Source organism: Phalacrocorax aristotelis, chromosome 4 (assembly GCF_949628215.1).
Source record: "Phalacrocorax aristotelis chromosome 4, bGulAri2.1, whole genome shotgun sequence".
NCBI classification, from domain to species: Eukaryota; Metazoa; Chordata; class Aves; order Suliformes; family Phalacrocoracidae; genus Phalacrocorax; species Phalacrocorax aristotelis.
This window is the reverse complement of record NC_134279.1, coordinates 51,932-109,612: the sequence shown is the minus strand read 5'-3', so window position 1 is coordinate 109,612 and position 57,681 is coordinate 51,932. Positions and strand designations below refer to the sequence as shown.

Here is a 57,681-nt window from a genome sequence, read left to right as displayed (position 1 = left end):
ACTTTTGAAAGGGCTTGCTGGAGGGTGGTGAGGCTGGCCCTGACAATGGCACAGGAGTTGCTCATCATTTAAATAAACTTAATTAAGATTGCACGCCCAGGGCAAAGGAATAAAAAGTCTAGGTTGCGTCACAAACCGGAGACTCTGTGGTGGATTGGGATGGAGCTGCACTAGCAAGGAGCTGCTGGAGCCCAGCAGGGAGGGGGCAGGATCTGCAGACCCGCCTGGCGCTGCACTGGCTGTAGCTCGGAAGGTTGATGCTTGCGGGTAACCTATGCTCCCTGACGCAGACAAGAACAAATGAGAAGCACCGTCTGACCCTCTCTTTCTTATAGTACCATCGTAGAATAAGTATAGGTGGGTGATCAGCTTGGAAAGTCCAGTCCTGCCCAGCTGTAAGGCAAGGAACCTTTGCATTACTACAGGGGAGAAAGGCAGTCAGGCTGTCTTATGCGTAGCCGGATTTTTAGATAGTTTCAGTTTGATTTTGCCCTAAATATCTGCCTCCAAGTGCATCCGTAGACTCACACGCGTGCACGTGTACGCACCAGTTGGACTTTGCTGCCTACTTCTAGAGCAATGTTTTTTGACCTCTTTGCATTTTCCCTGTTTCTTAATAGAAGGGGGGAGCCAAGAAGGAAAAAAAAAATTACAGATTTTCTATAGCAGTCCAAATTCTTATCACAGCTCCGCAGATGGAAATCTAGAGTGACTGGACTGGGTAAGGATGGAGTCACTCCATAATCATACCGGTGTGTATGCAGAATTTGTCCCATGTGGATGGTTATTCTTTTTGTCTGTCTGCATGTTTTGTAGCTGTTCATGCCCCTGCAGCTGTTTTGTGTAGAGACCTGCCCTCCAGACTGACTAAGACCTGATTTGTACATATATACCAAAATGATTTGTATGCTGTGCAGAAAGGCAGATGAGTTTATATGGATATTCCAAAGAAGTGATTTAGGAAGTTGGACAGTGTTTTGAGATGTGGAGCCTGTCAGTATATCATACTGAAATGTTTGCCTTGTTTTTATAAACACAGGAAAGGTAGGTGAGCTTTTGTTTCACGCTTGCTTTGATGATTATGGCATTGAGCTGCTACGTTTGGCACACCAAGACAGAAAAAAGTAGGAGGGGAAATAAGAAATTAACACCGCATTTCACAGAATCACAGAATGGTAGGGGTTGGAAGGGACGTCTGGAGATAATCTTGTCCAACCTCCCTGCTTGAGCAGGTACGCCTAGAGCAGTCATCTCCATTAAAAATGCAAAATCTGTAGAGTGTTTCTGCACCAAGTTCAGACTAGATCTCATTCTCCTCAAATCATTTTTACTGCTGTTGCATCGATGTTAGGGCTAAGTGGATTCTTTAACCCTTCTTAGCATTCTAAATGACTTGGTTTGCCTTTACCAGTAGAAGACTCAAAACGTCGATCAGCGTGCACGTCAGCTGTCACCAGATGGACCCATGTTCAGGGACAAGTTCAGGTGTTTCATTCCCCTGAGTTTCTCTTCAGGCGTAATTGGGATCAGTTCTGCTGACAGCTGAAAAGCTGAGACATTAAATTTAGGAACTGTTATTAACAATTTTTGCACTTGCTAAGTCAAAAGTGTACAGAAGGAAAATCATTACAGCTTAAATCACTGAAGTCATACTAGTTTACTTAGCGAGTAAGCATCTTCTTAAGAGTCGTGGAAAAAAAAACACCGTCAATCTTTTAAGCACGGCTACTATAAGAGGGTGAATCTTGGCTGTGCATGTAACACTGAAATCAATAAAGCCCTGTAGTTTGTGTCTGCCGAGGGTCTGGCCCAAAGAAAAGACCTCAGTATGCAGATTTCACTGCGTATTGAGACAAAGCAAACACAAGCTTTAGCCTCAGTCAGTCACCGAGAGGTGCGGTAGTCTCCTGCAGCTGTCCACTTATTACTGGCCTCCAAGTGGAGTCTGTCCTGTTAACGTCACCTCTCTGAGCCTGATCATTTTAGTAGTTTTTCAGCCATCCAGACGGTAGTGTCCTCACTCGGATATGGTGATTTTGTCAGAGGTGGTGGTAAAACCCTGGCTAAAGGCGAGGTAAATGTCATCCACTGGTCTCCCTGATCTGCAAGTCCAGTCAGTTTATCACAAAAAGCAGTCAGGTCGGCCGGGCGTGATTTGCCTGTGGCAAATCCGGGCTGACTGTTCCCAGTCACTTTCTTCTGCCTTGCATGCCCCAAAATGTGTCCCGAGAGGACGCGCTCCATGATTTTCCCAGAGACTGAAGTGAGACTCTCTGGTCCTCGACTGTTGGTACACCTCCTCTTGACTGTGTAGCTGTGAAGGATCCGGCGGAGGAGCCTTTTTTCCCCCTGCACCCCTGCAGCCCCTGGTCTTTCCTGTACCAGGGCATGGTTGAGCTGTTCAGGAGCTGCTTTACACCAACAGGCGACAGTGATTAGGTTCTGATACTCGGTGATCCGTTGCATAGCCTGAGGTCATACTGGGTGAAACGGAGTCTGGACCTCCTGTTATTGTGGGAGGAGATTCAGATCTGACCTTTTCATTTGGCCATTTTGGTAGAAAAGATTAAAATGTCAGAGCAGCACCACGGCCATCCTATTTCTTCCTTCTTTCCAAAACAGAGCTAGTGGAGTCTCTTTCAAGGAGCTCGCCATTTACTTTTTGAAAGAGCGCTACACTGGAAGCACATGAAATTGCTGCCGCGATTAAAATGCATATTAATTTTGTCAGAGAATGAAGCGCAGTAGTAAAATGTATCAGTAAATGCTGACTTTGCTGTGTTATTAAGTATATTGGCCCTATGAAACTTGGCCAATCAGTGCAACCAGGCTAGAGCACCCATCTGCTGCACTTGGAGCAGGACTCAGGCCGCAGAGTATATTAAGAAAAACTGCAGCACTACATTTCCATTCTGGAAGCAGCGCCAGTGTCAAAATATCTACTGAAAACCAAACCACAGGTTCTTTCCGTAGCCCTTGTTGCTGTTTGTAAAATGTTAAAGAAACTTGAGCTGAGAAGATGCCCGTGGAGAATTTCAGATGGGGACATAATCAGATTCCAAACTAACCAACTGTGGTTTATTTCAACCAAAATATTGCATTTGAAATGAAACCATTTTCTCACTTTTCCAAATCCCTTTGCCTACCTCTCGGTGTTTTAATACATCCATGTCTTAGCAGTAAACATTGATAGATAGAAAGAAGACAAACCATAGCTGAGAGGGTAGCAGAGTTGCTTCTGCCAACTCATCAAAGGCCATTAAGTGTGCGAACCAGTAGCGATGAATATTCATCAGTTGATGAAAGATTTTCTCCCCACAATCATCAAGTTCAGATACTGTTTTCAGAGGCAGGGACTGCTGTTTGTGTGCCAAGATGTGTATTTTCAAAAGTGGGCACTAATCTGGAGAGCCTCTTTGCCACGTATTCACCTGGATGCCCCTGAAGAGGAAGGCTACAGAATCATCTGGGGGGGCTCACGATCTAACTCAGGACCATTGTTCCATCCTCTGAAGTTGAAAGTCCCAGCGGTACAGCTCCAAGAGGGTCTTTGCAGTTGCACAGACAGCAAACTGGCTGACTAAAAGCCTACTGTTGAGTGAGGTGAAGAGCTCTTCAGATCCATCTCCTCGCATTAATGAGAAGGGCGTCGTGGACACCCGGCTAGAAAAGACACCTAAAGCTAGGTGTCTTAATCTCCACAAATATGCAGCATTCATAATAGTGAGTGCTTGTGGTGGTCCCCTGTTAAAATTCCAGAAGTACCTGAAGTGGTTGAGAATAGCAGGTCCGCTCACTCCCAATTTGGCACATCGCCCTGCACTTATGCTGTAGTAGTTCAGAGAAGCTTGAGGGGGGAATCAATCTTACTCCACTTGAATAATAACTTGACTTGTCGCTGAAACCTGGTACTTCCTTGCATATTTGCTGAGTGCTGGCTGTGTGAACTAAGAGTCACAACGCAAGCTCGTAGCCAGGAGTATTTTCTGCGTGGTGCTGAGTGCACATTTAATATGTGCTTCAAAACCTGCAATAAGAAGATGGATTAAAAAAATCACCCTCGTGGATTATCAGCTGCTTAGTTTCAATTAAGCACAGCTTCTTCCTGCCAAAACATGGTTTGCTTGCTAGATCAGAACCAGCAGACTGCATGTTTCAGTCTCTTTCTTACACAGAACGGTGAGACCTGAGGGTGTTGAAATGGACTGGGAGCTTTCAGTGCAGCATCACTGGCCACGCTTACATCTGTAGCACACTTACTGGGCGTGCATTGTCCTGACAGAAACAGTAATGCTGTCTCAGTCAGTAATACTGGGACAGTTCCCGGTTCCGAGGCAGTCATGCCACCAAAATGACCATGGCAGCTGGGATTAGCTGGTTTCTTGTTGGTCAACCACAGCAGAAAGCGTACAGAAAAGAGGGGTCATGAAGATTAAACCACCCCAAAAAGAGAGATACTCCTTTCAGTTCAGGGTAAGCTCTGGTTTTGCATAGTACATTGCTGAAGTGCTGTGTGGTTAGCCTGATATTTATTATTAGTCGAATTATGGAGCAATTTTAGCATGCACGAGGGAGCAGGTGGAATGACAAGCCTGGACTCTGCTTATACTGATATGAGTGTTAAACCGTCCTGCTGGGTTTCATGGGGACAGGAATATTGCATAAGGGAATAATTTATCCGCTGTGAAAACGGTCACTAAAGACCAGAACAAGGGCAGATTCTTCAATGTCATCTGCCCCTCAGTGCCTCATGAGAGCAATGTAAAGAGGGGGAGGATTACCTGCAGGGAGGGGAGCTCTCTGCTGCAAAGCTGGGGGGAGCAGCTACTCCCCTGTTTGGCAGGGTACCTGAAGGAACTTCCCCGCTTGTCTGTATTGTGCTCTGGCATGGCTGTGGGAGGCGGTAAAGCTTAGAGTCCCCTCCCCTCCTACCACAGCCCCAGCAAGCTAACGCTGATTCAGGGCTTGCTTGCTGCAAGTTAGAAACGGTACAACACTGAAAGATGCAAAGCAAGCTCACACGTATTAATATCTCCACCCAAAAAAAGCGCAGAGATAACAAGTCATTGAGCTATCACTCATTAATGGAGAATTTAGAGAAAAATTAAATGGAAGTCAGTGTCCCATTCTGAATGTTCTTGATCTGTTTAACTGGTCTGGATCCTTTTCCCTCCGTTTCCTATTGAGATTGGGTAGGGCAGCAGTGTAACGCAGCCATGTTTGGCAATGCTGGTTGCACAGTCCTTTCACCAGGCGTTCAGTCTAACAGTGCTGGGTGACCTAGGCAGCCTGGACATTATCACAGCATGTCCTTTCCCTGTTACAGCGATGCCCAGTCCATTTGTGAATTACTTCTTTCCCCTTCCTGCCCTGTGCCGTAAAGGCTATATGCAAACACATTATTATAGGGTTGTAGAAGCAGCTGGAATCTGACCATGATCTAAATAACCTATTGAATTTGATCTTTCAGATTCTTTTACCAAAGCCAAAAAGCAGAGTGTGCCTCCCAGTTAGAAATACTGCATCTGCAAGAGGAAGGGGTGGTTTCAGTGGCATTCACTGATGCTTGCAGTTAAAAAGGTTTACGGTCCGAACGGTTGTTTTGAGGGCGAGTCTGTGGGCGCCTCTGCCTCTCTGATATTAGTAATGGAAGCATCCTGCCCCTCTGTCAAGGCTGGGAACACAGCTTTGACATTGTACGTGGCACCAGTACAGTTATATATAGGGCTTCAGGGGCCTCTTCTTTCTCGTGGAAATCCACACAACCTTCTGAAACCTGCAGGGTTAAACCGTAAGGTCTCCAGGACACGGTCAATATTCTGTTCTCCAAACAATGATACGCTCGCTAGTGATTTGCGGCGCTTCTGTGGAGAAAATGGAAAAGAAATAGTAGGGAAGTGCAAAAGCACCATTATCTCAGAAGTCAGGTCTGAGAGTTTGCCAGTTTTTATTTACTAATGAGGAGTAACTCCTTACGTGTACTCGTTTCGTTCAGTCACAGTGCTCTGTTGTTCAGAAATCTCATGGCCAGTTGGAGCTAAGGATATCGTTTTAACCTTGGGAGCCACAGAACTGAGTGCAGTGAGCGTCCCGCTGTGTCACACGGACAATCCCTAAGGCAAGGGGTATTTTAAACCCCATGGTTCTTCTGCAGCGCACTCAAAAAACTGCAACGGCCTTCTAAGAAGGGGGATTCAGAGAAGGCACCTAGTGACCCAAGAAGTCACTTCTCTCTGCCTCACACCAAGTGTCCTCTTCGTCTCTCCTCACTGGCTGTAATAGGATTGTATAGGGCTAACTTTCTGTTTTAGACACTTAACTTAAATAACTGCAGTCAAGTGGCAGGGCAAGGCTCTGGGAGACAAATTCTAAATTAACTTTGCATAAAGAAGGGCTTTTTGCTAACACTTAAAAGGTTTTAAATAAAAGCTCAGCAATAGGGTGCTTGAGCTTCCATGTTGAACTTAAGTGAGTTCTTGTCTGATCCTCCTTTGCTTGAGTATGGTGTTAGATCCGTGCTGTCTCTTGAGTATTTATCTTTTTTTTTTTTTTTTTTTTTTTAACCAAAGTCGTTCTTCATTTACAGTGGCCCGATCTCAAGAGTCAGCTGCAGTCTGGGAGGTGTGTTGGATATGCAAAACATCACATTCTTATGGCCAATTGCTTGGTGCTGTAGGTTTAAAAAGAGGATTCAGTTATCCTTGTTTTATTTAAAGAGTTGTCGTGTGTCGTTGTGTTTTTTTAAGTCGCATCTCTCACCAGTAGAGAAGACAACGACTGAAGTTGAAATAGCAATTCCAGTATTTCAGTTGCCTAAAGATTCTCCTTTGGGAGTGTCAGTTCTGCCACGGATATAAGCCAGAGATTGCTGCTTGCACTGAATTTTTTAGCTGTCCATTCAAATAATTTTGTTTTCTTCCAGCAGAGATCTGCATAGGCTTTATTATTTGTGTCCAAAACATCGATCACGCTTTAATGTTGTAATTATGAACGTTCACTTGTGCAGGTTGTATATTGATTGCACTAATATAAGGTTCTTACGCAGAGAAGTGAAAAGTGTAATTAACCTTACTGTTAGCATTAATATTGAAATTGTGTGTGTTTGTACATATACGGTTAATATTTTTAGGTGCATAGTGCAAATTTCGTACCTCAAAACCGCTTGAAAATAGGACACTGTCATGAGTTGTATTTGAGCTCTCAAGTGTAGAAGCACATAAAAATCATTACTCTGCTATTGCAAATCTTCTCTTTCCTTCCTACCTGCCAGTAGGCACTTGCGTCTTGTAGTTACGGATGGACTTGTTAAAACTGCATAACCATATTTGTTACTGATCCCAAATTCAGTGGAATTTGAAAGGCAAGTTCATCCTCCGATACATGATGTATTTTACTGTTATACTTAGCGCTTGATAATGATACGCTTTCTGTAGCCCATAGAAAATGAGAATGCCCCATGCTGGAAATAATGTGTGCTAAGCTCTATGTGCTAATCTGCAAGCCAGTTTTCTTATTTCCTTTCTTCAGGTTAGAAACAAAGACATTCTTGTGAACCAACGTATTTATAAACTGTGAAAATGCAAGGAGGCTTCTCTTCCACCCCCCAGTGTTTCCCGCCACCATTTGAGCGAGGTAAGGCACCCTTTGTGTTGCAAAGCGTATTTTGGAAGGGACAACGTTACCTATCCCGTGGGGTGTTGTCTGATGCTGTGGCGCTGGCAAGGAGGGTGAGACATTTCTAAGTCTCTTGGTGGTGAAAAGCAGCAAAGGCAGGAGGCATGTGAAATCCTCTCAGCCGAGCAAGGAACACCTTGCTGTGCCTTTCTGTAGTGGAGGAGTCTGGATGTGCAGGATTTCCCTGCCCGATCCCCTGCAGCTCACAGAAGGGTTATGTCCTTGAAAGGGCTTGCCTTCCTCTCACCTGGGCGTGGTGCGTGTCCCTTCCCATGGGCTCGGGGCTGCTGGGGACGCCTCTGCCAGCCCTGGGCGGCTTGGAGGGTGACAGAGGAGGAAGCAGTGTGCCACTGAGTGTGGCTGGCCCTCGGGAGAGGTGGGCTGAACCCCAACACAGCCCGGTTAGCATCCCTCCCACCTGCCTGCCACAGACTGTGCTCCGAGTCCAGCCAAGCCTTGAGATTTTCAAGGGGAGAAGGCTGAGTGCGTTTTGACTCGTGATGTTTGTTTTATTGCGATCATGTTATTTTACTGCCTTTGGAAGAGACAGGGAAGGGGACCATCCCACCACCCTGTTCCCCAGCTGACCTCAGGGACGCGGGCAGTGCCAGGGATCGAATTCCCAGAGTCGAGTCTCCCTCTGTCTCTGCGTGCGTGTGCGCGCTTTCCCTTGGGTGCTGGTTTCCCCCTCGCGCTGCCTCTTGCAGCGGGAGCCGCCCGAGAAGGCGGTGCGATTGGCTGCTGATGACACAGACCGGCACCGGGGCTCCCACTCGCACACGCACACAGGCGCGCACCGCACCGAAACTCACCCGGGCTGCGCCGGCACCCGCCGCCGCAGGGAGCGAGCAACACCTCCGGCTCTCGCCAAAAACAACCTGCACAGCAAGGGGGGATAACCGCCTTCGCTGCCAGCGCCGGGACGCACGGGCGGTTTATACCGTGGCGCTTTCCTTCAGCCCGCTTTTCTTCCTTTTTGCCTTTTTTTTTTTTTTTTTTTTCTTTTTTATTTCCTCCCCGCTAAAGACGAGGAAACCCTGTCTGCGATTTTACGCGCATCCCCCTCCGCTCCCGTCGCCGCCGGGGGTTACATCTGGCCGGAGCAAACTTCGTTGGGGGCCTCGGTCTCGCCCGCCCGCTGGACGGGGCCGCCGGGACGAAGGGGACCCCGGAGCCCGCCCAGCCGGGTCGGAGGGGCAGGATGGCGGCGCCGGCCCGCTGGGTGCTGTGCCTGTGCCTGGGCTGGGGCTGCCTGTGCCTGGCGCCGGGGGACGCGCCGAAGGCTCGCTGGGCCGGGCTGCGGCGGCGAGCGGCGCCGGGAGGAGTGCGGGGCGGCCGGGCCGGGGCCGCGGCAGGTGACTATGGCGTGGGGCAGCGGCGGGAGCCGGACGAGCGGCGGCGGCCGGAGCGGCTGCAGCCGGCGGACGGGGTCTCGGAGCACATGCTGCGGCTCTACGACCACTACAACGGCGGTCGCGGGGGGCGGGCGGCGGCGCGGCCCCGGGACCCGCCGGCGCTGCCCGGGCTGCGTCTCCGCCAGGGCAACACGGTGCGCGGCTTCCGGCCGCTGGCAGCAGGTGAGTGCGGGGGGTGCGCTGCGCTGCGGGGACCCGCACCCCGGCCCCGCACACACCCCGCGAGCCGCCCGCGGCCCCTCGGCCGTGCGAGCCCCTAGCGAGGGCGGCGCCGGCAGCCGCCCCCGCCCGCAGAGCCCGGCGGGGCGGGGGGGATCGGCGCGGTGCGGGGCTGGGCGGGGCGCGGCGGTGCGGGGCTAGGGGGGGCGCGGCGCGGCAGGGCTCCTCTCCCGGGCTGCAGCCCCGGCTGCGGGCGCGGCCCCGCCGCGGGCAGCGCAGCGCAGGGGTCTGGGCCGGGGGGCCGTGGCCGCTGGGCAGGCTCACCCAGGCGAATAGGCTGCAGTTGGGTAACGGCCCGTTCGTACCCCTGCAAACAGGGGAACAGGGCCAGCCCTGCGCGGCAGCAGTCCCCTAGAGCAGCGCGTCTTTTTCAGTGCCTGGGGAGCCTGATGTGGGGAGAAGTTGACAAAAAGATCAGAAAAGTAATGCTTCCTGCAGCGATAGTCATGTGTTTTAGGATATAATGTTTACGGTGTCTCCTATATTTTAATTACTGGTTTATCCCTTTAACTCTGTATAGCAGCGTCTCTGCCGTATGATATCTGAGTACCATATGAGGGAAGTAGAGTAATTAACATATCCTCTCTGGAGTCTCCTTTTATCGGCGTTTTGCACGTGTAGCTTCTGTTAAAACCAAGTGCTGATTTGCATGTGATACAGCAATAGTGTGGTTTGGCAACCCTTCAGACTGTCTACAGAGTACCGGTTTTGAGACGTTGGTGACAGTACAGGCAATTAGGGGCAGTGGCAGGCGAGTTCAGATGAAGCATAATTTGTGCGTGGTAAATACGGCCTCTTTGGCAGTGGCGCGTAGATCTCTCTGTCTTCACAGAAGAGCATGCACAGGTAGATATATGAAAATGTAAAGTCATTTTTCAAAAAGAGGGGTGTGTATTTAACATGGCAGAGTCCCAAAAGGACTGGGTCCTAGCAGAAAGGGAAGATGGCGAGCTCTTGGCGACTCCGCTGTTCTGCTTTTTGTGCATCTGACCTCTGCAAGGGCTAAACAGAAATGCCAGGACCCAAATGTGACCCTCAGTCCACTGCGTCCCAAAAACTTGCTGATGTATGACAACTGTCATGCCATACATAGCAGCCCGATTTGCCAGGCTCATTTTTCATTGCACTAGTGGATTGACCCAGCAGCTTTTCAATGGACAAGCATCTACCAGTAAAACTGAGCATTGCCTGGGAGTTTTAGTGACCTGCATTGATTCCTTCCTCGCCCGGAAAACTGAGAGCTGGGTGCCAGACTTCCCTGACGTTTCTTTGCGAGTCATTACTACTTCTTCAAAGGCAGCAATGTCTATTATAGGATAGCTCTGCACAGAGATCAAATACCATGAATGATTGAATGGTTTTGGCGTCTTTGGACTCAGCCCTACAAATGCTCTCCATCATATGTTGCTGCAAGTATTTCTGTCCACAAGAGAGGCTTTAGGGGCTAGAGGCATAAATACCCTGGGTTTGGAGGATGAAAAGCTGGCACTCCCCGGTTGCTGCTCCTACAGAAGAGCTCGCTTGTCTTTCTAACGTGACCATTTTTTGTAATATAAAATCTAACACATGTCACTTTGTTCTGAAATAAGCAGTTTCTTCGCTGAAAGGGGGGAAGGTATAACAAAACAAACAAACAAAGGTGAGTAGGCATAATCCCAACAGTGTGATATTTGCTCTTTTAAGCATATCTGATTAAAGATATTTATTGTTCTAAACCCAGAAGGCCTTTGGTTGAAATCCCATCTCTGTGGTCTTTCTGACTGTATTTGTACACTCATTTGACATTGGGTGGCAGCAGTCCCATAAACACACTGTTTGGTAATCCCTTTCCTCCTCCTCCAATACTTTCACAGCTCAAGTGCCGAAGTGGATTATAAGTTCTATGACACTTTTATAAGTAATTATGCAAAATATTTAACCAGGTACCTGTTGCCTTTCACTTGCCATAGGAAAAAGCAGCTTGTTTTGTGTGGTCATTGATGGCAGAGAAGTGCCTTACCCCTTAGATCAAATGTTCCTTGGGGCGATGAGGGGAGTGAAAAGGCATTTTCTGGTTTCTGACTTCTTCCTTGCGCCCGCCTGCCTGGCCAACCCTGCAATGGAAATGGCACATCAACAGTATTTCCCTTTTGAGGTAGTTTGTTTCCAGACCCTCTGCTCTGACTGTTGCACCCCTAGGCTGCAAATTTCAGTCTCCCACAGGCTTCCCCTTGTCCTTAATGTGGCTGCATCAGTTAAATCAATAAACTATGCTGCCATTACTCCTTCAGCACGTTTTACCGTCCCTGTTGCCAGCCGCTTCAGGAGACAGCTTTTTGTCTGTGGTGATGTGGTGGGGTTGACCCTGGCTGGACGGCAGGTGCCTCCAAGCCGCTCTATCGCTCCCCTCCTCAGCAGGACAGGAGGGGGAGAACGATGAGATGGAAGAAAAGAAGTCGTGTGTCAAAGCTAAAAGCAGTTTACTAAAAGGAAAAGCAAAGGCCATGCGTGGAAGCAAAAGGAAGACAAAAGATCTATTCTTTACTTCCCATCAGCAGGAGCTGTCCAGCCACTTCCTGGGAAGCAGGGCTTCAGTACGCGTAGGGCTTCCTCCAGAAGGCAAACGTCATAAATAACGAATGCCCCCACTTCCTTCTCCTTTCTCGAAGCTTTTATTGCTGAGCATGATGTCATATGGTATGGAATATACCTTTGGTCGGTTTGGGTCAGCTCTCCCAGCTGTGCCGCCTCCCAGGATCTTGCCCACCCCCAGCTTACTGACGAGGTGGGAAATGCTGGAGAGACAGCCTTGATGCTGTGCCGGCGCTGCTCAGCGGTAGCCAAAACACTGGTGTGTTACCAATGCCTTCCTAGCTACCGATACAAAGCACAGCACTGTGAGGGCTGCTGTGGGGGAAATAAACTCCATCTCGGCCTGACCCGGTACAGATGAGCAGGACTTCCCTAAGAATCTGCCCATTTCTCCTGCATCTACAGCAAGAGGCCTTGAAGGAAGTCTTTAGTGATTTCATTTGCAGTTAAAACATACAATTTGCAATTTAATCGTGTATTTTCAGGAGCGAAACTTTCTTTTCTGAAATGCAGCTCGCAAATGCAGCTGTGAAATCTCGCTGTCCTCGCTTTTCCCTTGGTGGTCTTCTGGATCTTGTGCAGCACACAGGAAGGGCCTTTCCCGGATCTCCCAGCTAACTGGCCAGACAAATTTTTGAGACCCTGTAAGGTAGCGTGTTGTGTGATGAGACCAAGAACTGGTAGTATTTGTTGAAAGTCATCTCTGTTTCTCGTCCCAAGACAAGTGGTGTTGTATATGGTAGATAGAGTCTTGCAATGCGCAGCCAGCAAGAAAGAACAAAGCAAAAGAAGCATCTTAACAACTGTTAAATGCAAGATTCTCTTTCCGTGGCTCAGTCCTCTGAGGGGATAGGACGAGAGCTTCAGCCCTGCATGGGCACCTCTGAAGTTTCCGTGCAATGGAGCCCTGAAATCTCTTGCGCACCAGATTTCGTGACTAGGCTGGATTTTTAGTGGTTTGTTGTTTGGGCTGGGGGGTTTTGGCCTTCGATTTTGATGAATGTTCATGTGATCTCCTAATCAGGCAAACTTGTTTTTCATTAAGCTTGCTAAATTATCTCAAAATGTAATTGTTCAGTTTGAGTCACTCGAAAAAGGCACCTCCGATGCCTGTGACAAAGCTGAAAATCCATTATGAGTGAAGTCAGGATGTACATCATTCATGGTAATATCTAGTTACATTCCAGCACTGCTCTCTGTCATTGACTTAACTGCTCTAATTAATTTCTATGTATTTGAGTCAAAGGATGTTCAGCCCGTGATTTCTGTGGCAGCTGTGTCATCGTTGTGGGATGTTTCTGGGGTGACACTGGCAGGCCATTGTCTTGCTTGGGCCAAGCCTCACAGAGAGGTCTGCTTCAGCAAAAGTCCTAAGACAGAGCCCTTTGCGGTTCTTCACCTGCGGGTACCACAACAGTGAGTGGTTTTCCGTCCCTTGTGACTCTCGAAGGAGAGCTAGGAACAAGGTCAGCTGATAGGTGAGTTACAGCCAAAGACTCTGACAATTCTGGCAAGCGTGCTCGTAACCTACAGTGGAGTGCGTGCATCAGTTTCTGCACTCGTTGACCATTCTTTTCTCTTGCCAATTAGAGAAACGGCTGAATGACCAGACCTCCAGCTGATATACATCTGCTTCCTTTCAGTGCTTCCCGTAGAGGTGCGCTGATCTGCAACTTCTGAGGCACGGGATCTGGAGGAAAGATCCAGCACAGAATAAATAAAAGGGAACGGAAAGATAAAAGCCTCAAGCGCAAGGCTTTCAGTTTGCTTTTGAAAGCACTTTTAATAATAGCATCGCTAAAGGAACATGTCTTGCAAATGAGTCATTTAAAAAACTTGACTTTAGTTGGAGGGTCCCTCTAATGATGTTATAGTAAAGCTATACAGTCAGAAATTACTTTAAACTATTTTTTATTGACTGAATTTCAAGTAATTTTAGGTATTACACCTGCCCCTAGGCTAATTCCTGTGGTTTAAGAACTATGTTCCCCTCCTTTTCAAAACGCCTTTCTTTCCTTTGTTGTGGTATGAAATGCCCACGCAAACAGGAGAGGCCAGGTGCTGCACAGGGAAGCCAGCTAGTCACTAGCTGACATCGGCCTGCAGAAAACAGTACGGGACAAATTCTAGCCTCTTTGAGCTCTAGTAACGTTAAGGGTCTTTTGTAACGAGAGCTTTAAGAACATTCAGGCAGGAGATGGTGAGAGCGTGGGGGGTTTTTTGGTTGGTTTTCTGGTTGGGGTTTGGTTTTTTGGTTTGGCTTTGGGTTTTTTTGGCGTACCCCTGTAAATAAAATGTAAACAGCAGCATCCTGGTAGTTTTTAGGCAGAAGGAACTTGAAAACCGTTAAGCTGTGATTTGGGCAGGCTGGCCCCAAATCTGCAAACCTTCTCTAAGGCAAAGGGGCAGGATCTGTAGGTTTGGCCTCACGGGACCACATCCAGAATTTTAATTTTCTGGCATCTGTTACCACCTGTCTCACTGTGCGGTCATGCATGAGGATGTCCTGTGTTCACGGTCCCCAGCTGGTCACGGTTTCTAGAGCATGTCGCTTCCCACGTGAAGAGCTCTGGCGTCAAGGGGACAGACTCTGCACCATTTGTTGTTCACACAGCCGACCCACTGCCACCAGCTGAAGTGGAATTAATCATGACTGTGAGCAGGAGCAGAGCCGGCTTTTCGTCTTCCCTTTCCCAGATTTATGTACGTCATTGATGCAACCTCCTTACTTGTTTAGCTTATGCTAGCCTTGAGTTTGGTATTGTGTTTAGTTTTCAGACCTGCTGTGGTCTTCGTGCTTAAAATACCTAGAAGAGAGATCATTTGCCCACTGTGCAGCACATTTACGATGTGCAGTGTGCATATTTGGGGTTCTCATATCATAAAATCCGCGTGTGGGTAAGATCCTGAGCATGCAGCATCACTGCATCTTGAAGTTCTTTACTTAAGTAGCTGATAGCTTTAATCAGAATGGTGGACTTTTTTATATCAAGTTACTAGCTGCTGTGACCTTACATGCTTTGCTAAAAGAATTACTAAAACCATTTTGGCGCCAAGTCCTATGCTCTTTAAAGAGAGAGAACTGGATCCTATATTTGTCTTTTGCAAAATACTCAACTTTGTAAGGGGGAAGCAGCAATCAAGTAAGAACAAAGGTGGGACAAAGGAAGAAATCCGGCTTTCAAATTTGTGTTCCTGTTCCAGAACGTGTTCCCATTTCCAGCCCTGAGTGAACTTCTGTAGCTGGGCTCTGAAACCACGAAAACAAAGTTTTACAATGGAAACACTGATACATTCTTAACTGTGCACTGGCGCAAGGGCACTGCTTTAGTATCTAATTTAAATGATGGCTAATGATGACTACGTAACTAAATAGTCCTCGTTACTGCGTCCTTTTTCACCCATGGGATAGACTTGGCAGTCCATAAAAATGTCAGTGCATCCTCTATAAAGGTAAACATGCCACATGTTAGCAGACTTGTTGCAGCTTATTGATGCCTGGAAATGCTCCCTGAAACATTAATATGTTCGTGCCGCTGATGTCAGTCTCCACAGACCTACTGCCTTTTTAATGCCAGTAACAGGCAACCTGTAGAGCTGTGGGTTTTTGCAGGAAGGTGAGGAAGCACGGGCCGTGCATCTGAAGGTTCAGCGGGTACAAGTACTTCAGCTGTAGTGCTGTGAGCTGGGTTGCTTTCTGCTCTGAGCTATCAGTAAATAAGCTGGCATCTCTTATACCCTGAACAGCGAGTCACGTGCGCCCTGACTTGGCGTCTGGGTGGCAGCCACCTGCGTGATGGAGTAAGGCTTTTCTGCTTTAGGCTTGGAGAGACTGTACTTCCCCTCTCCCAGCCAGCCCGGAGAGCTCTGTTGTCGCTTGTGTAGCAGACTGGGGAAGTGACGCTGGCCCAGTACAGGCTTTGCCACGGTGCTACTGGGGTCTGGGTTTCATTCGAGCGAGGGGAGAGCGCACGAGTGAATAATGACTTGCATATGGGCTGAGGAGGACAATAAATCTGTAGTTTAACTGCATGTACCTTCCAAGTTAGGTTCTACGTGAATACAGCGTGAGGCTCTCCTTGTCAAGTACCTTTAGGCCCAGCTTGTGGCTGCCACTCCAAAGCTCTGCACGGTAGAAGCCAGTGATACTAACAGTGCAGTGATGTCTTACCTATTGCGGTTCCAATGTCTTACCTATTGCATTGCAAAAGAGCTCAGTCTTGCGGAGCTTAGTCTTCAGAATTCCTCATCAGGCTGGCAGCAACTTAGGGTGATCCCTTGAAGGGGAGCAGAGATTGCCATTAAAATCTGGCCTCAGAGTATCTGGAAGGCAACAGTGTATTCCTTCCATATAGCTCCATTGAACATATTTTTCCTTTGCTCGTTTCCTTCTTAAATCTCCTTACGTGCTTTGTTGCTGAGAAGTCTTCTGCACTTCCTATTTTGTACTAAAGAGCAAAGCTGAGTTAGCAGAACTCACTTCATATAAGGCAGAACTAAAAGATTTAGCTCAAGTAGTGGTGCTCAGATAGAAATCTGCTGCTTGCAGAGCTGGGAGCCGGGGAAGTTACTGCTGGTCAAATAATACTGAGTTGCCACTGAATTGTATTGTATGCTGCTGCAAATGAGTGTGACGTTTACAAAGTACAGGTGCTCAGAGATAGCAGACAGAGTCTCACCGGGCAGCAGGGTGGTAGACCCAACGGTGAGTTTGCTGCAGCAGCTGCCTGCAGTGCAGGGACACCCAGGGCTCATAAGATCTTCCCACCGCTACTGTATCCAAAGACCCAGCCCAGGCAGATGGGGACTGTCCAGCATCCCTCTGAAGGGCTGTATTTCAGCATCGGATCCTTATCTGTGTCTTCAACAGACCATTTCTTGTCTGGGCAGCTGGCAGGAAGAAAGCTGCTGCAAAGCTGCTGTTTTCACTGTTGTTGTTTGATATTGAAAACATAAGAAAAATGCTGTTGTGATGCTGTGACCTTCCAGGGTGTAGGTTTCTGGGCCTGTGTTTTACTTTTTCACCTGCAGAGCTGACTTTTTTCTTCTAGACCAACAGAGGGCTTTGTTGCAAGGAGGTCTTTTTGCCTTTGAGACCTTCAAGGTCTTGTCACAGAGCTCAGACTCTGATCTGAGTCAGGTATCGCTGTCACGCAACAGTTATATTTGACGTAGCGTTACTAAGTTGTGACAGAAACCCAGGTCACGCGGTCGGGTTTTGGAGCCGAGGGCCAGCAGATCCGTAGGCATCCGTGCTGGCCACTAGTAACTCGTTTCAAGATGATTTTGCGGGCTGAACGATCCGAAAGCTCTTCAGAGCTGTTTGAGCTCGGAGGTCATTCACTGAGAAAACAGCACCACCTACTGCAAGGACTTAGACTTGAGTGCAAAGTTAAATGCTTCCTGAGTTAATGGCTTCTTGAGTTTTGTTTTTAAGCAATACTATATATTCCTCCTGTGTCCACTTCACGCCATCTGAGGTTTCTTTATAAACAAAAGCAGCTTGTTTCGTGTTCCACTACAATTTGCCAATTTAGAACAGGCAGTATTTGGTAAGTGGAATTCTTATTAAAAATTAAAATCAAAACTTGTCATTCAACATACAGTGGTGATTCAAATAGTAACTTTTTTAACAGGCGCTCATGAAACATCATAAATTTGTGTTTCCGAGACTGATGCACTCTAATGCTCTGCCAAATTACATATTAGCCTTATTATATTAGTGATTACAAACGAAGCAGAGGTCAGCTCCTCATGTGTGCTTAGTACAAATGTAACAAACAGTTTTGGCTTGAGGAGTTAAAAGTAGGATCGAATTCCAAGAAAATCTAGTTCCCCGGTTCCCTGCCATAAGTAATAGCTAGAAATTGGATGGGTTTGGTACGTTAGTTCTCAGCTATTGGGTACGTACCTATGTGATCCGCCGTCAGGTTGTGCCAATTGTGTAAACAAGGGTGTCGTCTGTGAATGATTTGGCCTTTTTCCCCTCTGTCTCTCTGAGAAAAGTGTATGTTGGTTTTTTCCCCTAATTTCATGAGGCAGTGCATACGATATATTGGGGAGAAGGGTTCTGTCTTTCTAGTGAGACCGGTTCCTGCTTTTTTAATGAATCGGTCAGAATATTGATGAGTATTCAGAAGAAGAGGCCACTTAGATTGTTGGGGTGGGGATGGGGAGGCAGAGGGATATATAAAAGTCTCTTGCTGGACTTGTCTGAATGGCATTAGCAGTTGGGATGTCGCAGCCTGGAAGCATAGAATGTCACCCAGAACATAAAGCTGTCAAAATCATTGAAAAATCAGTACCGGAAATGATGTTTTTGCTAGCTTGGGCAGGGGACTTACTACAGGGTTTTGAGGGTGAAAGCTGGGGGCTGGTCTTCCCTAGTCTGTGGGCATCTCTATGCTTGTCATTGTTTGGAATAAAAATCAAATTTTAAAAAAGGAGCAAAACTCCTGTAAAATTCTGTAAACTATAACTTCTCCTCAGCCTCCAGAGAGGGTCTTGACGTGCCATGATGTCAAAGAAGCATTTAACTCCGTGATTCCTTGTTTTCCTAATGCGTTGGGTTGGTTCCAGCCTTTTGGGGGGCTGCAGACCCATACCTTTGCTTTACTCTATTTGACTTTTGCATATAGCCTGGTTTTATAGCTTTCAATAGCACCCTAACATTTGGATCTATATTCCTCCCACTCTGAAGGACAGCTGTAACTGCAGTCCAAGCGGGAAATTTTAAAACAGAAATTAAACCTTTCCCCTAAGCCCTTCTGTTGCGCCCTACAGGGGACTAAAGCAGTCAGCCGTCTGTTACCACAGAGGGGCCTGTGTTTGGAGTGCACCTCTGGGTGTGTGCAAGTTACCTGTGGTTAGGTTGTCTTCTCTAATTTCACAGCTGCAGAAACCCCACTGTTCCCCGCATCCCTCCTCACCGGTACAGTAACATCCTGACCACAAAGAAGGGCTGTCCTTAGCTTGTTTCTCTCTGCACAGAGGCAACTGGGTGCATTTTGCTGACACCCCCACCCCCAAAAAAACACCCAACACAGTTTGGGTTGGCTTTCTTTTGTTTACTGGGGTTGCTCTAGTTCTGTCCACCTACTTTTACCTATACTAGTAAATAGTTTCTAACTCTGGCTGGCATGAAAATTGATTAAATGTCCTAGGTGAAATGACTGAATTTACCCAGTGTAACTGAAGCAATCTGGGGCTTGGTTGTGATTAGCGTCCGAATTAGCCAAGAGGCTGCCAGACCAGCTTGTGTGTCTTCAGCTCCTTATAAATGTGAATCGTCTCTTCCTCCAGAGCTGGCATCCAAACCTTAAAAATGATTAACCAGTGATTGTGTCCTGGTGTTTCTTCACCCCCCGTCTTTAACAGGCGAGCCACATCCCTTCCGTGTGTGCAAGGCTGTTGTCAATAACTTCCTATTTCCTTCTGTGCCCAACTCTAACCTTGCCGTTGTGAAGGGCTCTGGGTCATGAAGACCCAGCTGCACTTGCAGAGGGCACTGGCACTTCAGGGACCAAGAAACTGGTCTTATTGTAATGGAGAAATGGTTAATATTGAGAGGAAAGATCCTTTGTGACACAGGATGTCAGTTTGTCTTTTTCTTTAGTTTTTGAACTATGTAGTGCTTTCTATGTTTGCTTACCTGGTTTGCATCCTGGTGTACATAGGTAGCTGTACCAAATGGTATATGATTTTGAGTCCCTTTTTAATAGTCTCTTTGGCATCTTTAGAAGCTAAGAGTAAATGCCACCGAGGCCCCAAAGTCTCTGTCATGTAGGAGAGGCCCGGATCCCAGTGGAACAGAGTGGAAGGCTTACACGAACGAACTAGGTTTTTTTTTTTGCATTGAATGGCTTGGCAATTAGAGCTTAAGTGGCTTACTTGGCAATACACTTGAAAGCCTGTGGCAACAGTGAGAATCATGCCCCCTTTGAATCCAGGCTTTTCCTCTTCCCCGCCCTAACATTCAGCCTCTGCCAGTAGCAAAGCAAATCTTTCTGTGCCAACTGTGGCCGTGGCTCAAGGAGATAATGGAAGTTTACAGACAATCTTGTGGCTAGTGAAGCCAGTGGGAGCCTTTCTCCAGCTTCAGCTAGGTCTGGGCTAAGGCCTGCTTCAGTGCCATTGATGACCCTTTGATGCCCTGATTGTCTTGGACAAAGAAAGACAATTCAGGACCGGGCAGCCACAGTCACCTAAGTGCATTTTGAGAGGGAGGGAGTTGGAAATGGTACAGAAAGGGGAAGACAAAAGAGCAAAACCTTACCACTGCATACCTCAGCCTTCTGGATGATAGATAAAGTCTTGGGTGCATCTGTTATCGAGCTGTGTTCCTGTGACCTAGTTTGTTTCCTGAAGTCAGAGAAGCAGTAGGAAATTTGCAAGTATTTCTGGATGGAGGTAGGTATTACGATGAAACCAGATTGAAAGTGTGTGATTTACAGCGATTTGCTAGCTTGGTTATTTTTCTGAATAACGGCCTAAGCCTGTTCCCACAGCACCACGTGAAAATTTACTGTGACCTTAATGGATGACCTAGAAAGCGATGCGCTCGGTCCTTTCTCTATAGTATTTTGAAATGCTTGTAATTTTATCTTGGTATTTCTTCTTCTAGGGAGCCCTGAAAGCCAGGAGGCATATGTTTTTAATTTGACTTCACTCACTGAGTCTGAAAACATCTTGTCAGCTTCGGTGTACTATTATATTGGTGATCTGCTGCATGCTAAGTGGAACTGTTCCCAATCCAGAGGCTGTTCTCGTCATGGGCACAGGAAACCTGAAATTCAGATACATCTCTCAGTTTGGACCTTTCCTTCTGTTGGGAACCAGACTCAGAGCTTGGGACATTTCCCGATAAATGTCTCCGCTGCTTACCCGGATGTCCTGTCCTGGCAGTGGAAGGATATCACTCAGCTCCTGCATGAAGCAAAACGAAAGAATGAACTCCTGATCAGTGTCAAAATGGATCTGACCAGCCATCACCCCTGGAAAAGGGCACCTTCTCGCTATGAACCCTACATCCTGATTTATGCCAATGATTCTGCTATTTCAGAGCCCGAGAGTGTTGTCTCTAGTTTGCAAGGGCACCGTCATCCTCTGGCGAGGGTCTTTCCCAGGCCAGAAAACCACATGAGGGGCAGCCTTGGCAAGCGGCGGCGAAAACGCTCCACAAACATCCTGCTGCCTTTGCAGAATAATGAGCTTCCAGGAGCTGAGTACCAGTACAATGAGGACGAGAGATGGGAAGACAGAAAACCCTACAAAACCTTCCAGCCACAGCTAGCAGAGAGGGCAAAGAGTAAGAAAAAGCAGAGGAAGAATTCTCACCAGAAGAGCCAGACTCTCCAGTTCGATGAGCAAACGCTGAAGAAGGCGAGGAGGAAGCAGTGGAACGAGCCAAGGTATTGCGCCCGGCGTTATCTCAAGGTGGATTTTGCAGACATTGGCTGGAGTGAGTGGATTATTTCCCCGAAATCCTTCGACGCCTATTACTGCTCAGGGGAATGCCAGTTCCCGATTCCAAAGGTATGGTCCTTATTGATTCTTTTGCACTGTGTCTTACTGTAAACCGTGCATTTTCTTTCCTGTGTCAGTGGAAGGCAGCTGGTCAGCTGTTACTTGTTCGGATCTAGTAAATAAGCAATATCTTTGTCTCGTGCTGCAAGGAGTAGCAGCTAGTGAAAAGACAGGCTTGTAAAGGTAATTAAAAAAAAATATTACATGGTATTAGTTTTTTGTCCAGAACCCAAATTGCCATAAAACATTTCCAAATTGCCAAAAATAGGGCTTATGATGTGTGACCTTGTTATTAACCTGTTTAATAAACATAATGCAAGCCAGATCCAGAAAATCGCTTATTGAACAGTTGCCGTTATGCCTCGAAGGAGTCTCTGCTGCCCGATCTACGTTGGGGTCAGTCAGCACAGCACGCTCTAGGAAGAAACGTGTGCCTCATGAGGCATAACTGTCACCATGACAGAGGGACTCTGTGGAGCCTCTAGGAGTGGTTTGGAGCACTCTAAGTGTGAGCAAAAGAGTGAAATGAATCACTTCTGTAACAGACCAAGTGGTTCCAAAAGCAGTGGATCCTGGGCAACTGATTTCTGAAGTATCCTCTTGTTTTTAATGAGATTGTTGCATGTGAGTAGCAAGAAAGGGTGATGTGCTCCTAGCCCTGTGACTTAGGTGGATGAACTCAGCTCCTTAAAATCAAATGCCTGATATCATAATTAGCAGCATGGACCCCCCCGCAGTCTACTGAAACCTGAAAGTAGGATGTGGTATTTGAGGCTGGCCTAAAATGAGGGGTACGTGCAAAAAATTCCTACAGGAAGTGTCAGTAAAGGTAAGGCTTTGGTATCGCTGTAACCTCTCGTTCAAGAGTCTGTATTCCTGCCACATTGAAGCCTTAGCAGTTAGTTCCAAAATTTATGTGGTGTTTCAGTGGCTGAAGGACCCAAGGGAGTCACCCTTTGAATATGACAGGTGGAGAAATGTACCAAAGGGGATGGAACCTGGAGGAAGCAAGCTGAGGCAGGCACACGTGTCTCTTACACAGAATAGATGACTTACCTGACTACTTCCAACTGCAGTGCTGTGCTTTCAGGTTTTGGATCAAAAGGAAAAATGAAAGGGAACAGGAAGAGATAAGAGTCGACCTTTTACTACATTGCATTGGGTGTTTTACTTTATTGTTGATGGGAACTGTGGTCTGTCAAACCAGTAACTTAGCATACAGGTTAGAAATTTTAAAAACACCAGACCTGGACTTCTTACAATTTTAACTTTAAGGGCACAGAAGAATGCCCGCTGGATCCCTCTGCTTAACACTGGGGTAGCATTCCCAGTTGCAGCTTTAGTATTAAAAAACATCGCTTTGATTTTTGTTTAGGAGAAAATGGTGTATGATACTTAAACCTGAAGACTTAAGTACTCCAATTCAAAGGAGTACAAAAAAATAAAGTGTCTCTGGTGCAGCTGATCCTGGCACCTAAAAATATGCTTCACTTAAAATGAGATGCCTGCTGTGGGCTACCATCAGCATTACAAAAGAAACGAAGCAAAGAGTCAAGCGCACATCGGACGATCGGTGATTCTTCTGGGGGACAATTTCAGTCAAGTTTCTCTGTATTTCTGATGATAGGAAAAAAAAAAAAGAGAAAGTTGTAGCAGCTTCTTACAAAGGCTTGAAGGCGTCTTGTCGTAAGTCCAAAAGTGTTTAGGTGGCTGTTTCCTAAGGTTATCGGGTCTGGCTCTTTCGGCTCTCAAAGGAGTAAATAATAGTTGAGGTGCTGATTAACTCCAGGATCTAGCACTTGCTAGAGAATAACCATTTCAACCCTGTCACTAAATGTCTGTTTGTTTGTTTGTTTTGGGTTTTTTTTAAATGTTTGTCAGACATGCAAAATAGGTTTCTACCTTCTGAGGCAGAAAAGCCTTCTTGTAATAGTCAATACATAGCGTATCTTTCAGGGTTAGCCGACACCCAATGTAGAGAGACTGGGAACAACCTCCCTTTGCCTGTAGAAGAGTCTGGATCTCAGATTGCTTAATAATGTGCACGCTCAAGAGCAAACAAGGCTTTCTCAAGAACAGTTTTGGATATAGTGGTTTTAGAAGCCTTTGTTACTGGTGTCTCCTCGCTCCGACTGAAATTGTGTCCTGCCAAGAGCTGATGGGAAATAGCAAATTTAAGACAGAAAGTAAGTCTCTCTTTAAGAGTCGAGGTGAGGCTTTGAGAACACTGATTCTCCAGCAGCAAAAAGCGTAATGTACCTTTATGGAGATGAAGAAACTCTTAGAAACAAAAAGCAGAGTAATGATTAAGAAGCGCTCTAATAACAAGGTTCCCATTCCTTACGCAGAGCCTTTGTTAGCACCTGCAACCAGAAAATCCCGAACGTGCTCCATAACCTCAGAGCTTAATTCCCAGAGTAACTTCAAATCTCTGGAAAGAAACACTATGAGCTGTACAAATGCTCCTGCAAGTAAAAAATCCTGAGATGAGTTTAGTGCCAGCGGTTCTGAAGAGGCAAAATGCAGTTTAATCGAAGTTTAAACTAAGGTTTGACACTCTGAGGCACGAGAGACAGGTACGAACGGTGCACACAGCTGAAGGGTAGTTAACAGGTATTGCTTGGGTGAAAGAGGAATTCCAGCTTTGTCTATGAGTTGTCCGCCTTCGGGTAATTCCCCTGAGATATTACACTGCGCATCGGAAGATTTTCTAACATCCAGAGCCAAATTTTTTTCTGCCAGATTCGGGTTCTGCTTTCCTGCAGATAGTACCGTCAGCCGCTGAGATGTCATAGTTGAGTCCCATCTTCTCAAATAAGTACACTTGCAGTATTGGCTGCTATTATCACGCAGCTAAGTCTAGCACTCTGAAAGGAGCGTTCTTCCTCATTCTCTTCACCCCTCTGCTTTGCGTGGGATAGGCACGCACACACAATGGGAAGTGGTCCCTGCCCTGGAAAAAGCTCAGGGTAGAAAAAAGGTGAGAAATAAGCACAAGAGATGGGTAGGCAAATAAAGCACAGCGTTCAAATGACTTTGCTGACATGAAGCAGAAGGTCTGATTGCCATGAACTAAGCCTGTAGCGCAAGCCTGCAGGGCCATAAGCAAGACACCAGTTCTCTTCTACGAATTCCTACTAAAAGGCCTATTCAGCCTTTCTGTGTGAAACTCTCTGGGTTGGGTGAAGAATTACAGCAGCAGAGCATTGTAGTTACATAGACACTGTGAGGCTGAATATTTGCTGCCGTGTACTGCGGGGAATGCTAGTTCGTTAAGAGAGCCGGTTACTGAAATCCATCGTAAGCCTGGTTCCCTGAAAGCAGTTGGTAGAGTTCTGTCTCTGTTGGAATTCAAATTGTTTCTGTTGCGTGCTTCTTTTAATCACAAAACCCAAAATGATCTTGTTTTCCAAAGAGAATTAAAAGCTAAATTATATAAAAAGGTGAAGCGAGTGTCTTCTAGAGCAGTGTGTTTTTCTTGAGCCATGCACAATATCTGGTGCTACTAATAAGACCGTATTTGCAAAATGATACTACAACCATCAGGCAATAAGAAACTAATCTGTGCCTCTGGGTATATAATGTTCCCTTGCTGAGGGTGAGCTCCTAAGGTTGACAACCTGTTGTGTAAGTGAGAACAGATGTGCCTCTTGCCCCCACTGCCCTCCCACTGCACCCCGGCCACCCTCCACCTCCAAATTTTCTGGTCTTATCCTTTCCCCGATTTCAGTTGACTGCTGTCAGACCCACACGTGTCAGGCTTGCATCATGCTGCAGAGCATACGGGCCGGGCAGACCCTCTCCCAGGTCAGGAATGAAAGCTCATTTGCCCTGCTCATAATACATCTCTAATGAAATTCAGCAGGGCAGCAGGTCTCCCAAGGATGCGTGCAGCTCAGCAGGTGCAGCCTGAGCCACAGCTGGACTCATTCACAGGTTTGGCAGTTTGGAGTCTCTTCAGCATTTTTTCTTCCCACCGCTCCTCTCGGCCTCCCCTTCTTCTCCCCTCCTAAAAGAAAATCTCTGCCTGCTTTTCGTGACCATGTGCTGGCCGGAGCGTAGGCAGCCCACAGGCCATAATGGCCTAACTCACCCCCCTTGTGCAGGGCGTTACGCCAGCTCGGTACTCCGAGGGGGATTCCGGTTTTCTGAGAAGCGCACGCCTTCGGATTTTACTCCGCTCACAGTTAAATTCCCACTGGCAGAAGCAGAGCTATGCCAAAGCTGATTATCCTCAAGAGTGCGCCTTGAGGGCCAGGGGCAGCGTATTCAGGACAGACTTCAAATGAGTACAGAGGATGTTCTGTAGCGTGATACCCGTGCCAAACAGAGGTACTTCTTTTATCATGCAATGACAGGGTGTATCCGGGCTGTTCCCACTGGTAGCTGAGGCAATGCTTGAAATCACTTCTGTACAGTTTAGCGGTACAGATTCTGTATGCAAAGGGAAGGGTTTCCGAAGAGACTTTAACACGACATATTCGGAGACCTGTTTTTAATTCCAGTACTACTGGCAATGGGAAGCAGGGTCTCAACTGATATTTTACGTTTTGATGTGTGATCAGCAGGCTTAGGAGATCTCTTTTAGCTCCCAGTTATTTTTGTGGAGAATGCTGCACTGCAGCTGATTAAGACAACAAGCCTGGATGCCACTGGAGCTTTCATTTCTTTTTGTGGGCAGAAATGATACAGATAGCTGAATTGTATACTAATCTAAGACTTTTTTTTAAATCCCTATCAACTACTGCTGAGGAGTATAGGTACTCTTGAAAGCAAAACATGCAAAGAAACGAACAGAAATGTCTTTCTTGAGATCAGCTACCTAGATGGTGAGTCATGTCTTCGTAACCATGCTGGGAAACCTACAGCGGATGGTGCAATGAGCTTTGCGTTGGTATTTTAATCAGCATATCGCCGCTCCCCGGCATCTCAATCATCTGATAAGATATGACAGTAAACTCAAACAGCAACGGGAGAAAAAGATCAGGCTCTGTAAGACGTCCGCGTTTAAAAGGGACTTGGATCCTACATATACTTGAAAAAAATCTGAGTTTCTCAGAGGGTAAACAAAAGCAAAGGATGCATGGGTCTGGCACCCTTTGTTGCTCAGCCTTACTGCAGGTGAAATAGGTTCCTCATGAGAAGAAGAAAAAACATTCCAATTGTGTCTGACACGTACCTGAAGAATAGCTGAATGCTCCCCAGTGACTCCTTTTCAATTCTGTGTCAAATGGTTCCAGTTCTCTATTGAGACTAGTTTCAACAGCGTGATATGGAAAAAGTCCATTCTGATCCATTTCTGTTGGAATTCGAGGAACAGCTATCTCCATGAGAAGGAAGGAAAATACAGCTGGCATTAGTCATGAGCTACGTTGCCATAAGGAGGGACACGTTAGACATCCATGGGTATTGCCAGCAGAATTGGAAGCGGTTGCTCCTAAACATACTAATATGCTACACAAACGATAGCATGGTCCAGAATCTCAGCGTTACTCTTGTGCTTTTTGCACGCAAGGTCATTAAGACTTGCACCTCAGGTAGGTGGGTATCTAGCCCTTAGGACTGATTTTTCCAAAAGCAGATCGTCTCTCGTCGCAGCAAAACTGCCAGTTGCGCATTTGGCCCGAATGATCATCTTCTATGTATTTCTCAGTGGCGTCTGACCAAGCATTATTGAACTGTGTGATTCCCAGCTTCGACATGTAAAAGGAGCTCTAAAACGCATTGTTTAAGTTTCTCTTTTAAAAAAACAAGTCTTTTGCTAAAAACTGCACCTTGTGCATTTTTCATACTTGCCTATCTTTTGTACAGGGACTTGGATTTGGAAGGGTTTGGGGGTTCAGAGGGAAAACTCAGTAATATTCATTTCTGTGAATATGTTCATTTTTATTTTTATGAGTGTATTAATATACTCTGGCTTTGTGAACAAATAGTTATCTCACTGGTCAGATTCGCTTTTTGTTCATGTCAAACCAGAGCATGTTCTTATTTGCATGAGTATAAATCCAGGAAACTTTGTCCTTTGGAGAAAAACGTCATCTTAACACAAGGTACAACTGACGTGGGATTTGGGGGGCTCTGTTACTCAGCGATGTCACTGATGATGTATATTGCAGATGAGAAGTGATTTGGCATGGAAGAATGAGCAAGGCAACCTGACGTTGCACGGGAGCAAATCGGAACAATTGGCATTGTGGCATAAATTCCGTTCTCTCATCTGTACGCATGTTATCCGCTTTTGCGTTTCCGATGCGGCCACGTTCCACCAGTCAAACTTCCCAGCCTACGAGTTACCTTTCTGTTGCTCCTCTAATGACTCAGCCTGCTAGCGTGTTGTCTGCCTCCCTCTCAGCTGACAAGTTTTATGGCTAAATTGCAGACCACGTGTAACTTAATTCACTCAGAAGAGACTACCTCGACCTACAGGTACACCTTGCTGCAAGGTCTGCTGCCTGGGTGCTTTGCTGGGAAGGCACGTCCCACAGAGAGCCCGACACCCTGTCCCCAGCAGGACGCTCGAGCTGAAAGCAGTGGAGCGACACTCGCATCCAGTGGCCAAAACGACCAGACCACATTCGCGTTCCCTGCTGCTGGCTCTGGGCGGCTAGGGTAGCGACTAGAAATGGAATGAGCAGAAGACAGATTTTACAGCTAGTCAGCTGTGGGACCTCCACAGGACCCTTCTTCAAATGAACAGTTTTGTTCTAGAGTACGTGGGTCCATTCTAACACAGGTGCAGTTACATTTTCTGCTGTATCTTTCTCTTGCAGGCCTTGAAGCCATCCAACCATGCCACCATCCAAAGCATAGTGAGAGCCGTCGGAGTCGTCCCGGGCATTCCCGAGCCTTGCTGCGTTCCCGACAAAATGTCTTCTCTTAGTATCTTATTCTTCGACGAAAATAAAAATGTGGTTCTTAAGGTGTACCCCAACATGACAGTGGAATCCTGTGCATGCAGATAACATCTCGGGAGACCCTTTTGAAATGCTGAGGTGATCACTTGATATTTGAGGGGGGAGGAGGGTGGTGGTTCATGATATCTACTTTTTGTTTGCACTGCCAATGCATTTCCTATGGACAAAAAAGAAGAAAATGTAAACAGGTCCTAACAAAGAGGATGGAAACGGAACGGATTCCGAATAGTAATTCCAAGGAAAGCGAATACAAACTTTGCGCGTCTCTGAATTTGGCACAAGTCTTGGCATTGGGGATTGCCTGTTTCTGTTGAAACCAAGCCACAAAAGAGGAATTTGCAGAAGACTCTTCAAAATTTTTGAGACTGCCAGAAGGACATACTGATCTATTTTTGTACGAGATTTTGGAAGCAGCAGCAGCTGCTGTCTCCGTTCTTATGGTGACTAATGGGGAGGGAGATTAGAAATATGCTATTCTTCATTTTAAAGGTAAGCTTTCTGCCTTAGGTTATTGAGTAGTGCAGCAAGGAAGAAACAAATCCGATGTCCTAAGAGCCTTAGATAATCCACCTTGGACATATATCTCCTTAGTGTGACGTGTCACCAACTGCATGTGTGTATTCATTTTCATTGACGAATTCTTTGTCATCCAGCTTACTAGACATCAGTACTCTCAGTCAGAAGAACACAAAACACATTACTGCTGCGGTGCATAATTGTGGTGTCTCAGAAGCAAAGACTTTTCTTTCATGCCATTATGGAAACTCAGCAAGCCAAGGGTATGAAAGTATTGCACTCAGTGAAGTGGCTGAGTGACCTGTTCAGAACACCTATTCTAGAACACAGCTGCAAATAATCTATGAGTATGTCGTGGTAGTTGAATGCTGACATGAAGTGATTTGGTGCATAATTCTTATCTGTAGGCCTTCGCTACGATTATTTGATCGAAACTGCATCTGGTTGGTGAGTTTTGATTGTTATATTAATCGGGTGGTGGGGGGGGTTCTTATCTCCGTTCGCTTCTACTCTGAAAATCAAATTTGTTGCACCTATGTCGTTCATTTAAGATTTCTTACTAGCAGATTTTGCACAATAAACACACAAAACATTCTTTCAATGACTTTATCCACCAGAAAATTCAGCTGAGAAACTACAAGCAGGAAAGAAAACATCTAATGAATCTCTGGCACAGCTGCAAAAAGTTTGTTCTGTTACGGAGTAAATGTTCACAGATTTAAAAATGGGAGGAAAAAGGCTGTGCTGAAAAGACAGGCAGTTGCTGAAAAGACAGACAATTGCAGGCAACCAAGAGTTTTTCACAGTTATGTCTTGGTAATGAGAAAGAGCCTGTGTCTCTAGTGCAGAGCTGTGTGGGCTCCGGTCTTGACTTCAAGGACAGGGAGAAGCTGTGATGTGCATGGGCTGCCCGTACCGTAGGGCTCACTGTTAAATACTGGCCTGCTCCTGGGCCGAGTGCCATTAGGACACATGGGGGATGCCACTGGCTAAGCTAAAAGCAGGCTTGGATTTTCAGTAGATATCAGGCCTTGCAAGCAAAACCAGATGGAGTGATTTCCAATAGTTGTCTTTTGTAAGAGCTGCACAGGTAGGTGCATCGTTTATGCAGTTCAGCGTGACAGTGGCTGCTGTTAAAAAACACACAAGCTCAAACAATAAGCCTAACTAAATCTAAACTTCAATTGTAGGGAGCTTGCAGTAAAATGGATTTCACAGAGCGTGAAAAGGCAGCCTCAGCTTTGTGCCAGTACGTCCCATTTCTTTGTCCAGGGTGAGCTCACCGGTGATGAGTAACCTTATTGCCAAAATCATTTCCTTCACAGTTTTTTTGAAGCTCTTGAGATGCGCACCTCTTGTCCTGAGTAGAAAGGTGGGAGCTGCTCTGTAGCTCTCAAGGGCTGGATTTCTCTCCACGTTGCCCCATTCTAGGGGCATGTTCCTTCCTTAGAATAGCACCACATTACACCTTCCCAAATGCAGCACAGAGGAGCAAGTACCTCGCAGCTAACTCCCCATCGGAGGGCAGGGGTCATCCCACTGCAAAGGAGGCTGTCGCATCAGAGAAGGGCAGTCGGTCCCCCAGGGAAATGCTGCGGGAACGGGGACGCCACAAGGTGAGGCATCGCTGAGCCCCAGCCTCCCGCTTGCTGGGTCAGCTGGCAGAAGATCAGGACTGAGCTGAGCCCAGCTCAGTCTGTGAACGGTGTCTGGCACAAGCAGTGCCAGGAACAGGGCTCCTCAGACGAAAAGGCAGAGGTCAGATGCTCCCTGGCCCACCCCTTGGACGGTAGCAGAGTTACCGAGATCAGAATAGGGTGTGGGCAGCCAAGCTTCCCAACTTTGCGCTCCACAACAGAGGTGCTAACTAAGCATAGGTGTTTCCCCAGCACAGCGGTCTGGGGCAGCCGTGCTCCGAGTCACTCTTCAGAACTGAAGCTGAGTTCAAGGCTACGGGCAATGCTTTCCAGTGCTATGATGAGACCGCCTGGAAGTGACCTTAAAAGCGTCACTCAAAAACAAGTGTGGATTTATTACGCTTGGTTTTTTTCTGGGTTACAGACAGACTGTGTCATGAACCATATCGTGTAGAATAGGTACAACCATCCAAGTAAAATGTGATCTGCCTCTTGCAACTCTATGCTAAGAGCGTTTGCTTCGGTTAGCCATTTAGAAGTGACACATTTTATGCCCACGACTTGTTTTGCATTTGCATCTGTAAATTAAACTTTCTACATAAAATCGTGTCTAGCATCAGTACTGTTTTAATCACGCAGGCAATCATTTCTGTGTGTGATTTTGTATTAGTAGGGACCTCAAAATAATTTCCAACTGGTGTTATTAAACACCTTTTTAATCTCAAATCAGCACGGAGTGCGGGGGGGATGTTTCCCACCTGACCTGTTTTTTGAAATACTTCTAATTGATAAATGGCTCTGCTTCCCATCTGATTATGGAGTGTCTGGTGCCCGCGCCTTATTTTTATGGCTGTCTCAAAAGATGGGCAGGAGAATGTCTCGAGCTATGCAAGTGCTCTTTTCACATAGGCTCTTCCGGCAGCAAAGTCCCCGAGGAGGAGCAGGCTGTGAGGAGGCCACTGGAGAAAGCTCTTGAAAATCCCACTGTAGGAGGCTGAGCAGGGAATCTCACAGTAAGTGTGCAAAATAAAACTTGCTTTTCCTGCAATGCGGTACCTTGACCCAGGAGAATGGCCCGCTAGAACCAATGACACTGTTACCCTGAACGGGGTCACAAGGCAAGCCTGGGGGCCCTGAACTTGCAAGGAGTAGAGAGCACCTTTCATGCAGTGCTGAGCAGCCCTGGGGTTGCACATCGCTGTGCTCTGCTGCGGGGCTGGCCCAAAAGCTTTGCACACTCACCTCTGAGGAGAGGCTCAGCAGTTTGCAGGAGACTGATGTTTTGTTTAGCGACCCACTTCTTGTAAAAACAGCCTTTTAAAATTATTTCTGTTGAAAGATTAATCTTTGTACAGATGATGTCAATTTAAAGAAAATAAAATTACCCCCCAAAAAAAGAAAAGTTATTTTGTATATGGAAAGAAACTTTTACAGGTGCCTTTAATTTATTGTCCTTTTAATGTTTCCTTCTTTATCTCAGTGCTCTTTAAACAATACAATTTTCTCTGTCATTGCAAAGATGAAATGCTAGGACCAGAGTCAAGTTCGCAAGGACAGGTCGCAGCCACACTGTGAAGGGCATGTTTCACTACTGATGTATAAGCTTGCCTGATTTCTATTTTTTTTATTTTCCCTTCAATAATGGGAAAGTTTCACTAGGAACTCTTGAGAAAATATAAAATAAAATCACATTTTAAATTAAAAATACATTTTTTTCTGTGTGGTATTCAGGTCTTTCCAAGAATATTTAAGTGTTCCCTGCTTTCTGTGTTGAGCATTCTGGAAACGCATCCATCTCAAGTGTTCATTTGCGAAGGTCATTCAAACAGGCATTGTCTTTATAGAGCAAAGTCGGAGTGGCTGGGGAGCGGGTACTATGGATTCAGTTAAAGGTGAGCTACTACGACAGTAAGAAGCTACTGGGGTGACCGGACCTGATCCAAGGCCCAAAGATGTCAGTGGGCAGGTACGTGTCCTCCAGGTATGGCATTGCTTGCCACAGCCAGAGCACTCCAGCTTGAAATAATCTCTCGCCTCTTGATTACAAGAGGGTGACGAGAGCAGGGACTGTGACTCCCGAGGGGTTTTTGGATGCTTCTGACTGCTCTATTGTTCCCCACCAGTGCAACCCAGCAAGTAACTTTCCATTGGGTCTCCGAGTAACACCCTGCCCTCTTGTCCGGAGGTGACCCAGGCTCCCAAGCCACAGGGACATAACGGTTTGATGAAGGCAGGTCACGGCTGCGCACAATTACGGACACGTAGGCTCGTGACATCGGCCCAAAGGAGATCCTGTCTCGGGCACGGTGATCCCACACGTCCTTCCCAGCTTTTTTTGATGCCCAAGCCTGCCCTAAAAGAAAGAGGTGCTCGGGGCCTTGAGGATGAGTACTTGTGCCTGAGCTTTACACATGTGCTTTCCTCTTCTGTAGCTCCGGGAGCTAGTCCAGGCTTACCTTGTGTTTTGATTTCTGCCTCTTACAGGGATGTCAGTCGGTTATTAACCAAGCAAAGCTTACAGCCCCTGGTAAACCTGAACTCCATCGCTACACGGAACATGAAGAAAGCACGGTTGCATGTGAGAGCACCTGAGCAGGGGTTGCTTACCAGTAATCCTTCGCAAATCAAACATTCCATACAAAACCACTAACTCCTTCGTTTTGAGCTAAGCTCAGGATTTTAGATGCTAATTTTCAAGACAAACAAGCTTTTTCCAGAAATCTTGAATTTAGATGTTAACTCATGCGAGGAGGTCACACGTGTGCTTCAAAGGATGCGAAGAAATCAGACTTCGATGTTTGAAGCTTGCACACAAAATAAATCCACCCACATTTTTTCTTGCCACGTAGAATTTCCATGAGGCCTTTATGAAAAGATGCTGCCTTCTTTTCAGCTTCCTATTTCACTTTGAGGTTCCCCTCCTGCAACACAGACCAGAGAATCCCATTCTCATAAATGAGCCTTTTTAGTGATCCCCAGGTGATCCAGATTTCCAAAGAACTTTGCAATATAGAGAGCTGGATCTAATTTAGATTTTTTTTTTTTAAAAAAGCTTTTCACACTGTTGAGTTCTTGTCATAAATTTCACATCTTCACATCTGCTCTCTGCACAACCTCCTCCTTGCTCTCCACTTTCATGAGGAATTGCCTCATTTTACTCGCGCTGCGTTCTACCTCTTTAGCACTGCCTCCTTTCTCTCCCTAAAACTGCACCACACACAAAATACGTTAATCGTGATGTGATGCAAATGCCTTTTCCTTGGTCTTTCACCTCAACAGATCTTACGCACTTAAGGAGCACCACATCCATAGGAACCATTTATCTGAGCGCAGATGTGCAGCCACTTCAGTGGTGAGACACCGAACTGGAAGACAATGTCCGTAACAGGCATACGGAGATGTATTTGTCTGTATCTCTTGATTTACTCCTGCTTGGTCAGCCCTAAAGAAAGAAAGAAGTCTATCAGAAATGCTCAAACCTGTGCCAGGAAGGAAAATAACTGTGCTACAACATTCAAGCAGAGGAAACTCGAAAGATACAGAGCACCAGCCTTGTGCTGCCTCACAAGAAATCGGAAGGGAGGGTGAATTTAGGGCAGCGTGCTACACTACAGCTGAGAAGACTGCCTTTAATTGTCTCCTCTTTCCCACACTTCCTGTGCAAACTTGAGGAACTCAAATTGTCAAACTGCTGGAGGGGTCTAAACGCAAAGCTACACACGGCTCTGCAGAGGCCTTTCAAAAGTCACCAAGGGGCTTAAATCTCTCAGGACTCCAGCTCCCACTTCGTCTTGTAACGATAAAAATCCTTCTCCCCACTCCACCACAATGTCCTTGGGGACCACAGCAGGGGAAAGCTGTGTCTGCCCGGACAGATGTGGTTGCATAGTGGGAGGAGAAAGGGATCTCAGCTGCTTTTCATTGCAAATGAGATCTGTCATATCCTGAGCTACCTCTGGATGTTCTTGGCAGCTGATGGACAGAGAAGTCCATCCATTTCCTTTCCAGGACAAAGATCTGAACTTAGTCTTGAAAGCTGGAGGCTAATCTGGGGATAAGGGAGGCAATGTTTTCTCACGCTACCCCAACGTCCACATAAAAATTGTGGAGGGGAGGGGTACCCGAACCCCAGTCCCCTTTCACGCACTGCAGAGCACAGCTGCCCATCTGCTTAGTGCTGCTTCCTTCAGTCAGGAGGAAGTTGCCAGCACCCCGCTGGCCTCTCCAGCAGGAAAAGCTTTACGTTGGCGAGAGACAGATCGTGTTGGACATAGAAACGCCCAATCTGCAGCTGACTGAATCCAACCTATCTGCAATCCCAGAGTCTGTGTGTCAGGACGGCTGTTTCCTCTCATTCAATACAAAAAAAGTACAGGCTTACACATCGTAGCATCAGCACCCCTTTTATGTAAGAATTCCAGCCTTTAGGGCACTGAGGTTCCTTCTGCCCCTTTTTATTGGCAGATGAATTTGATTAATTGGTGATGCAGGCAACTTTGCACCATGCTGACGGTCACTAGTTTGCATGCAATTTTTAAAATAAAAATTATTAGCCTCAGCAATTCAGCTGCTTTCTTTCTGATTACTGAGTCCCCAGCGAGCTCCATGGAAAAGAAATTCAGTCTACAAAGGTACCCTTATCGCTTTCACCTGTCAAACACAATCCAGGTGCTTCTAGAGTCAGCAACTCCTAAAAATATTATAAGCTTTGTATCAAATGTTTTCCAGCTTCTTTTCCCAAGACTATTACATACTTTTAAGAGAGAAAAAAATGCAGTGGGGCTCTCCCTTGGAGGAGAAACATTTTCCTAAGTCATCTCTTCGTGTCAGGAGAGGAAAGAAAATGGAAAGAAGATGTTTGCAGGGGGTCTGTGCTGGGTTGCCTGCGCGTCTCTTCCGTGCATCCTTGAGGAGACATTTAGCTCGTGTTGGGCGCTCGCAGGTGGAGACAGGGCGAGCTGGAGGCAGGATCGGTGCCGGCCCTGAAAAAGGGATGGGCAATGAGCTGAGAGAAGAGGGGGAAAGGGCTGAAAAAGGGTCTCCAGTTCTGCAGGGAAGGCAGCGGGATGTGACTCGGCAACCGCTCTGAGGAGTGCAGGGTCATTCGCTGCGATGAAGTCAGGGTCTGTGGCTGGCCCGGAGAGGCAGCAGAAATCCCAAACTCTTTGCAGGGGTACCGGCCAGATTAGGGCAACACCTGAACAGTAAAACCATTTAGGGGAAGCAGAGCTGGGCTGCACCGCGTGGCCAACCTCCCTCTTCTCCGTGAGTCCCAAAGGGGCAGCTCCAAGAATGTGCTGAGAATTCATCCCTTGCGCTAAAAATGAGACGTAAGTAGCACCCACCCGTGAATTTTATTTTCTCTCTCGCTCTGCGGCTCCTGCCTGCTTGTCTCTCCTCAGTGCTCACCTGCACCCGTGCTCGGATGGGGCAGCTGAGGGAAGGTGCTGCCATCTCCCCAGCCCCGGCGGACCGCCCCTCAGCTGTGTCCTCTGTCAGGGAGCGTCGTCATCTCTCCTGCCTCCCAGAGCGTGTCCTGTAGTGGCAGACGCGCGGGCTTTTCCCTGCACGCGCATACGGGAAGGGAAGCACAGTGAGAGCTGGGCTTGTCAAAGAGTAACGGGGGTGGTGGGAAGCGTAGCTAGAACCGGAGAGCTACAGCGCAAAAGCAAAGCAGACGGGACACAAAAGTAAAATGGTGCACAGGAATGCTGAGGCGAGAACTCCCGCAGCACACAGGAAATCAGTGTCGGAATCTATTTTCTTCTGACTGCCAAATTAAAGATAATGGCACGCTTTGCAACGCTAAGCTCGCTCTAATCGTCTGAACTGTTTCTTTCCAACTCCCCACCGCCCCCAGCACACCGCTCAGCCTCCTCAGCCTGAAATGCCTTGTTTTCCTTCTTTTTTTTTTATGACGGGGCAACTTCTGTTCCCGAGGTGGTGCCTACAGTACAGCTACCCCTTTGAAGACAGTTTGGTTTAGGTCAGAGAATGTTTAGCCTGGACTGAATCAGCCTCTGTTTCTATTTCTGGAAATCCTCGGTCCTGTGCATAAAGCCCGGAAAAAAGGAAATATGAACCAAAGGATGTGGGGCCTGCAGGGGTAGGAAAATATTTGAGAAGAGGTTCAGTGGGGAAATGATTGTTTGTCTGTGGGGCGTCCAGGCAAGCAACCCAGCTGCTAGAAAGCGGCGCTGTCCCCAGGATGGCCTCGGCGGTCCCGTCGGAGTCGGGGGAACAAGGACAAGGCAGGGTGAAGCACCTGACCTGCCGTGTGGAACGTGACTGTACAAAGCACGTGTGATGCACTGCAAGTTCATTTGTTTAAACTGTGAGTTAAAGAAGGTGTGCGGTTGCTTTGTAAACAGCCGACGCTCTAAAGCCACACCCGTCTAATTGCTAGCTGTATTAAATCTATCGTATTGCTGTTTCTGCATTAAAAAAAGTAACAAACCAACACACCTATGTAAGCACGTCTAAGTACAATGGAAAACCACTTTTTAACGCGTGGCATGTGTGGGTTGTTTTTTTGGGGTGGGGGGGTGGGGTGTATGACAAAAACCTGCGAGAGACACACGCACACACGCACATGTAATGTTTAGCGCTCACCTAAACCCAAAAAAGAAAATCCACTCTTTATTTTGCAGCATTAGCATCAGCTTCCAGCGCGCAGCCTGAGCGCGTACCTCTGCTCTCACCATCTGCTCCCTCTTCAACCGTGTGTGGCTGTCATCATCAGCTTGCACAGGCTTTCCTCGTGCAAGTTTCCGCGACAGCTTACGAGAAGGCAGGGAAACAAACCCAGCAAGACGCGTAGTGCCTTCCTCTATGGGCTCCGTCCAGCCTTTGTTAAAATGAGCAGAAAAGAAATCTGCTGCTGCCTTTACCCTGACTCGCTCTTACAGAGAGCATCTGACTTGACCCGCAGCAAAGCGATGCCCCAGGCAGCAGCACGTATTGGCGCGCGCCGCGGTTTCACCCACCTGTTTTACTGCGCCGGTCCTTTCCCACGGCCGATGCCGCAGATGTGGCGCGCCCCACCCCCAAACCTCTTTACGAGGGTTCCCTGGGCTCTGCAAGTCGCCTGCTGGACGTGTTGCTGATTCAGGCACGGGCAAAGTCAGCTTCTTCGCTGGCCTCGGGCCAGGGCAGCCACGTACTCGAGGGAAACTGAGAATATCTCCAGCGAGATCTCACCGGGAGGCTGGGACCTCGTCAGCAGGGGAGAAAGCCAAGCGACTGACACTGAAAGGGAGCTCTTTGCTAGGCTGTAGATCGTAAAGTTAACAAAGAAAACAAACCTGCCTTTTTAAAAATGCCCTCTTTTGAGTCTGCCACGTTTGATACAGATTTTTAAAATTGCAGGGTATATCTCCTACAGGCCTCATGCAAAGGGAAGTGAGTACCTCTGGCTCTCAGGACAAGGGGGTCCCTCAGGAGCCCAGGCGCTCACGCCAGCCGGCATCTGGCACAGCACAGGGCAGGAGCTTTGGCAGTAGTACGTGAGCTGAGAATGAGAGTCAGGCAGCACTGCACGCTTCTCCTGTGAGCCACCGAGGCTCGCGCGCTGTACCTTCCACAAATAAAAGGCCAGAAGAGTCAGCATTTCTGCTAGTTCCAGCCTCATCCGTACCCTCGTCGGTGTAGCTGTAAGCGAGCGTCCCGTAGCGACTGGGAGCGTGGCAGCTGGGCTTCCTGCGCTGCCTTAGGTTGTGCCCTTGGAGAGACCCTTCTCCGAGCCCCGGGCTGGGTGGGCTGCGGTGCCGTTCAACGCTGAATAGGCACGAAGGCCTATAAACAAAATGTATTTATATTGCACCCATACCCGGCAGCCAACCGCCGCTTTATTTACGTATTCTGCACCTCCTGCCGACGCTTTTAAACTTAGCCGATATTGCCGCAGTTTTCTCTGACGGGGCAGGGGACTGCCACGCAGCAGGGGGAGTTTCTGGGTGCCTCCCACGGACACAGACGTCCTCAGCTGGGTAGGGACAGGGTGAGAGCTGGAACAACTCTGCTGACATGTAAGGGCCGTCCCAGGGCAAGGCTCCTGGGTCTGGGGGCTGAAAGGCGAGCCGCGCTGGGTGGTTGGTGTGGGAGTTGTGGAGCAAGTAGGGGGAAAAAAAAGCAACAAGAAAAAACCATCCAAATGTTTCACGGCAGGTAGAAAGCTTGGCAGAAAGCAAACTGAATGCTGTAAAGACAAAAGCCGAAAGCCGGCTATGGACTGTACGAAAAGAGTCAGTGCCACGGAAGGAGGTTATTTCTTCAACTGACCATAGGAGGCTTTTTGTGAGATAACACAACACCTCTTCTTTCTGCTACAGCGCGGCACCGCAGCAGTAATGGGCCAGAGCGTGCGAGCGCCTTTGGCAGGATCGGTAACGGCCGGGGCACGGCCGACCGGCCAGCCCACCTTCCGCACAAGGAAAACACCATTCCCCTGGAACGCCACGCAGACCCAGGACGGGTAAGGCGGAGGCCGAGCCCAGGCGCCCCCATTGCCAAGGACCACCTTGGCCTTGCAGCGTCTCACGCTTCGGGGTGTTCTGCTGGCCGTGGCTAAGCTCAGGCCCCCTGCTCGTGGCGGCCCCCGGTCCCCCGGCGCCGGTCGGGCCCCAGCCCCCAGCGCGGTGCGGCGCAGGGCAGTGACCCAGCACGGCGGCCCCACGGGCCCCAGCCCCCCACCCCCCGCCGTGCCTGCGGCCGGGGCCCCGCGGCCGCCGGCCCCTTCCTCCTCTGCCCGCTCCCGTCGCGGACGGCTCGGTATGTGTCACGAGGGGCAGCCCCGTTGAGCAGCTCTCGGAGGGCGCGCGGCTCTGCCCGGCCGTGACCGGGGCCCGCAGGGGTTTCCCGCTCGCTCGCTCGCCCCGAAAGGAGCTGGCCCCGAGCCGGCGCGTCCCCCCCCGCCCGGCCCACGGCGCCCTCGCGAGCTGAGCGCGGCCCGGCCAGCAGGGGGCGCTGGCGCTCACCGGCTGGGCGCGGGGACGGTCCGGCGCGGGGGAGGGGCCGGTGGGGGCCGGTCCTTCCGGCCGCCCTCTAAGGGCCGCCCCGGGGGGCTCGGGCTTCCGGTGGCGCGTGCGCGGCGCGGGGGAGCGGGGGCGGGAGCGGTGCGTGTGGAGGCCGAAGCGCCGGTGTGTGGGGCGGCCGGGTCGCGAGGTGTCTCTTTGCGGTGCCGGGGCCCTTCTGCGGCCCGGCGTGGGAAGCCCGCGGCCGGCGGAGTCTGCTCGGCGCTGGGCGGGGAGCACCGCGGCGGTCCGGCCGCCGGCAGCCATCCCCTGTGGTGGCCGCCAGCTCCTCGGGACGCCTGGAGGCCTGGCGGTGCCCGAGCCTCGCCTGCGGCAGCCGCCTGGGAGAGCAGCGCGGCCGTGGCCGGGGGCCGGAGAGCGCTGGTGGGTGAGTTCGGGCAGCGGTGGAGGCTCCGTGCGGGGCGGGCCCGGGCCGGGGGGGACTCCGTGCCCCGCAGAGAAGCCCTGGTCGGGCATGTTAAGCTTTTCCGTAATGTAGGGCTCTCCCCGGTTATTTTCTGTGTACTGTGTTTTGGGCCACCTGAAACCCTTTGGCCGGGTAGGTTTGGTGCGGGGAGATGGCAGGTCTGGACCCTGAAAGATCTCGGGTGGGGGGCGGGGGAGGTATTTCTTGCCTTAGAACTCTGAGCCCACCTCGTGTGTCATGTCGTGTTATGTCGTGAGTCTGGTGACTGTGGCAAATGGCTCAGTCGGGCGTTTTCTGATAACTAACTTCTGAACGTGTGCGTGTGTAGGCACGGGGAGATTTGTGCAGGGTGACAGAGCCCCTTGTGCTTCTGTGCTAATGTCTACCTGTTCTAGACCTCCAGTGTTGGAAAGCCTTTGTTTAGTGCCTAGTTGTGCCTGCGTAACAAATGTTTTAGCTGCTGATGTGTTATACCTCTGCTGTGAACTTTTTCCTGGGTGGCTTGATGGTTTCTGGTTGTCCGTGTAAATCTAGGCAGATATTTTCTGCCCGGTGGTGAAGCCTATCGCTTTGGATAACAAAGGGCAGGAGAGCAATAAAGAAAAAGGTGATTCGTCTGCTGCAGCTCCTTGGAAACGATTCGTTCCTTATTTTCTGCCGTTGGGGAGGTGTTGTGCTTTCCAGCTAATGCAGCCTCTCCTGTGCCTGTCCACGCCGTGCATTTTTGTCCTGCCCTTGCTTGAAAAGGCTCTCCTTGCCTTCTTCCTCTCTGCTGCAGTTGGCTTAATCTCTCGCTGCTGCTGCTGGAAGAGGGATAAAGGGAGTGTTGTCGATCGGGTTGTTAAAAGCTTTTTCGCGGGCTGTAACGCGCGGGAAGGTGTGGGCGGGGTGGGGGGCGACTCAGTACGGGGGAGGGGGAGGATCAGGCTGCGGGGAAAATGGGAAACCAACATCACCCTTCCCTCCTACGGCGCAGCCCGGCTGCACGGCTCCCCGGGGATGCCCCTGCCCCGCGGGTGTACCGTGTGTGCGCCCCCCGCGTGGGGCGGGGGGGGACGACACACCCCCACACAGTCGGCGGCACTGGGGCAACCCCTGCCCCAGGGCTCCGCGCTCGTACCCGGCTCTCCCCGCTCCGGCACGGCACGGGGCTGGACGCACCGAGGAGACCCCGGGGCGGCTTCTCGCGGCTGGGCGAGAACAGGGCCTGGCCCCGAGCAGCCGAGCGGGCACCGCCGGTAGCTCGGAGGAGCGGGGCCGGCTCGGCTCGAGGCGTCAGAGCGAAAAGGGACGGGAACCGTCCCGGAGCGTCCGGGGTGGGGTGGGGGGCCGGCGGATGGTCCGGTGGCCGGGTTCGGCTCCGTGCCGGGCCGTGGGGCAGCCGGAGCCGCGCCGGGGGGCAGGTGAGGAGCCGCGTGGCCGGGCGCGCTGTGGGTCGGCGGGTTTCGGCTGTGGGGTCTCCCGGTCCGCGGAGTCCCCGGGGGGGGGTTGCGGGCAGCAGTGGCCCCGGGCCGAGCGCTTTCGTGGGTCGGTGGTTGTGTTTTGGGGCCGAGCCCGTGCCCGGCCGTGGGGAAGTAGGGGCAGCCCCACCCGGCTCTCGGCTGCTCCTCGTCGGGGTCGGGCGGCGGCGGCGACCCCGGCGGGGGCTCCTGTGGTGCCGGGCGGGTCCCCCCTTGCCCGCGAGGCAGGCAAGGACCCTGGCTGCTGCCGCCGCGGTTTGCTGGAGGCGGGCTGGGCCCGGCCCCCTGCGGGGTTGGGGTGCGGGCCCGGCGCTGCCGGGGAAACGCGGCCTGCGAGAGCAGGAAGAAAGCGCTGCCGGGCCGGCGCTGGGCTGCCCCGCCGGGGTGCGGGGCCGGGCCGGGCCCGCGCAGTTCAGTTCCCAAGGCCTCCCCGACAGTGCGCGCGTGGGCCGTGGGGGTGCAGGGCTGTGGGGTGGCTGCGCTCTCCGCGCCCCTGAGCGTTGCCCGTGGGGACTGCGGAGGGGGCCGGGACGCAGCCAGGCTCAGCTGGTTTGGTCCCTGAACGGGGAGAGCACAGCTCTTCTGTTCCTGGGCCTTGAGAGCAGGCTCCTGTGGCTGACGCCGGGGCCCTGAAACAGATCGAGTCGTGCGTTTTGAGGGCCTGAGCGAGGGGACTAAGTCGTGTGGTTTTGGGCTGAGGAGCAGAGGTCAAGTGCTGCATTTTTGGGACTTGAGAACAGGCTCAGCAGCTGGGCTTTTTGGCTCAGAACCGGTCCCAAAGTGAGCTGGTTTGGGGGCCAAAAGCAGCAGCCGGTTTGGCTGCTTGTGCAGGCTGGGGGGTGGGGGCATTGGGAGCTGCAGGGGAAAGCAGGGGTTGGGCAGGGTACGAGGACCCTCCCCGGAGGTGGGGGTCCGGTCACATCGGACCCCGAAGTTCGGGAGGCCGGCATGCACCAGAGCAAACTCGCCACCTGAGGCGGGTCTCTGGAGGAAGGGTGCTTTTTGGATCCAGCGCAGCGCACCCTCTTTGGGTCCAGCTCTTCTTTCTGTGCTGCTTAGGATAGTTATTAACCAATTAATTAATCATACAAACTAAGTCACAACAGCTCTATCGGCTCCATCGTGGTTCGGAGCTCTGAATCAGTTTCATTTGGTGTCTAACACGTTTTTTCCCCAAGGAGAGGCTAAGTTTCAAAGTTAATTAGTTTTCTCACAAGTGTGTCAGTCGATAAAATTGAGTTACGATTGTTAAAACCACAAAGGTGACAGGAGTCTCACGGATCTGGTCTATTTCTGAAAATGTATTAATCCCATGCAAATGTCATCGGGATACAGATCATCTGCACTTCATGCTCTGACAAGACAAGATGCTGAGACAGGGATGAGCTCCAAAAGGACTGCTGAGAAAAAAAAAAAAAAAACGCACTCCACGAAGTCATGGGGTTTTTTTGTTTGCATTTGGGGGGGGCGGGGTGGCTTTAACAAAAGAGTGCAGTGTTGGCCGGCAGCAGCCTGCAGAGCACTTTTGCTGCCTGATCTCTCCTTTTCTTTTCTTCCACTCCTCTTTCAGGGCTGTAATTGTCATTTGGATAGTTTTAGAAGAGCAGTTAAGTTGCTCGCCTGTGTCAATGTGCTGGTAATACCAGGAAGGTGAATGCTTGAACCGGTCGGGCGGGTGGGAATAACTTGGCTGCAGGTAGAATTTCTGAGGGAAGACCAGCAAAACCAGGAAGCAAATAGCAAGTTCCCAAAAAATGTGCGGGTGTCAAACACATAAAAGTTTCATTGCTGAATGTTTTTGGGAATATGTTCCCAATGGCTATTTTTAGTAAACATAAATTTTCAGGAGATTCAGGGTTGTGCGTGGCAAAACATGTCCCTCTGTTTTTGTGTCCTGCTGCACAAACGGCCGGCGGCAGGGCTCTTGTTCCCTGCTCTCGCTATTGCCACAGCAGGGCTGCGATATTTAGACCTAAGTGGGGATGGGTTTAGGAATGGAAGGAGAGAGAACGCCTGTGTTCTGTAAGGGCTATGAATGCTGACCCTTTGTCTCCGTCTGCCGCTTTTCCTGTGCGGGTGATGAAGCTGTTTTACTTTTCTCTGTTGTTCCAGGTCTAAGTAGCTGCGAAGCTGTCGCCGCTGTGGGTGCGCAATTTGTGTTGCTGTGTTTCTGTGGAGTTCTAGCTACGGCTCGCTTCTAGTGTGGCCAAGCGTCAAGGTAGGGCTTTCAGCTTAAAGCTTCAGAAGCGCTGCGCGCCGAGATGGGTGTAGGTGAAACTGCTGTTGCGCCTGCAGCTGTGCTCGCAGGGATGCTGGGTGGCTCCGCATCAAACCGGCGAGGTGCGCGTGGACCTCCGTCGGGCTGCGCCCTGGGTGCGCGAGCGTGCGGTGTTTTTGCTGTTCCGGCTTGTACGTGCGAGGGCTTAACGTTTGATTTAATGCATTTCCTTTAACGGCAGGCTGTAGTTGGGCTCTAGATGGTATTCCTACGTGGGCACAAGAGCTGTGGAATGGTTAAGCTGTTGCTGTGCCTCCAGGTGACTTGTTCAGTAACGCTGTTTTTCCAGGTGCAGATGGATGAGTCGTGCAGGGCAACGGAGGAGGGCCCAGGGGAGCGCTGTAAGAAGGTGAGTCTGTGTAGTACTGGAGGGAAGATGTGACTGGTGGCTATAGGGCTCCATTATGGGTTTTACTCTTTTTTTTTTTTTTGTGATCCGAGGGTGCTAAGCGATGAGCCGAGCGTGATCTGGGCCCTGGAGGTGAGTCAGGCAAGGTGACCGGTGCTTGGTGGGCTGGAGTAGGTGTTCTTTTTCAGGTTATTCAGGGTTTTTTCTCCTTCTCTTCACTTTCCCATCCCAATTTGGGGCCGATTCCCTCAAACGGGGACTTCCCCCTGTGGGGCTGCTTATGCAGCCTGGGAGCTGCTGCCTGGGCACAAAAATACGTCAAACCCCTTACTCTGGGTCTGCAATGGGGGGTGAAAAAACAGAAAGAATTCTGGTGGAAAGAAAACAACTTGGGGCTTCTGGGAAAGCCAACTCCAGCTGGATTTGTGCAGCTGGAAAGGAAAAAAAGGGTGGTGGTGGGGAAGGAACAACCACCTAAAAGCACCCACCAACCATTCTCATGCACAAAACCAAAAGTGAAAATGACCATTTTTTGTAGGGTAAAAGCACAAAAAGTCCCCACAGAACTCAGTAGTTTGGAAAAGCAACCCCAATTATTACATTATGTAAAGAAGGCGGGGAAAAAAAGAAAACCAAAACAAAACTCTATCACAACCCTGATGCCACATGCCTACCAGCAGTTCCTGGGGCTTATTCTGCGGGGGTGGGGAACCCAACCTTGTTCCCCAGGTTTGCTGTGCTGCTTCTCCTCCCTCGGGCATGGGGGGGGCAGTGGCATGGTCAGTAGCAAGCACCAGATGTTTTTAAGCAGTCGAGAGGAAAGGACAAATGCTCGAGACGCTTTGCTGTTTGGTGCAGAGGCAATGAATGGTGCTGCTGGGGCTGCGAGGGGGAAAGGTGCAGAGGAATAGAAGCTCTGTGGATGCAGCCAAGTTACGGTTTCTGGATGGTATTAATCGAGAAGAGTAATTCAGATAATGCTGCTGCCCAGCGACCAGAATTGGGTACTGAGCCCGGGAGCCGCGCACGCGCGGTGGCGTCCCTGTGATCCCCATTGCTCTCTCCGCAGGTAACAGCCCTGCGATGCTGCGGTGCCTGCGAGGTGATGCCGCCGTGCTCGTTGCTGCTTCCTGGTAAGGAAAGGCCTCCTCCGCTCCTGCTGCAGCGTGGTGGTGTGTCGGACACGATTCCCTGTGTCGGGTGAGGCCTAGGGCTGCCGGCGAGGTGAGCGAGCGCCTTTGGTGGGTGCAGGGGTGTCTCCTTGTGTGCCTGCACTACTGGGGCTGGTGGGATGGGAAGCTTCAAACGACCCGCCGAGGCAGGCTTCTGGTATGCTAAAGGCGAGTGGGTGAGGGCAGCCCTAGGAGTTACTCGGGAGCTGATAGAAGGGAAGAGGGAAAGGAGGAGGAGGATGATGACCTTTTCCCCCTGCCCAGGGTGCAGAAGATGGCCGACTCTCCAGCTCACCAGAGCTCCCCCTCAGCCTCCCCTGGCCCCCCTTGCCCAGTGCGCCTGCTCCCAGCTCCAGCACGAGCGAGCTAGGCTACGTGCCGAGGAAGCCTCATCTCGTAAGAGCTGTAAGACACCCATGTGTTCTCTTCAGGTGGAGGTCGGCCTAGAGTCTGGAGCTGCAGAAGAGGCAGGGAGGAGAGGAGGGGAAAGAAGCATCTGAACGGCTAAATTGTGCCAGCAGCGCTGAGAGCGAGAGTCGCGGTGAGTCCTGGGCCACTGGGGCCCCGCTGCCTCTCTTGTGCGTCCTGGGCCCTCCCTGTCTCTCCCCCGGCCCCCTCTCTTTCCTTACCTGCTGCAAAATTTTATTTTTTCTTTTGGGCCCCCCCCGCACCTTCTCTCTCCATCTCGCTCTGAGTGGCTCCCTGCCTCCCCGTCTTTTTCAGTCCTCCCTCTCTCTGTCCTGTAGCCTGTGGCTCCTTTTTCTATCTCCGCCTCTCTCTGCCTGGCTCTGGCTCCGTTTTTTTTATTCCTCCTGCTCTGTCCTGTAGCCTGTCGGTATTTTTGTCTTTCTCTGGCCCTCTTGGTCTGACTCCCTGTGTTACCGAAAAACGCGGTAAAATCGGAAACGACTCCTCAACGCCAATTTAGTATTAAAGAGCAGGCATTCTTTATTCACGGCGCCGGATGCACGGGGGATCGCTCCTCCTGGCGTGCGTACCTCACACACCTTTCCCGTACAATTTGTAGATCAAAATTTTACGTATTCATACATATTCATTATTGCCCTGTCTGCTGATCGGTACAAACTTGCTCGTTCCGTATGTAAATCGCTGCGCAGGCTCGGTTGTCCTCTTCCGTTGTTCTCTTCTGAGTAGGTGGTATTACTTGGGTCGGTGGTGGTCTGTGAGTCGGTGGTCACGATCTCCCCCTGCGTAAAGGAATTACCTTTTTACCTTCTTGGCTAGTTTTCTCAGTCCGCTCCACGAAACCGCGTTTTGTCATCCTTTTCTGACAGAAGCACATTGTCTGTTCTGTTCGCATTAACGATCGCCTAGGGACTAAAATGCAGATCGACGGATGCGCTGATTCGTACGCTCCATGTTCCCGTAATGGAACACTGTCTCTGGTTGGTTGATTTCATCGCTTTGGTTACATTTCCCCCGTATGGAAGTTCTGAAATAATAATTTTCTCACTACTTCCATCCTAGATCAATAATATTCCACTATGTCAGTTCGGTGTTTGGTTCATCTTCTCAAAGTTTTCACTTGATGGTGGTCTCCAGGGTGTATGCAGGTCCCATTTTCTACCCAAAATTTTATTAATTTGTTGAACTACCTCTGCAAAAAAATGTGGTGCTCTATCAGAGGACATTCCCGTTGGCACTCTAAATCTTGGTATTATTTCTTTCAGCAACGTTTTAACTACTACTCTAGCTTTGTTGGTGCAGCACGAGAAAGCTTCTGGCCATCTAGAAAATTTGTCAATCAGCACTAACAAATACTGCTCTATCTATTTTGTCTGGGTAACTCAGAGAACTTAATTTGCTAATAATTTCCGGGAGAATTTTTTGTTTTGTTACTCCTAAAGGTGGTTTCCTTTGGTTCAGGGGATTATTTCTAGGACAGATTGGACACTTAGCTACTATGGGTTTAACTATTCTTGTCATGCCTACACACGCTACAGATGTTTTTAAACTCAAAACCGTAGCGTCTACACCCCAATGTGTTTGCTCATGCTTTTCTTTTCAAGTTCTGTCATAACTTGTGGGGTTGTTATTATTATTACTTGTTTTTCTGGTGTTATCTACCACCTCTCTGTGTTTTGTGATGTTTCCAATTGTTCTGCTAATTGCTCATCCAATTTATTATATCTCGGTTTCAACTTTGGAATTCTGATCTGTTTTACCGGTACTAGCGCAAGGATACCTTGCTCTGCAGTCCTCTTTGCAGCTTTATCTGTCGATCGTTTGCTTATGTTTACAGCCGTCTGGCCGAATTGATGAGCTTTGCAACGCTTTACCGCCACTTCTTTTGGTTTCTGCACATCTTCCGGAAGTTGGAGTGTGTCGTCTTTATGCTGTATCGATGATTTTTGGGCTGATGGCAGTCCTTTCTCCTTCCCAATAGCTCCATGATCGTGGATCACACCAAATGCACGTTTGGAATCAGTCTAGATATTTATCCTTTGTCCTTCTGCCATTCGCAGAGCTCGCTTCAATGCTACCAATGCTGCTTTCTGTGCTGAGGTGTTTGCAGGCAGCACCCCTGACTCTGTTCCCTCGGCGGCGATAACGACAGCATATCCGGCCATTCGCTTCTCTTCTCGCCCAGAGCTTCTTCCATCTGTAAACAACTCCAGATCAGGATTTTCCCAGAGGTTTGTGTCTCAGGTCTGGTCTGCTGGAATAGACTTGTTCAATAGTTAGCAAGCGATCGTGTTCGAAATTGTCCGTAAGGTTTTCTGTTGTTAAAAACGTAGCAGGATTCAGTATAGCAGTAGTCTTCGATTCCACATCGTCTTGTTCTAACAGAACAACGTGATATTTCAACATTCTGCTAAGGGATAGCCAACGACCCCCCTTTTGTCCTAAAACAGTCACCGCTATGTGCGGGACACATACTGTCATCTTCTGTCCCATTGTTAACTTTGGGGCTTCCCGGATCGGCAGCGCTGTTGTTGCTACTGCCCGTAAACACCTAGGCCGTCTTTTACTCACGTGGTCGAGTTGTTTGGAGAAGTAGCCCACAGGTCTCTTCCAGGTTCCCAGTCGCTGTGTCAGCACTCCAAGGGCTAAATGTTGTCTTTCGTGGACAAACAACTCAAAAGGTTTAGCGAAATCAGGTAGGCCTAATGCAGGGGCCATCATCGAGGCTCTTTTCAGTTCTTTGAATGCCGCTTGGCATTCGGGCGTCCGGGTTAAATATTTATCCTTTGATTCTTTCAATGCCTCATATAATGGTTTTACATAGAGTCTGTAGTTCAGAATCCAGAGCTGACGCCATTTCACTATTTTCAGAAAAGCTCTCAATTCCTTTGGGCCGCTAGGTTTGGGAATTTGACAAATAGTTTCTTTCTTTTCACTTTCTAATTGTCTTTGTCTTTGAGATATTTCAAATCCTAAATAAATGGCTGCTGCTTCTCCTATTTGGGTTTTGTTTCTGGAAACTCTGCATCTTCCTTGGCCCAGAAAATTTAAAAATTTCAAAACATTATTCTTTACTTTCTGCCACTATCAGAATGTCACCTGCATTCTGTAACAATATGCCTCTCCCTGGGTTCTGTTTTTTCTATACATTTCTACATTTCTAATTTTTTTCTTGCCAGCTGAGTCCCAAATATCGTAGGACTAATTTTAAATCCTTGTGTAAGTACGGTCCATGGTAGCTGTGTCTTTCATTCTGTGGTGGGGCTTTCCCATTCCAAAGCAAATAGGCTTTGACTTTTTATGCCTGGAGGTATGCAAAAGAAGGCATCCTTCAAATCTAGTACAGTAAACCATTTATGCTCCTCCTTTAAAAGAGGTCAGTAAAGTGTATGGATTAGCTACTACCGGATGTATGTCTTGGGCCACCTGATATATAGCCCTTAAATGGTGAACTAGCTAATACGCTTTGCCTCTAGATTTCTTTACTGGCGACACAGGAGTACTATATTCTGATTCACATTCCACTAAAAGCTCATATTCTGAAAAATTTTATAATTAACTTCTCTAATCCTTCTTGAGCCTCTCGCTTAATAGGGTATTGTTTTTGTCTTACCGGCTTGGCTCCAGGCTTTAAGGTTACTTTTACCGGCTCTGCCCACTTAGATCGCTCCGGAGCCCCGCTCGCTCAAACCAAAGGAGAATTACTACGTTCTCCACTTCTTCGGGAACCTGTTCCTCCCTGGAGGAATCCTGTAACATAAACGCTCTCGCCTCTGTGGCTTTTGATTCTGGTATTAGTAATTTAATCTCTCCATCTTTAAAAGTTACTTGAGCATCTAATTTACTTAATAGATCTCATCATAACAGAGGCAGTGGACATTCAGGCATATACAGAAATTGGTGAGTTGCCCATTGCTTCTCCAATTTAAACTTTAATGGCTCTGAGAGGGGCTAATTTTTCTTTGCCCTGTCGCACTAACACCACCTACGGATTTATGATTAAATTTCTCTTTACGTGTATTCAATACCAAAGAAGTGGCTCCCGTATCTACCAAAAATTCTATTTCTTCATTCCCTAGCTTCAGTGTAACCAGGTGTTCAGCTAGGGTTGATTCCCCTGGTCTCCTTCATGCCAAGCTACTTCAAGCATTTTACCCAGATCTCTGGATTCAGGTTCTTCTAGCTTCTGAAGGTTTCTTCTCCCCCCCCCCCCCCCCCCCCCCCCACTATCTGGGGCTGATTGTCTTATGAATATAGAGACCAACTGAATTGCTTTTTCTGGTTTTTCTGCGTTCAAATGAGTATATTTTCTGGCAGTCACCTTCAGTCTTTCCATAAAGGCTGAAGGGGACTCCTTTAATTCTTGTCTCGCTTCATAAATTTTGACCCATTTATTGCTTTTGGCATTGCATGTCTTACTCCAAATAAAATCTCTCTCTGACATCTAGTCAACATTCCCCTGGGTCCTGGCTGATTCGGGTCCCACTCGGGATTTGTAGATGGAAAATTCTTATTAATTGTTCTCTGTAAATTCCTGTTAGCATGTGGTCCCTGCACCTGCCTTCTGGCTGTATTCAATACTATTTTCTTGTCAGTTCCATCAAGTGAAGTATCCAGTATCACAAGTAGAGCAACACTTCAAGTTCTCACCACATTTTCCTCTCTCCAAAAACATTGCCGTAGAATCCTGTGGACGTATCTCACGCTGTTTCTGCCACGCTGGATGATTCCACAGTGTAAAGAACAAATCAACATATGCCACTTCTTCCCATTTGCCTTCCCTTTTTACAAAACAACATTAATTGCAAGATGGTACGATATTGCAACGTCTCATGTTCTGGCCATTTGTGCCCACCTTCCAATTGATACGTTGGCCACCAATGATTGCAATATTCAATTAATGGTTTCCGAGTTAGTAGGTCATCACCCCCGATGTCTTTCCAGTGCTTCAAAATACATCCCAAAGGTGTTCTCTGTGGGATAGGTTTCTTACTCAGAAATGCTCCCATCTCCCAGTCAACTAGTAGTTGTGATTGTGCGCTATCGCAAATAGTAGTCAGAGGGACTCCAACCCCCGTTAGAGGTCTCACTGGAAATCCGCCACTGGGATCTGTAGCGCCCTGCTAGATATCCCTGGAGACTTCAACCCCCTGTTGAAGACCCCCCTACCCTCGGGTCCTGCTCCACAGGCTTTCGCCTAGCAGAGACTTACCAACCGAGGTACCTCTTGGCCCCAACCCTGCGTGGCTTTTGCCGCGCCTTACGGGCAGGCCCGTGGGACTCAAACCCACTATCCTATCCTATGTGGGAAGCTAACCGCACGTATTATTCTACCTAAGTTTCTTCTTAAAAGAATGCCTTGTTTACTTCAGTCCAAGGGATCTTGCTCAGAATTCTCTGGCCTGGGGATCGGAAGCTCTCCCCGAGAATTCCTTGGGGCTGGCTGCAGGTCCCACGGTCCCGCGGATCCGTCGAGATTCAAAAGCAGGGTCCCATCTGGGGTGCCAAAACTGTTACCGAAAAACGCGGTAAAATCAGAAATATCTATTCAACACAAATCTAGTATTAAAGAGCAGGCATTCTTTATTCACGGCGCCAGACGCACGGGGGATCGCTCCTCCTGGCGTGCGTACCTCACGCACCTTTCCCGTTCAATTTGTAGATCAAAATTTTAGGTATTCATACATAGTCATTATTGTCCTGTCTACTGATCGGTACAAACTTGCTCGTTCCGTATGTAAATTGCTGCGCAGGCTCGGTGGTGGTCCGTGAGTCGGTGGTCGCGATCTCCCCCTGCCAGAATTGCCTTTTGCCTTCTTGGCTCTTAATCTTGGCGGTCTTGGCTAGTTTTCTCAGTCCGCTAAGCGAAAGCGCGTTTTGTCATCCTTTTCTGACAGAAGCACGTTGTCTGTTGTTCTGTTGACATTAACGATCGCCTAGTGACTAAAATGCAGATCGACAGACACACCGATTCGTACGCTCCATGTTCCCGTAATGGAACACCGTCTCTGGTTGGCTGATTTCATCGCTTTGGTTACACCTGTTCCTGTTGTTCAGTTTCTTCTTTTTTGGCTTTGTTTGATTCTCTCTGTGATTCTGTTTTTCTCTGCCTCGCTTTTCCCAGCTCCCCGTCCCTCACTTGGAATGCCCGTTACCCTTCAGCAGCTCACTCTCCCTTGGTTGCCATCCCCGTTTCTGAATTCCTCCTGCTTTGCCACGTAGCCCGTGGCTTTTTTCTTAATCTCTGTCTGCCTCAACGCTCCCCCCGCGCTTTTTAATTCGTCTGCTCTGTACCCTGCTACTGTTCTTGCCTTTCTGAGTTCTTCTCTGTCCAGCTCCCTTTCCCTGTTCATGAATTCGTGTTCTTCCTGCACCCGCCGCTGTTCCCTGTGATCTCCGTCTCTCTCTGTCCAGCTCCCTGTCCCTAGGTTTTAATTCCTGCCTCTGCCCGCTGTAGCCCGTCTAGATTTTTCTCTCGGCCTCTCTCTCTGTCCGGCTCCCTCTCTCTGTGTTCTAATTCCACGTTCTCTGTCACGTAGACCCGTGCTATTTGTTTGTCCTCATCTCTCTCTGTGCAGCTCCTTGCTGCGATGTTTTATTTCTTCCCTCTCTCTCTGTCTTTGTAGCCCGTTGCTGTTGTTGTGTTTTTGGTTTTGTTTTTTTTTTTCCACTTGTTTCTTCGTTTGTCTCTGTCTGCCTCCCAGTGCCTGATCTTTAATTCCTCCTTCCCTGTTGGGCCGCTGTTCCTTTTTTCCATTCTACGTTGTGTTCTCTTTGGTCTCCTGTTCTTATTCATCGGTTCCCTCCTCGCCGCCCTGTGGCTTGTCCCCATTTTAGTGTTGCCTCTCTCTCCCTCTCTCTGGCTTCTTGCCCCTGTTTTTAAAATTCCTCCCTCTCTTCTCTCTTCCCTGTTGGCCGTGTGATCGTCAGCCTTTCTCCACCTCTTTCTGCCCAGCTCTCTGTGTCTATCCATTAATTCTTCCCTCTCTGCCCTGTAGCCTGTAGCTTTTGTCCTTTCTCCATCTTGCTGTCTCTGGCTTCCCCGTGACCCTGTTTTAGAATTGTTTCTCTCTTCTCTCTGTACGCATTGCGATTCCTTTTGCTCCCCATCTCCCTTTGTTTTGGGTGTTGTTTTGTTGTTGTTTTTCTGGCTCCCTGTCCCTAATTCTTAATTCTCTGCCTTCTCGTGCTCTGTACCACGTAGCCCCGTGGTTTGTTTTGTGGTGTTCCCTCCCCGGCCCCTTCCCTCTGTCGTTGGCTGTCTCGGCTCCCTGTCCCCGTGGCTTCATTCTTCCCTTTCTGCCCTGTTCTTGTCGCTTATCTTGTCTTTCTCCATCGCGCTCGGTCCAGCTTCCTGCCCCTATTCTTCTTTCCTCCCTCGCTGTCGTGCTGCCTGCCCCAGGTTCTTTGTGCGTCTCCAGCCTGCTCCTCTTCCTTCTTTGTTGGTCTGTGTCCTGCTCTTCCCTCTTTCTGCTGCCTCTCTTCCCCTCTCTCTGCTGCTTTTATCTCCACCTCCGTCAGGCTCCCTGTCCTTCTCTGGCCGTCCTGTTCCCTGCCTCGTGCCTTCTCACTACACGCACACACGCCCCCCCGCCCGTCCAGCCGGATGCCGCTCTTCTCTTCTCTCTTCCTACTGTCCCGTGCCCTGCTCCTCACCTTTGGTGGCCTCCCCCTCTGCCCAGCAGCCCGTCGCCCCAGGAGCCAGGCGACGGACGGACCGTTCCCTGCCAAACCAGGACAAGCGCGTGCCGTGGCTTAGCCCCAGCTGGCTATTCTGCACCAGGGAGCTGCTTGCTCGCTCCACCCTCAGTGGGCTGGGGGAGAGAGCTGGAAGGGTAAGAGTGAGAAAAATCATGGGTTGAGATCAAGGCTGTTTAATAGGTAAAGCAAAAGCTGTGCGTGGAAGCAAAGCAAGGAATTAATTCACTCCTCCTTTTTGGCGGGCAGGTGTTGAGCCACCTCTGGGAAAGCAGGGCTCTGTCATGTGTAACGGTTACTTAGGAAGAGAAATGCCGTAGCCCCCAAGGACTCCCCCTTCTTCCCCCAGCTGCGTGTGCTGAGCGTGATGTCAAATGGTATGGAATATCCCTTTGGTCAGTTAGCTGGGAAAGCTTTCCCAGCTGTGTCCTCTCCCAGCCTACTTGCTGGTGGGGCACTGAGAGAACCAGAAGAGGCCCTGACTGTGGAAGCAGTGCTCAGCAAGAACCAAAACATCTCTACATTATTAACGGTGTTTTGAGCATAAATCCAAAACTTATCCCTTCCTAGCTACTGTGGAGAAAATGAGCACTATCGCAGCCAACACCAGCTCCGTGCGGCTGCGGCAACGGCGGCCGAGGTGGCCTTGGGGCAGGGGGAGCGTTGGGGACCCTGACCCACGAATGGCTCCTGGGACTTGTTACGTGCGCGCCTGCACAAACACCTGCCCTCTCCTTTGCCCTCAGGGCTGCGTTTGCGCTGCCTTTGCGTGGGGCAAGGGGCTGTGATGGAGCCCAGGGGAGGAGGTGGTGCACTGTGGGGGTGAGGGGAGGGGGCCCCCCGTTGCTGCTGCGCCTCAGCTGATGGCGGGGTCTGGATGGAGGAGCCCCAGGTGCGGGCGGTGGGGCTGATGGTGCCGGCTCCTCCCTGGAAAAGGGGTGGTGCCCGGCTCTGGGGGGCCAGTGTGAGCCGAGGGCGGAGCGGAGCGGAGCTGTGGCCGAGCGTCAGCGGGCTGCGACTGTAGCGAGGGAGGAGGTGAGCGGGGGCTGGGTGGTGGAGCGCTGCGTCCCGGGTCAAGCCCCGAGGAGGGCTGCGGCGGGGCAGCGCCGGGTCGGAGCGGGCGGTGGGGAGAGCGAGGCTGTGCTGAGGGCTCGGTGGGGCTTCCGGGTGCATCGGCGGCCGGGACGGTGGCCCGCAGGGTCCGAGAGCGGGGAGGGCGGGCTGGCGGCGTGCCGGGAGCTGTGGTGGTGCGCCTGGAGGCTGGCCGTGCGGCCGTGTTGTGCCGCAGAGCTTGCCGGGAGGTGTAGTCCTTGTGGCGCGCGGCTGCCGGGCGGCCGTGTTGTGGCGCAGAGCATGCCGGGAGGTGTAGTCCTTGCGGCGCGCGGCTGCCGGGCGGCCGTGTTGTGGCGCAGAGCATGCCGGGAGGTGTAGTCCTGGCGCAGTGGCTGCCGGCGCTGTCACGTGGTTCGCCGGGGCGTGGCGGGAGGCGCGGTCTTCCGGCGCTCGGGTGCCGGGCGGCAGTGCCGCGTACGGTAGGCGCGGTGTATTTTTGGGGTTGGGTTCGTGTTGATTTCTGGGGGCTTGCGGGTGCGGCCGCTCCCCGAGAAGCGGTGAGTTCCCCGGGAGCTGACAGAAGGGAAGAGGGAAAGGAGGAGGACCTTTTCCCCCTGCCCAGGGCGCAGATGATGGCCGCCTCCCCGGCTCGCCGGAGCTCCCGCTCAGCCTCCCCTGGCCCCCCCTTGCCCCGTGCGCCTGCCCCCAGCCCCGGCACCTCCCCTGAAGCGTGCTGCGTAGCCCTTGGCCGCCCCCAGGCCCTGTCGTGAAGGCAGCGAGCCGGCCCTCAAGCGCACTGGATTCCCCCTCGGCGCAGGGGCCCTTAGCAGTAGCGCGGGGAAGGGGCGCTGTGTCCGGAAGCCCCTGCGCAAGGAGAGGCTTTGGTCAGGGTCGATCGACGGTAATGACGGTCGCTGTTTCTTCTTTCCCTCTCCCAGAGACCGTGCTGAGGACGTGGTTGTCTGTCCTTCCCCCGGGGACGCCGTCGACTGCGGCCGTCTCAGGCTTGCGTGGCTTCTCTCTGCCCGGCTTTGCCATCCTCGCGGCGCCGGGGCGAAAAGGGACACACAGAGCCCTTCCCGGCTGTGGACAGGAGCTGCCTCGGCTGAAGCTGGAGACGCCAACGAAAGGTAAAGCAGAAGAAACTGAAGGCGCTCTGGCTGCCAGCTGCCTTCCTGCTGCAGGCAAGAGAGAGCCTGTCCCTGCAGGTGAGGGAGGAAGGATCCCCCTTCATAGCCCGCAGCGGGCCGGGCCAGGCCACCAACGTGCACCGCAGGGTCCGTACGCGGTAACCCGGAGTTGGGTACGGGCGTGTAGTGCACGAGCGAGCTAGGCTACGTGCCTAGGAAGCCTCATCTCGTAAGAGCTGTAAGACACCCCCGTGTTCTCTTCAGGTGGAGGTCGGCCTAGAGTCTGGAGCTGCAGAAGAGGCAGGGAGGAGAGGAGGGGAAAGAAGCATGTGAACGGCTAAATTGTGCCAGCAGCGCTGAGAGCGAGAGTCGCGGTGAGTCCTGGGCCAGTGGGGCCCCGTTGCCTCTCTTGTGCGTCCTGGGCCCTCCCTGTCTCTCCCCTGGCCCCCTCTCTTTCCTTACCTGCTGTAAAAATTTTTTTTTTTCTTTTGGGCCCCCCCCGCACCTTCTTTCTCCATCTCGCTCTGAGTGGCTCCCTGCCTCCCCGTCTTTTCAGTCCTCCCTCTCTCTGTCCTGTAGCCTGTGGCTACTTGTTCTTTCTCCGCCTCTCTCTGCCTGGCTCTGGCTCCGTTTTTATTTTTTTATTCCTCCTGCTCTGTCCTGTAGCCTGTCGGTATTTTTGTCTTTCTCTGGCCCTCTTGGTCTGACTCCCTGTGTTACCGAAAAACGCGGTAAAATCGGAAACAACTCCTCAACGCCAATTTAGTATTAAAGAGCAGGCGTTGTTTATTCACGGCGCCAGACGCACGGGGGATCGCTCCTCCTGGCGTGCGTACCTCACGCACCTTTCCCGTTCAATTTGTAGATCAAAATTTTAGGTATTCATACACATTCATTATTGTCCTGTCTACTGATTGTCCTTTTACCTTCTTGGCTGTTAATCTTGGCAGTCTTGGCTAGTTTTCTCAGTCCGCTCCACGAAACCGCGTTTTGTCATCCTTTTCTGACAGAAGCACGTTGTCTGTTGTTCTGCTGACGTTAACGATCGCCTAGGGACTAAAATGCAGATCAACAGGTGCGCTGATTCGTACGCTCCATGTTCCCGTAATGGAACACCGTCTCTGGTTGGCTGATTTCATCGCTTTGGTTACACCTGTTCCTGTTGTTCAGTTTCTTCTTTTTTGGCTTTGTGTGATTCTCTCTGTGATTCTGTTTTTCTCTGCCTCGCTTTTCCCAGCTCCCCGTCCCTCACTTGGAATGCCCGTTGTCCTTCACCAGCTCACTCTCCCTTGGTTGCCATCCCCGTTTCTGAATTCCTCCTGCTTTGCCACGTAGCCCGTGACTTTTTTCTTAATCTCTCTCTGTCTGCCTCAACGCTCCCCCCGCGCTTTTTCATTCGTCTGCTCTGCTCTGCACCCTGCTACTGTTCTTGCCTTTCTGAGTTCTTCTCTGTCGAGCTCCCTTTCCCTATTTGTGGATTCCTGTTCTTCCTGCAGCCACCGCTGTTCCCTGTGACCTCAGTCTCTCTCTGTCCAGCTCCCTGTCCCTAGGTTTTAATCCCTGCCTCTGCCCGCTGTAGCCCGTCTAGGTTTTTCTCTCAGCCTCTCTCTCTGTCCGGCTCCCTCTCTCTGTGTTCTAATTCCACGTTCTCTGTCACGTAGACCCGTGCTATTTGTTTGTCCTCATCTCTCTCTGTCCAGCTCCTTGCTGCGATGTTTTATTTCTTCCCTCTCTGTCTGTCTTTGTAGCCCGTTGCCGTTGTTGTTTTTTTTTTTTTTTTCCCACTTGTTTCTTCATGTGTCTCTGTCTGCCTCCCAGTGCCTGATCTTTAATTCCTCCTTCCCTGTAGGCCGCTGTTCCTTTTTTCCATTCTACATTGTGTTCTCTTTGGTCTGCTGTTCTTATTCATCGATTCCCTCCTCGCTGCCCTGTGGCTTGTCCCCATTTATTGTTGCCTCTCTCTCCCTCTCTCTGGCTTCTTGCCCCTGTTTTTAAAATTCCTCCCTCTCTTCTCTCTTCCCTGTTGGCCGTGTGATCTTCAGCCTTTCTCCACCTCTTTCTGCCCAGCTCTCTGCGTCTATTCATTAATTCTTCCCTCTCTGCCCTGTAGCCTGTAGCTTCTGTCCTTTCTCCATCTTGCTGTCTCTGGCTTCCCCGTGACCCTCTTTTAGAATTGTTTCTCTCTTCTCTCTGTACGCATTGCGAT

General features: G+C 49.7%; 1 protein-coding gene and 1 long non-coding RNA gene across 3 annotated transcripts; both read left to right on the top strand.

Moving 5' to 3' along the window:
- Positions 1 to 8,417: 8,417 nt before the first annotated feature.
- BMP3 (bone morphogenetic protein 3) lies at positions 8,418 to 32,180 on the top strand. 2 transcript variants are annotated; one of them, XM_075089904.1, is made up of 3 exons: positions 8,418 to 9,251; positions 20,503 to 21,413; positions 28,175 to 32,180. In XM_075089904.1, exons 1-3 carry the CDS (start codon positions 8,876 to 8,878, stop codon positions 28,364 to 28,366), a joined length of 1,479 nt encoding a protein of 492 aa, XP_074946005.1. In that variant the 5' UTR covers positions 8,418 to 8,875; the 3' UTR covers positions 28,367 to 32,180. The 2 variants fall into 2 exon arrangements, with proteins under 2 accessions (XP_074946005.1, XP_074946006.1); XM_075089905.1 differs by having other exon boundaries at positions 8,420 to 9,029.
- A 13,265-nt stretch (positions 32,181 to 45,445) lies between these two features.
- Positions 45,446 to 56,506, top strand: LOC142056889 (uncharacterized). The gene is made up of 3 exons (XR_012660454.1): positions 45,446 to 45,709; positions 55,284 to 55,475; positions 55,740 to 56,506. It is a non-coding gene; the product is annotated as an uncharacterized LOC142056889 (long non-coding RNA).
- The last annotated feature ends 1,175 nt before the right edge of the window (positions 56,507 to 57,681 follow it).

Bases quoted from the DNA above. Each gene is read 5' to 3' on its own strand.
- BMP3 (XM_075089904.1), top strand. From the start codon at position 8,876: ATGGCGGCGCCGGCCCGCTGGGTGCTGTGCCTGTGCCTGGGCTGGGGC. The intron at 9,252-20,502 runs GTGAGTGCGGGG...TTCTTCTTCTAG, and splicing joins CTTCCGGCCGCTGGCAGCAG to GGAGCCCTGAAAGCCAGGAG. The intron at 21,414-28,174 runs GTATGGTCCTTA...TTTCTCTTGCAG, and splicing joins GCCAGTTCCCGATTCCAAAG to GCCTTGAAGCCATCCAACCA.